The sequence below is a fragment of the Pseudorasbora parva genome, chromosome 19 (genome assembly GCF_024679245.1).
Source record: "Pseudorasbora parva isolate DD20220531a chromosome 19, ASM2467924v1, whole genome shotgun sequence".
NCBI lineage: Eukaryota > Metazoa > Chordata > Actinopteri > Cypriniformes > Gobionidae > Pseudorasbora > Pseudorasbora parva.
This window is the reverse complement of record NC_090190.1, coordinates 43,380,201-43,452,289: the sequence shown is the minus strand read 5'-3', so window position 1 is coordinate 43,452,289 and position 72,089 is coordinate 43,380,201. Positions and strand designations below refer to the sequence as shown.

Genomic DNA, 72,089 nt, shown 5'->3' with positions numbered 1-72,089 from the left:
CATATTAACTATTAACTTTTTATTCTCTACCTGACTACATTTAAGAAGAAGTAAATGTACTTTTTAATCCAATACATTTGTTTTGTGTAATGCAGTTCCACATTATATTCTGCATGCCACCTAACTTTTTCTGCAGCAGTTTCTGCTATAAAGACGCATTGAAGGTACTATATATATCTTGTGTGTTTTGCCTTACCTCACACAAACATGCCAACAATGCTACTTTACGTGAACACGAATAGATTAGCAGGTAGTTGATGAATCTCAGGTGTTTGAGTTATGAGATGATTTCATGACTCCAGTCAGTGATGATGCTGAAACCAGTACAGTATTTGCTGCAGTAATTTTACTATAATTTACTGAAGTATCTTTAATGAAGTATGGTTAAAAAACACATTATTTACTGCAGTTATTTTACTATAATTTACTGTAGTATCTTTACTATATGGTTCAAAAAACAAAAGTATTTGCTGCAGTAATTTTACTATAATTTACTGTAGTATCTTTAATGAAGTATGGTTAAAAAACACAATATTATTTACTGCAGTTATTTTACTATAATTTACTGAAGTATCTTTAATGAAGTATGGTTTAAAAACACATTATTTACTGCAGTTATTTTACTATAATTTACTGTAGTATCTTTACTATATGGTTAAAAACACAATAGTATTTGCTGCAGTAATTTTACTATAATTTACTGTAGTTTCTTTACTATATGGTTAAAAACACAATAGTATTTACTGCAGTAATTTTACTATAATTTACTGTAGTATCTTTACTATATGGTTTAAAAACACAATAGTATTTGCTGCAGTAATTTTACTATAATTTACTGTAGTATCTTTACTATATGGTTAAAACACAATAGGTATTTACTGCAGTTATTTTACTATAATTTACTGTAGTATCTTTAATGAAGTATGGTTAAAAAACACAATATTATTTACTGCAGTTATTTTACTATAATTTACTGTAGTATCTTTAATGAAGTATGGTTCAAAAACACTATAGTATTTACTAGAGTCATTTTACTATAATATACTATAATTTACTGTAGTATCTTTACTAAAGTATGGTTAAAAACAATAATATTTACTGCAGTTATTTTACTATAATTTACTGTAGTATCTTTACTATATGGTTCAAAAAACAAAAGTATTTACTGCAGTTATTTTACTATAATTTACTGTAGTATCTTTACTATATGGTTCAAAAACACAAAAGTATTTACTAGCGTAATTTTACAGTAATTTGCTGTAGTATCTTTACTATATGGTTAAAACACAAGAGTATTTGCTGCAGTAATTTTAATATAATTTACTGTAGTATCTTTACTATATGGTTAAAAACACAAGAGTATTTGCTGCAATAATTTTACTATAATTTACTGTAGTATCTTTACTATATGGTTCAAAAACACAATAGCATTTGCTGCAGTAATTTTACTATAATTTACTGTAGTATCTTTACTATATGGTTAAAACACAAGAGTATTTGCTGCAGTAATTTTACTATAATTTACTGTAGTATCTTTAATATATGGTTCAAAAACACAATAGTATTTGCTGCAGTAATTTTACTATAATTTACTGTAGTATCTTTACTATATGGTTAAAACACAAGAGTATTTGCTGCAGTAATTTTACTATAATTTACTGTAGTATCTTTACTATATGGTTAAAAACACAATAGTATTTACTGCAGTAATTTTACTATAATTTACTGTAGTTTCTTTACTATATGGTTCAAAAACACAATAGTATTTGCTGCAGTAATTTTACTATAATTTACTGTAGTATCTTTACTATAGTATGGTTCAAAACACAACAGTATTTACTATAGTAATTTTACTATAATTTACTGTAGTTTCTTTACTATATGGTTCAAAAACACAATAGTATTTGCTGCAGTAATTTTACTATAATTTACTGTAGTATCTTTACTATAGTATGGTTCAAAACACAACAGTATTTACTATAGTAATTTTACTATAATTTACTGTAGTATCTTTACTATATGGTTAAAACACAAGAGTATTTGCTGCAGTAATTTTAATATAATTTACTGTAGTATCTTTACTATATGGTTAAAAACACAATAGTATTTGCTGCAGTAATTTTACTATAATTTACTGTAGTATCTTTACTATATGGTTCAAAAACACAATAGTATTTGCTGCAGTAATTTTACTATAATTTACTGTAGTATCTTTACTATATGGTTAAAACACAAGAGTATTTGCTGCAGTAATTTTACTATAATTTACTGTAGTATATTTACTATATGGTTAAAAACACAATAGTATTTACTGCAGTAATTTTACTATAATTTACTGTAGTATCTTTACTATATGGTTCAAAAACACAATAGTATTTACTGCAGTAATTTTACTATAATTTACTGTAGTTTCTTTACTATATCGTTCAAAAACACAATAGTATTTACTAGCGTAATTTTACTATAATTTACTGTAGTTTCTTTACTATAGTATGGTTCAAAAACACAATAGTATTTGCTGCAGTAATTTTACTATAATTTACTGTATAATCTTTACTATAGTATGGTTCAAAAACACAATAGTATTTACTGCAGTAATTTTACTATAATTTACTGTAGTTTCTTTACTATATGGTTCAAAAACACAATAGTATTTACTAGCGTAATTTTACTATAATTTACTGTAGTATCTTTACTATATCGTTCAAAAACACAATAGTATTTACTAGCGTAATTTTACTATAATTTACTGTAGTTTCTTTACTATAGTATGGTTCAAAAACACAATAGTATTTGCTGCAGTACATTTACTATAATTTACTGTAGTATCTTTACTATATGGTTAAAAACACAATAGTATTTACTGCAGTATTTTACTATAATTTACTGTAGTTTCTTTACTATATGGTTAAAACACAACAGTATTTACTGCAGTACATTTACTATAATTTACTGTAGTATCTTTACTATATGGTTAAAAACACAACAGTATTTACTGCAGTACATTTACTATAATTTACTGTAGTATCTTTACTATATGGTTAAAAACACAATAGTATTTACTGCAGTAATTTTACTATAATTTACTGTAGTTTCTTTACTATATGGTTAAAAACACAACAGTATTTACTGCAGTACATTTACTCTAATTTACTGTAGTATCTTTACTATATGGTTAAAAACACAATAGTATTTACTGCAGTACATTTACTATAATTTACTGTAGTATCTTTACTATATGGTTAAAAACACAATAGTATTTACTGCAGTAATTTTACTATAATTTACTGTAGTTTCTTTACTATATGGTTAAAAACACAACAGTATTTACTGCAGTACATTTACTATAATTTACTGTAGTTTCTTTACTATATGGTTAAAAACACAACAGTATTTACTGCAGCACATTTACTATAATTTACTGTAGTATCTTTACTATATGGTTAAAAACACAACAGTATTTACTGCAGTACATTTACTATAATTTACTGTAGTATCTTTACTATATGGTTAAAAACACAATAGTATTTACTGCAGTAATTTTACTATAATTTACTGTAGTTTCTTTACTATATGGTTCAAAAACACAACAGTATTTACTGCAGTACATTTACTATAATTTACTGTAGTATCTTTACTATATGGTTAAAAACACAATAGTATTTGCTGCAGTACATTTACTATAATTTACTGTAGTATCTTTACTATAGTATGGTTAAAACAATAGTATTTACTAGAGTAAGTTTACTATTATTTACTGTAGTATATTTACTATATGGTTAAAACACAATAGTATTTACTAGCGTAATTTTACTATAATTTACTGTAGTATCTTTAGTATAGTATGGTTCAAAAACACAATAGTATTTACTGCAGTTATTTTACTATAATTTAGTGTAGTATCTTTAATAAACTATGGTTTAAAAACACAATAGTATTTACTGCAGTAATTTTACTATAACATACTATAATGTACTGTAGTATCTTTACTAAAGTATGGTTAAAAACACTATAGTATTTACTGCAGTAATTTTACAGTAATTTGCTGTAGTATCTTTAATAAACTATGGTTTAAAAACACAATAGTATTTACTACAGTAATTTTACTATAATTTACTGTAGTATCTTTACTATATGGTTCAAAAACACTATAGTATTTACTGCAGTAATTTTACTATAATTTAGATAATTCAGATCTTGGGTCAGACGTAGTGGTGTAAAGTATTGAGTACATGTTATTAGTTAATGTACTTAAGTATCTTTTTGGCTACTTTGTAGTTCAAAGATATTAACATATTAACTATTAACTTTTTATTCTCTACCTGACTACATTTAAGAAGAAGTAAATGTACTTTTTAATCCAATACATTTGTTTTGTGTAATGCAGTTCCACATTATATTCTGCATGCCACCTAACTTTTTCTGCAGCAGTTTCTGCTATAAAGACGCATTGAAGGTACTATATATATCTTGTGTGTTTTGCCTTACCTCACACAAACATGCCAACAATGCTACTTTACGTGAACACGAATAGATTAGCAGGTAGTTGATGAATCTCAGGTGTTTGAGTTATGAGATGATTTCATGACTCCAGTCAGTGATGATGCTGAAACCAGTACAGTATTTGCTGCAGTAATTTTACTATAATTTACTGAAGTATCTTTAATGAAGTATGGTTAAAAAACACATTATTTACTGCAGTTATTTTACTATAATTTACTGTAGTATCTTTACTATATGGTTCAAAAAACAAAAGTATTTGCTGCAGTAATTTTACTATAATTTACTGTAGTATCTTTAATGAAGTATGGTTAAAAAACACAATATTATTTACTGCAGTTATTTTACTATAATTTACTGAAGTATCTTTAATGAAGTATGGTTTAAAAACACATTATTTACTGCAGTTATTTTACTATAATTTACTGTAGTATCTTTACTATATGGTTAAAAACACAATAGTATTTGCTGCAGTAATTTTACTATAATTTACTGTAGTTTCTTTACTATATGGTTAAAAACACAATAGTATTTACTGCAGTAATTTTACTATAATTTACTGTAGTATCTTTACTATATGGTTAAAAACACAATAGTATTTGCTGCAGTAATTTTACTATAATTTACTGTAGTATCTTTACTATATGGTTAAAAACACAATAGTATTTACTGCAGTTATTTTACTATAATTTACTGTAGTATCTTTAATGAAGTATGGTTAAAAAACACAATATTATTTACTGCAGTTATTTTACTATAATTTACTGTAGTATCTTTAATGAAGTATGGTTCAAAAACACTATAGTATTTACTAGAGTCATTTTACTATAATATACTATAATTTACTGTAGTATCTTTACTAAAGTATGGTTAAAAACAATAATATTTACTGCAGTTATTTTACTATAATTTACTGTAGTATCTTTACTATATGGTTCAAAAAACAAAAGTATTTACTGCAGTTATTTTACTATAATTTACTGTAGTATCTTTACTATATGGTTCAAAAACACAAAAGTATTTACTAGCGTAATTTTACAGTAATTTGCTGTAGTATCTTTACTATATGGTTAAAACACAAGAGTATTTGCTGCAGTAATTTTAATATAATTTACTGTAGTATCTTTACTATATGGTTAAAAACACAAGAGTATTTGCTGCAATAATTTTACTATAATTTACTGTAGTATCTTTACTATATGGTTCAAAAACACAATAGCATTTGCTGCAGTAATTTTACTATAATTTACTGTAGTATCTTTACTATATGGTTAAAACACAAGAGTATTTGCTGCAGTAATTTTACTATAATTTACTGTAGTATCTTTAATATATGGTTCAAAAACACAATAGTATTTGCTGCAGTAATTTTACTATAATTTACTGTAGTATCTTTACTATATGGTTAAAACACAAGAGTATTTGCTGCAGTAATTTTACTATAATTTACTGTAGTATCTTTACTATATGGTTAAAAACACAATAGTATTTACTGCAGTAATTTTACTATAATTTACTGTAGTTTCTTTACTATATGGTTCAAAAACACAATAGTATTTGCTGCAGTAATTTTACTATAATTTACTGTAGTATCTTTACTATAGTATGGTTCAAAAACACAACAGTATTTACTATAGTAATTTTACTATAATTTACTGTAGTTTCTTTACTATATGGTTCAAAAACACAATAGTATTTGCTGCAGTAATTTTACTATAATTTACTGTAGTATCTTTACTATAGTATGGTTCAAAAACACAACAGTATTTACTATAGTAATTTTACTATAATTTACTGTAGTATCTTTACTATATGGTTAAAACACAAGAGTATTTGCTGCAGTAATTTTAATATAATTTACTGTAGTATCTTTACTATATGGTTAAAAACACAATAGTATTTGCTGCAGTAATTTTACTATAATTTACTGTAGTATCTTTACTATATGGTTCAAAAACACAATAGTATTTGCTGCAGTAATTTTACTATAATTTACTGTAGTATCTTTACTATATGGTTAAAACACAAGAGTATTTGCTGCAGTAATTTTACTATAATTTACTGTAGTATATTTACTATATGGTTAAAAACACAATAGTATTTACTGCAGTAATTTTACTATAATTTACTGTAGTATCTTTACTATATGGTTCAAAAACACAATAGTATTTACTGCAGTAATTTTACTATAATTTACTGTAGTTTCTTTACTATATCGTTCAAAAACACAATAGTATTTACTAGCGTAATTTTACTATAATTTACTGTAGTTTCTTTACTATAGTATGGTTCAAAAACACAATAGTATTTGCTGCAGTAATTTTACTATAATTTACTGTATAATCTTTACTATAGTATGGTTCAAAAACACAATAGTATTTACTGCAGTAATTTTACTATAATTTACTGTAGTTTCTTTACTATATGGTTCAAAAACACAATAGTATTTACTAGCGTAATTTTACTATAATTTACTGTAGTATCTTTACTATATCGTTCAAAAACACAATAGTATTTACTAGCGTAATTTTACTATAATTTACTGTAGTTTCTTTACTATAGTATGGTTCAAAAACACAATAGTATTTGCTGCAGTACATTTACTATAATTTACTGTAGTATCTTTACTATATGGTTAAAAACACAATAGTATTTACTGCAGTAATTTTACTATAATTTACTGTAGTTTCTTTACTATATGGTTAAAAACACAACAGTATTTACTGCAGTACATTTACTATAATTTACTGTAGTATCTTTACTATATGGTTAAAAACACAACAGTATTTACTGCAGTACATTTACTATAATTTACTGTAGTATCTTTACTATATGGTTAAAAACACAATAGTATTTACTGCAGTAATTTTACTATAATTTACTGTAGTTTCTTTACTATATGGTTAAAAACACAACAGTATTTACTGCAGTACATTTACTCTAATTTACTGTAGTATCTTTACTATATGGTTAAAAACACAATAGTATTTACTGCAGTACATTTACTATAATTTACTGTAGTATCTTTACTATATGGTTAAAAACACAATAGTATTTACTGCAGTAATTTTACTATAATTTACTGTAGTTTCTTTACTATATGGTTAAAAACACAACAGTATTTACTGCAGTACATTTACTATAATTTACTGTAGTTTCTTTACTATATGGTTAAAAACACAACAGTATTTACTGCAGCACATTTACTATAATTTACTGTAGTATCTTTACTATATGGTTAAAAACACAACAGTATTTACTGCAGTACATTTACTATAATTTACTGTAGTATCTTTACTATATGGTTAAAAACACAATAGTATTTACTGCAGTAATTTTACTATAATTTACTGTAGTTTCTTTACTATATGGTTCAAAAACACAACAGTATTTACTGCAGTACATTTACTATAATTTACTGTAGTATCTTTACTATATGGTTAAAAACACAATAGTATTTGCTGCAGTACATTTACTATAATTTACTGTAGTATCTTTACTATAGTATGGTTAAAACAATAGTATTTACTAGAGTAAGTTTACTATTATTTACTGTAGTATATTTACTATATGGTTAAAAACACAATAGTATTTACTAGCGTAATTTTACTATAATTTACTGTAGTATCTTTAGTATAGTATGGTTCAAAAACACAATAGTATTTACTGCAGTTATTTTACTATAATTTACTGTAGTATCTTTACTATAGTATGGTTAAAACAATAGTATTTACTAGAGTAAGTTTACTATTATTTACTGTAGTATATTTACTATATGGTTAAAAACACAATAGTATTTACTAGCGTAATTTTACTATAATTTACTGTAGTATCTTTACTATAGTATGGTTCAAAAACACAATAGTATTTACTGCAGTTATTTTACTATAATTTACTGTAGTATCTTTACTATAGTATGGTTCAAAAACACAACAGTATTTACTGCAGTAATTTTACTATAATTTACTGTAGTTTCTTTACTATATCGTTCAAAAACACAATAGTATTTACTGCAGTACATTTACTCTAATTTACTGTAGTATCTTTACTATATGGTTAAAAACACAATAGTATTTACTGCAGTAATTTTACTATAATTTACTGTAGTTTCTTTACTATATGGTTAAAAACACAACAGTATTTACTGCAGTACATTTACTCTAATTTACTGTAGTATCTTTACTATATGGTTAAAAACACAATAGTATTTACTGCAGTACATTTACTATAATTTACTGTAGTATCTTTACTATATGGTTAAAAACACAATAGTATTTACTGCAGTAATTTTACTATAATTTACTGTAGTTTCTTTACTATATCGTTCAAAAACACAATAGTATTTACTGCAGTACATTTACTATAATTTACTGTAGTATCTTTACTATATGGTTAAAAACACAATAGTATTTACTGCAGTAATTTTACTATAATTTACTGTAGTTTCTTTACTATATGGTTAAAAACACAACAGTATTTACTGCAGTACATTTACTATAATTTACTGTAGTTTCTTTACTATATGGTTAAAAACACAACAGTATTTACTGCAGCACATTTACTATAATTTACTGTAGTATCTTTACTATATGGTTAAAAACACAACAGTATTTACTGCAGTACATTTACTATAATTTACTGTAGTATCTTTACTATATGGTTAAAAACACAATAGTATTTACTGCAGTAATTTTACTATAATTTACTGTAGTTTCTTTACTATATGGTTCAAAAACACAATAGTATTTACTGCAGTACATTTACCCTAATTTACTGTAGTATCTTTACTATATGGTTAAAAACACAATAGTATTTACTGCAGTAATTTTACTATAATTTACTGTAGTTTCTTTACTATATCGTTCAAAAACACAATAGTATTTACTGCAGTACATTTACTCTAATTTACTGTAGTATCTTTACTATATGGTTAAAAACACAATAGTATTTACTGCAGTAATTTTACTATAATTTACTGTAGTTTCTTTACTATATGGTTAAAAACACAACAGTATTTACTGCAGTACATTTACTCTAATTTACTGTAGTATCTTTACTATATGGTTAAAAACACAATAGTATTTACTGCAGTACATTTACTATAATTTACTGTAGTATCTTTACTATATGGTTAAAAACACAATAGTATTTACTGCAGTAATTTTACTATAATTTACTGTAGTTTCTTTACTATATCGTTCAAAAACACAATAGTATTTACTGCAGTACATTTACTATAATTTACTGTAGTATCTTTACTATATGGTTAAAAACACAATAGTATTTACTGCAGTAATTTTACTATAATTTACTGTAGTTTCTTTACTATATGGTTAAAAACACAACAGTATTTACTGCAGTACATTTACTATAATTTACTGTAGTTTCTTTACTATATGGTTAAAAACACAACAGTATTTACTGCAGCACATTTACTATAATTTACTGTAGTATCTTTACTATATGGTTAAAAACACAACAGTATTTACTGCAGTACATTTACTATAATTTACTGTAGTATCTTTACTATATGGTTAAAAACACAATAGTATTTACTGCAGTAATTTTACTATAATTTACTGTAGTTTCTTTACTATATGGTTCAAAAACACAACAGTATTTACTGCAGTACATTTACTATAATTTACTGTAGTATCTTTACTATATGGTTAAAAACACAATAGTATTTGCTGCAGTACATTTACTATAATTTACTGTAGTATCTTTACTATAGTATGGTTAAAACAATAGTATTTACTAGAGTAAGTTTACTATTATTTACTGTAGTATATTTACTATATGGTTAAAAACACAATAGTATTTACTAGCGTAATTTTACTATAATTTACTGTAGTATCTTTAGTATAGTATGGTTCAAAAACACAATAGTATTTACTGCAGTTATTTTACTATAATTTACTGTAGTATCTTTACTATAGTATGGTTAAAACAATAGTATTTACTAGAGTAAGTTTACTATTATTTACTGTAGTATATTTACTATATGGTTAAAAACACAATAGTATTTACTAGCGTAATTTTACTATAATTTACTGTAGTATCTTTACTATAGTATGGTTCAAAAACACAATAGTATTTACTGCAGTTATTTTACTATAATTTACTGTAGTATCTTTACTATAGTATGGTTCAAAAACACAACAGTATTTACTGCAGTAATTTTACTATAATTTACTGTAGTTTCTTTACTATATGGTTAAAAACACAATAGTATTTACTGCAGTACATTTACTCTAATTTACTGTAGTATCTTTACTATATGGTTAAAAACACAATAGTATTTACTGCAGTAATTTTACTATAATTTACTGTAGTTTCTTTACTATATGGTTAAAAACACAACAGTATTTACTGCAGTACATTTACTCTAATTTACTGTAGTATCTTTACTATATGGTTAAAAACACAATAGTATTTACTGCAGTACATTTACTATAATTTACTGTAGTATCTTTACTATATGGTTAAAAACACAATAGTATTTACTGCAGTAATTTTACTATAATTTACTGTAGTTTCTTTACTATATGGTTAAAAACACAACAGTATTTACTGCAGTACATTTACTATAATTTACTGTAGTTTCTTTACTATATGGTTAAAAACACAACAGTATTTACTGCAGCACATTTACTATAATTTACTGTAGTATCTTTACTATATGGTTAAAAACACAACAGTATTTACTGCAGTACATTTACTATAATTTACTGTAGTATCTTTACTATATGGTTAAAAACACAATAGTATTTACTGCAGTAATTTTACTATAATTTACTGTAGTTTCTTTACTATATGGTTCAAAAACACAACAGTATTTACTGCAGTACATTTACTATAATTTACTGTAGTATCTTTACTATATGGTTAAAAACACAATAGTATTTGCTGCAGTACATTTACTATAATTTACTGTAGTATCTTTACTATAGTATGGTTAAAACAATAGTATTTACTAGAGTAAGTTTACTATTATTTACTGTAGTATATTTACTATATGGTTAAAAACACAATAGTATTTACTAGCGTAATTTTACTATAATTTACTGTAGTATCTTTACTATAGTATGGTTCAAAAACACAATAGTATTTACTGCAGTTATTTTACTATAATTTACTGTAGTTTCTTTACTATATGGTTCAAAAACACAATAGTATTTACTAGCGTAATTTTACTATAATTTACTGTAGTATCTTTACTATAGTATGGTTCAAAAACACAATAGTATTTGCTGCAGTAATTTTACTATAATTTACTGTAGTTTCTTTACTATATGGTTCAAAAACACAATAGTATTTACTGCAGTAATTTTACTATAATTTACTGTAGTTTCTTTACTATATGGTTCAAAAACACAATAGTATTTACTGCAGTAATTTTACTATAATTTACTGTAGTATCTTTACTATATGGTTCAAAAACACTATAGTATTTACTGCAGTAATTTTACTATAATTTACTGTAGTATCTTTACTATATGGTTCAAAAACACTATAGTATTTACTGCAGTAATTTTACTATAATTTACTGTAGTTTCTTTACTATATGGTTCAAAAACACAATAGTATTTACTGCAGTAATTTTACTATAATTTACTGTAGTTCCTTTACTATATGGTTAAAAACACAATAGTATTTGCTGCAGTAATTTTACTATAATTTACTGTAGTTTCTTTACTATATGGTTCAAAAACACAATAGTATTTACTGCAGTAATTTTACTATAATTTACTGTAGTTTCTTTACTATATGGTTCAAAAACACAATAGTATTTACTGCAGTAATTTTACTATAATTTACTGTAGTTTCTTTACTATATGGTTCAAAAACACAATAGTATTTACTGCAGTAATTTTACTATAATTTACTGTAGTTCCTTTACTATATGGTTAAAAACACAATAGTATTTACTGCAGTAATTTTACTATAATTTACTGTAGTATCTTTACTATATGGTTCAAAAACACAATAGTATTTACTGCAGTAATTTTACTCTAATTTACTGTAGTATCTTTACTATATGGTTAAAAACACAATAGTATTTACTGCAGTACATTTACTATAATTTACTGTAGTATCTTTACTATATGGTTAAAAACACAATAGTATTTACTGCAGTAATTTTACTATAATTTACTGTAGTTTCTTTACTATATGGTTAAAAACACAACAGTATTTACTGCAGTACATTTACTATAATTTACTGTAGTTTCTTTACTATATGGTTAAAAACACAACAGTATTTACTGCAGCACATTTACTATAATTTACTGTAGTATCTTTACTATATGGTTAAAAACACAACAGTATTTACTGCAGTACATTTACTATAATTTACTGTAGTATCTTTACTATATGGTTAAAAACACAATAGTATTTACTGCAGTAATTTTACTATAATTTACTGTAGTTTCTTTACTATATGGTTCAAAAACACAACAGTATTTACTGCAGTACATTTACTATAATTTACTGTAGTATCTTTACTATATGGTTAAAAACACAATAGTATTTGCTGCAGTACATTTACTATAATTTACTGTAGTATCTTTACTATAGTATGGTTAAAACAATAGTATTTACTAGAGTAAGTTTACTATTATTTACTGTAGTATATTTACTATATGGTTAAAAACACAATAGTATTTACTAGCGTAATTTTACTATAATTTACTGTAGTATCTTTACTATAGTATGGTTCAAAAACACAATAGTATTTACTGCAGTTATTTTACTATAATTTACTGTAGTTTCTTTACTATATGGTTCAAAAACACAATAGTATTTACTAGCGTAATTTTACTATAATTTACTGTAGTATCTTTACTATAGTATGGTTCAAAAACACAATAGTATTTGCTGCAGTAATTTTACTATAATTTACTGTAGTTTCTTTACTATATGGTTCAAAAACACAATAGTATTTACTGCAGTAATTTTATTATAATTTACTGTAGTTTCTTTACTATATGGTTCAAAAACACAATAGTATTTACTGCAGTAATTTTACTATAATTTACTGTAGTATCTTTACTATATGGTTCAAAAACACTATAGTATTTACTGCAGTAATTTTACTATAATTTACTGTAGTATCTTTACTATATGGTTCAAAAACACTATAGTATTTACTGCAGTAATTTTACTATAATTTACTGTAGTTTCTTTACTATATGGTTCAAAAACACAATAGTATTTACTGCAGTAATTTTACTATAATTTACTGTAGTTTCTTTACTATATGGTTCAAAAACACAATAGTATTTACTGCAGTAATTTTACTATAATTTACTGTAGTTTCTTTACTATATGGTTCAAAAACACAATAGTATTTACTGCAGTAATTTTACTATAATTTACTGTAGTTCCTTTACTATATGGTTAAAAACACAATAGTATTTACTGCAGTAATTTTACTATAATTTACTGTAGTATCTTTACTATATGGTTCAAAAACACAATAGTATTTACTGCAGTAATTTTACTATAATTTACTGTAGTTCCTTTACTATATGGTTAAAAACACAATAGTATTTACTGCAGTAATTTTACTATAATTTACTGTAGTATCTTTACTATATGGTTAAAAACACAACAGTATTTACTGCAGTACATTTACTATAATTTACTGTAGTATCTTTACTATATGGTTAAAAACACAATAGTATTTACTGCAGTACATTTACTATAATTTACTGTAGTATCTTTACTATATGGTTAAAAACACAATAGTATTTGCTGCAGTACATTTACTATAATTTACTGTAGTATCTTTACTGTAGTATGGTTAAAACAATAGTATTTACTAGAGTAAGTTTACTATTATGTACTGTAGTATATTTACTATACGGTTAAAAACAATAGTATTTACAAGAGTAATTTCAATATAATTTACTATAGTAGCTTTACTGCAGTAATTTTACTGTAATTTACTAGAGTATGTTTTAGGGATACACTGAAGTCAAAATGAAAACTGAAAAAGAGGAAATCAAGGCGAAAACTGAAAAAAATTATGCCTATTATTAGTACCATTGCAAAATGGCTATGACTGTGTGACTACTAAAAATCAAGGCATTGCAATTGCATAAATTAATATTAAAGTTTCAAATAATAAATCAAATACAAATTATGCAAATATTTATTTAGCACATTGCAACAATTCACAGTATAAAATAAAATTCAAACTAAAATGTTTAACTTGACCTCACTCATGTGTTCATTAATTAATAATGCACAGCTCTACTGGCCTGCAGAAAGGTACAGACATTGAATAAAGTAATCAAATGTAGAATAAATAAAAAGAGCAGTGAGTGATCTTATGTTTGACATTAAACAGAGCAGTAAAGGCTACTGGCCCTTTAAGACCTAATGCAGGATATGTGTCGCCCTTCTCGACTGTATAAAGTTCTCTTAAGGCATATTCAGACTATGTCTGCTTGGATACTCATTAAGATGGACGTGTTGACAGGTTTTGTGTGAGTTTGTCCGTTAAAGAGAGCTCAATGGGTTCAGCTGGAGCGGAGACTGAAGCTCATGTTTGTTTACTGCCATCTAATGGAGCTCGCAGATTAATGGCCGCTCATATTTCAGATTCTTGAGCTTCTGCCAAATTAAAGCGCCTGAAGAATTCAGGAAGAACAGGAAGTTTCTCAGTCATTCTGAGAATTAATGCTTTGGGCGTCCATGAAGGAAACGCCTGTGAAAGGCATCAGGGACGTCTACACACGAGAAGCACTTAAAGAATAATACAAGTTAAATTTAAGGGGCATGGAGACACACTATCAAGTGGGAATTTTGTTTCCCCATCATTACTGGACTGGACACTGTGTGTGTGTGAGAGAAAGACTCGACACTGTGTGTGTGTGTGTGTGTGAGAGAGAAAGACTGGACACTGTGTGTTTATGTGACAAGTGGACAGTGTGTGTGTGTGTAATGTGACTGGACACTGTGTGCATTGTTTTGGGAAGAATCACGTGACATGAGTCATGATGAAAGGTCACGTGTGCAGGATCCGTTTCGAGTCAGATCAGCTCAGGATAATTTAATACACAGTTCGGTTAGTGATTAACCAATATTACCTTTGAAACGATCAATTATTAACACTACGTTAAACATGTCCGCTTGTATTTGTGTGTGTGTGTGTGTGTGTTTTCCTCCTCCAGTCCACCGCGCGGCAGTCTCGAGCTCGTAGACACCGGAAGTGAGTGTTTTTTGCGTTCCCTGTGTTGTGTTTTATCGTTTCTGGTTTAGATCTGAACGGGTCCGAGTGTGTTCTGAACGGGTACCTGTGTGTTCTGAACGGGTTCTCGTGTGTTCTGAACGGGTTCTCGCGTATTCTCGGTACCGGTGGCGGTTCTCCAGCGCAGAGATGAGCGTCGCGAACAGCAGAGAGCAGCGCAGCACCGCCGGGAACCGCATGTCCAAACTACTGGACGCAGAAGAGGAGGACGAGTTCTACAAGACCACCTATGGAGGATTCAATGATGTGAGTGAGTGAGTGTGTGTGTGTGTGTGTGAGTGTGTGTGTGTGTGCGCGAGAGAGAGAGAGTGTGTATAAGAGTGTGTATATGTGTGTGTATCTGTCTGTCTGTGTGTGTGTATAACGAATATGAGTGTGTATATGAGTGTGAGTGAGTGTATGTGTGCGTGTATATCTGTCTGTCTGTCTGTCTGTGTGTGTGTGTGTATATATATATGAGTGTGTCCGTTTGAATATGTATATGTGTGTGTAAGTGTATATGAGTGTGTATATATATATATATATATATATGTGTGTGTATGAATATATGAGTGTGTCCGTTTGAATGTATATGAGTGTGTGTGTGTGTGTATATGAGTGAGTATATGTGTGTCTGTCTGTGTCTGCGTGTATATTTGTGTGTATGTATAGTGTTTGTGTGTGTATGTGTGAGTGTATGCAATGCATGCATGTGTGTGAATATGAAAAGAAAATCAGCTTGAATGACTGAATTTCTTTTCGCTATAAATGCACAATAACACATGATGTGTGTGTGTGTGTGTGTGTGTGTGTGAGCAGGAGTCCGGCGATGACGAGTACAGAGGCGATCACTCTGACACTGAAGATGAGGTTGACAGTGATTTTGACATCGATGAAGGAGACGAGCCGGACAGCGACCAGGAGGACGACGCTCCACGCAGGAAGAGCCGCGTCGTCACTAAAGCATACAAGGTCAGACACTCACACACACACACACACACACACACACACGCAGGAAGAGCCGCGTCGTCACTAAAGCATACAAGGTCAGACACTCACACACACTCTCACTCACACACACTCTCACTCACACACACACACACTCTCACTCACACACACTCTCTCTCTCTCAAACACACACACACACACGCAGGAAGAGCTGTGTCGTCACTAAAGCATACAAGGTCAGACACACACACACACACACACACACACACACACACACATACTCTTTCTCTCACACACACTGTCTCTCTCTCACACACACTCACACTCACACTTATCTTCATCATCATCATCACACGCCTCAACACGTCAGCTCACCTGTGTGTGTGTGTGTGTGTGTGTGTGTGTGTGTGTGTGTGTGTGTGTGTGTGTGTGTGTGTGTTTCAGGAGCCTCTGAAGGTCTCGAAGCCCAAAGTGAAGCGAGTGGCTGAGGAGTTAAAGACGGAGCGGCCCAAAGTGGAGCGGCGCATCATCCAGGAGCTGCAGGAGTTCGGAGAAGGTGAGATCAGGGGCTGTGACCATGACGATAGTTTATCAAACTCCGGGTTACCGGACTACAACTGACCAAACCAAACCAAACCCGGATAGTCCGGCTTGGTCGGGTCCATGATGCGGATCATCAGCTCAGGCTTTAATCCGGAGCCCAGGGGCCGGCTGCATAAACCACAAAACATCTCTTTTTTTCCTTTAAGACTGGTCCTAACTTTTTAAACTCAGTTACAAAAAATAGTAGATCGGTTCAATTTGAATTAGAAAAGTAAGACTGATTACATTTTGACTAATTGCTAGTTGGACTTATTAGTGCTTAACACACAGTCTTAACATAGTGGCTAAGTTTATGCAACTAGCCCCAGGACTTTAGCTGTGACATCATCAGTGAACAGCCAATCACACGCTGTGACATCATCAGTGAACAGCCAATCACACGCTGTGACATCATCAGTGAACAGCCAATCACGCTGTGGAACTGAGATTATTTTCTCTCTTCTGCAGAATATTACCTGACTGAAAAATAGGGATGTCAATTTTCACAAATTCCCATGATCGATCGTCGTTTAAATTAACGATCAATTAATCGATTAATCGTTAACCATAATACTGCAATATGCGTCTAGCAGTGGCTTATAGCCGACAGCATGTGCAATGCTGCTCAAAACGCCATGTTCTTCACCAAATGAATGAGAAGGATTTTAACAAAGGGCTATGGGACTGTAAAATTAGTCGATGTGATTTATAATTTAATGAAATGACTTTTAATAACCAGATACAACACGAACGCCGCCTCAGATCTGATTATTCAGAATGTGTGGACGCACTTCCAAGAGCAACGTGCTGAAACGTCACCTAAACCCAGTTAATTCACGATTTATTAAAATATTGTTTTTATTAATGTTATGTAATGTGACAGTCCCAATCATAGTTATTATTAGTGCGTTGCTGTTCTAACTGCGTGAGCTGAAGCCGATGCGCTGAATAAACACTGGTAAGTTACACTGAAACTTTGCTAGCACGTTATTTAACTCAACAAAAAGCTTTCTATATGAGATTAATCAGATTTATATAAAGTTAACAAAATATTACAAATTATATATCTTCACAAAATGATGCGAATGCACAAGTGAACCTGAATTGAGTTGCTGATGATCATATTCAGAATGGGAGACGCGCTCGTCCTGGAACGCTCTGAACACGGCACCTAAACCCAATGACTTTACAACCATTTATTAAAATAGTGTTCTCATTTCTGTTATATAATATGACCGTCCCAATCATCGTTATTATGCATCGCTCTGTATGCGCTAAAGCCGAAGCACTGAATGAAAACCGCTAGCCATCACTGACTGAAGCCATTTGCTAGTGCGTTTTATTTCACTAAAAGAAACGCATCCTATATGATTGATCACATAATATAACGTTACAAAATAAATGTAATATTAAATTACTTCAGCACAATCTGATGCGAATGCACAAGTGAACTTGAACTAAGTTACATGCGCGAGTCAGAATGCGTGACTCATGTTGTGCACGCGCTCCTCCTGGATCAATGCAATGAAACACACGGCAAATAAACCCAAATACATAATCACAATGCTTTATTACAGTAGTGTTCTCATTAATGTTGTGTAATATGACAGTCCCAATCACAGTCATCATTAGCTGTGCACTGCTGTTGAGCTGAAGCTGATCTCCGCCACGCTACCGCCTCTAACGTTAATTATTAACCCAATGCATCCTTATGAGATAAATCAGCTAAAGATAGGCCTGCACAAAATAAACACAATATTACAAAATTTGCACAAAACAAAAGGCTGCGAATGCACATGAAGCGTGCAGTCCTGATGATGGTGTGTGACTCCTGCTGTAAAACGGTCCCAAACAGAACTCGGGCACGCTCGCTTCATTTTTCCTCCCGTTTGGCGTTTGAGCATGACCCCTGCTTAATCGATGATCAATAAGGCTTATCGATCAAATGTCTTATCGACAATCATCGATTAATCGTTGACATCCCTACTGAAAAATATTAAGAATGTAAGCAAATGTACACCGCAAGAAGAAAAGAGCTGCCTATGAGAGAGGACAACTTATAAGATAACAAGTAAAAGTTATGAAGTTAGTTTAGTTGATATATAGAGAGAGAATTGAACATTTCATCTCGGTAAGCTTCTTCTTTAACAGCTTTATTTATCGATTTTAAACCTTATTTTTATGACTTTCATACAGGCTATTTATATTAATTTTAACAGCGCCTATTTTAAATTGATTAACTAAAGTGATAAATGTCACTGATTAAGGTTGTAATAATTACATCAATTATATCTAAATCATTTTAAAAGTATTATTATAAATAAAAGCCAGACGCTTTAGTCTTTAAGACCATCTGCTGTGGTGACCTTTACTGATGAGCAGAAACAGGGGGAGGGGCTTCAGTGCATCATCACTTTACTCACAGCTGATTGGGCTAATTTCAGCTTGAGATCTTATCCAGACCATAACCTGCCCTGGAGTGTAAGTTACTATGGCGATGAACATCGCTAAAAGCCAAACCACTTTAATGATTCCTAAAACCCAGGATTGGCACAAACTAAGCTTAAAGGAACACTCCAGCGTTTTTAGAAATTGTGCTTATTCAGCTTCTTTCCTACATTTAGATATGTGGGCAAATGCATTTTTGTCTCAGTGCATTGTTTTAGTTTGGCAGGGTCGCCGCTAGCTTAGCTTAGCATAATGAATGGAATCCTATGTTGCCAGCTAGCATGTCCTGAGTTAAAGTGAAACAAAAAAACAACAAAACCCCCACCTAATTACTTCTTGTGTCCTGCGTATTCACAACGAGTACAAATAGCGATGCAGATTAAGACTGGGCGATTTATAGGCAGATATTGACGTGGGACTATATTATGGGGAAGCACAGGTGAAGCACTGCTACTTGGGCGCTAGCTGGCAACATAGGATTCCATTCATTATGCTAAGCTAAGCTAACAGTGACCCTGTTAGGTGTAGTCTTCCTTTAAACACATCTGGCTATCCAGTTAAACCGGCTTCGTGGTACAGGCCCTGGACCAAACGCTGATGTGAATACGTGTGACGTTATCCCGGTGTTCGCGCATTAACCATTACCGCTCCTCTTGTGTTTCAGTCCGTAAGTCGGTGCGCAAGTCGACGAGTGAACACACACGCAAGACGAATGAGCGTCTGCAGGAGCGGCAGCAGGAAGCTCCGCGGAAGAGGAAAGGAGCCTCGAGTGACCGAATCCTGAGCCAAGACGAGCTGCTCGCCGAGGCCAAACTCACCGCAGAGCTCAACCTGCGCTCGCTGGGTACCAGAACACTCGCCGCACTGACCCTTTCCCACCAAGGCAGAGCCGGTTCGGAGCCAGAGCCGGTTCGGAGCCAGAGCCTAGTTTCAAATCGGTTCTTTGTCTTTCCAAAGCACCAGCTCTGAACCAGGAAAAGTGGTTCTTAAAGGAAGTGTATGTAAGATTGTGGCCATAACTGGTACTTTAATCCCTTTCAAGGCTACATTGCAGGTCTGATTTGGTGACTATATCCGATTTTTTTAGCACAGTGTACGCCCGCCTTAAAGCTCTGCTGTGTGATATTTCCCCATCTAGCGGTGTAAAGGTTTATGACCATCCAGTGAATATTAGTTTCTGTTCCTCTCAATTCTGATTTCGTTTTAACTCCTACGGTGGCCGATTTAGTCCAAGATTAACACGGCAATCCCCCTCTTCACATTCGACACGGTGCCATCGAGTGTTAAACGCGAAAGGCGAAGCTTGAATTTACGGGTATGTCCCTCTTTGGCTACTGTACTTTCAAGATGGAGGAGCAACATGGCGACCGGCATTCGAACCCCTCACCCGTATGTGTTTTCAATGGCATATTATAAACTTACGAGAATACTTTATTACTTGAAAGGAGTAAATATACATTAATGAGCACATATATTTTTGAAAGAACTAAGTGTTTTTAGTGAAGAATAAACTGAAAAAGTTACACAGTGTAGCTTTAAGTAGCACCAAAACACGAAACATTGCTGGTCTAGAAGGTTGGTTACCAACACAAACTTGTGACCGCCGTTATTTAAATAGCAGCTAATCAAGCGAACAGCTGCTCGATTGTAATCTCAGTCTACACAAATCATGGTGAGCTGCACGAATGCGTTGGATTCGCAGTGTTTTGATGCCGATGTAGGATCATAAAGCCATGAGCCGTTGATGGAAGGCCTGTTCGAGATGCATCGACTCCTTATGCTTTTGAAACGGTCATGCAGTATTTTAATATCATACACGGATCGGTCCGTGCAGCGCCGATGCATCTCGAACAAGCCTGGAGTGTCTGTATTTCCCGCTGCCTCGCTGAGAAAGATGAGACGTATACAGTGACGTAAGACCTGGCTCTGTGGTGAAACTGGTTCTTAAAGGAACCGGTTCTTAAAGGCTCGTCAGTCAAACCAACTTTGGACTGACACTAGTGCTGGCTCTGAACTAGCACTGGTTCATTCTGGTGGAAAAGGGGTAACAGAGCATATCACACGTGTTTAGATCATAGTGTAAGTGTGTGTGTGTGTGTGTGTGTTCTTCAGAGAACTATGAGCGTTTAGAGGCTGATAAGAAGAAGCAGGTTCATAAAAAGAGGCGGTTTGAAGGGCCGACGATCCGCTATCACTCGGTGCTGATGCCACTGATGCCCGACGCTCATATGAAGGAGGAGAACGTGGATGTGGAGGGGTAAAGACATTCACATCATCATACACTAATTAATCATCATAAATCATAATCACGTCTCATGTAATCGCCCAATCAGTGTCTCAACCGCGGAGAGGCTTGTTACCTCAGAAAAACCATATCCAGTGTCCATAAACTCATTATTCTGCTGGAGAAATGAACCAGAGAGACGAGCAGTGGGATAATATATGCACCATAACACACATTCATCATATTTTTAATGTTATTCAATATTTAATCTGTCACGCTTTTATGACGGACACCGTTTAAATGCTTTTATTTTAAAAACAAACAAGCAGAAATATGATTGTGATTGTAAAGTTAGTATTATAACTTGATTTTTATCACACAACATCATTCAGTGTAATGGAAGAGTGGATGGATGGATGGAAGGGTGGATGATGGATGGATGGGTGAGTTGGTGGAAGGAAGGAAGGATAAATGGAAAAATGGGTGGATGGATGGATGGATGGATAGATGGATAGATGGATGGGTGAATAGGTGGAAGCAAGGATGAATAGAAAACTGGAAGGGTGGATGATGGATGGCTAGCTGGATGGAAAGGTGGATGGATGATGGATGGATGGAAGGGTGAATAGGTGGAGGGAAGGATGAATGGAAAAATGGGTGGGTGGGTGGATGAATGGATGGAAAAATGGAAGGGTGGATGATGGATGGATAGCTGGGTGGATGGAAGGAAGGATGGATGATGGATGGATAGCTGGATGGAAGGTTGGCTGGATGGAAGGGTGGCTGGATGGAAGGAAGTAAGGGTGGATGATTGCGCTTCTAAAATACTTCATAAATCAGTTTACTGCTGCTTGTCGGTGTTATTTAAGTTATTTATATATTGTTGTTTTTATAAATATTTTGAATTAGCAATTTTTTTGTAATTGTGTTTTTTTTTAAAGTTAAAATATTTCAAAATAATTTGAATGTGTTATTTCATTTTAGTCTTCAGTTAGCACTTTTAGTGTCAGCTTAAACATATTTAAGTTATCTGCCAATGCAACATTTCATCTAATATTTATATTGTATTTCAGCTTCTTGTGAATAAACAATGTTTTTTAATATATAGTTACACAAAATGAAAACTAACGATAACGGACTGCTTCTCTCCATCTCCTGTGATAGGCTGGACCAGGACACGCCCCAGGCCACGCCCACTTCCTCCTCCTCTGCTCAGGGGGCGGGGTCTCTGTGCTCGCGCACGTACATCACCTTCAGCGATGATGATGCGTTTAGCTCCGCCTTCCCGCCGTCCGCCCGCCTCGTCCCGCCGCAGCCCGTTCAGGAGGTGTGTCCTGTGACCCATAAACCGGCGCTGTACCGCGACCCCGTGACCGATATCCCGTACGCCGACGCCCGAGCCTTCCGCATCGTCCGCGAGGCTTACCAGAAATACATCGCGGCGCACGGCTTCCCCAACGCCTCCGGAGGCTTCAGCGGATCCAGCGACGTTAGCGACTCTCCAGCCGTGCCGATCAAGAGCTCGCGGCCCAAAGCCGTCGTCAAACAGGCCGTGGCCGCCACATAGTATCTGACACCATGGGCATGGGAAGGATGGATCGGCGGAAAAATGAGTGGATCCATGGATGGTGGATGGATGGATGGATTGCCAGATGAATGGACGGAAAAATGGGTGGATGCATGGATGGACGGAAAAATGGTTTGATGCATAGATGATGGATGGATGGATGGGTGTGTGAATTGGTGGAAGGAAAATGGATGGATGGATGGATGGATGGATGAAAGAATTGGTGGGTGGGTGAGTGGGTGGATGGATGGGTGAGTTGGTGGAAGGAAGGAAGGAAGGATGAATGGAAAAATGGGTGGATGGATGGATGGGTAGAAGAATTGGTGGATGGATGGATGGGTAGAAGAATTGGTGGCTGGATGGATGGGTGGATTGGTGGAAGGAACGATGGATCAATGGAAAATCGGTGGATGGATGGATGTATGGAAGGAAGGATTGAAGCTTCAGTGGATCCAGTAATGTTAGTGATACTCCGGCGGTCATCTTCCCTCCCCGGCGGCCATCTTCCCTCCCCGGCGGTCATCTTCCCTCCCCGGCGGCCATCTTCCCTCCCCGGCGGTCATCTTCCCTCAGGTCTGACTGTGTCTGAGGCTGTGGAGCCGCGGATGGAGGACAGGATTCCTCTCGCTTCCTGATCTGAGACCAGCCTCACCAGCACCGGCTCGCAACGCTCTTCTTCTCACTTCTTCTTTTGTATTTTTCTAGTGTTTCAGTCAAATTATTGCAATAAAAGCAAAGCAATAAATCATGTTTCTCTTTTTCCCCAGTGTTTTTACAATGCCAACACTTGTCTTGTTTTTCAGAACAAATATCGAAACATTCTAAAATCAAGATACTGAAGGCAAAATCACATCAGATATAAAGACTTTAGAGTTTATGATTAAAATGGGCGTTGGAAACTGTGTGTGTGTGTGTGTGTGTGTGTGTGGGACAGGACCCACCCACTTTTATCGTCTCTAATTCAGCACGTCTGTTCACCTACCCCAAACTGAGAAACACTTATTATTAAACATGTTAGACGCTTTATTTCCACTTTTCTAATATTTTCTCCTTTTTTATTTTAAATAAACGCCTTTCCGATCTGATGTGACGGGGTAAGGGAGTAGAGCGAGTGTGGCACGAGGCGGATTCAAACCTCAGATTGCATCAAAACATGATAACCTATGTCTTACCCCTACACAGTGTTGGGTAAGTTACTTTAAAAAAGTAATTCATTACTAGTTACTAATTACATCTTCAACAGTTTAATTAGATTACTGTACAAATTACTCTCCAAAATGTATTTAATTACGTATTACTGATTACTTCTTAATTACTTTCTAAATCCGATATCAACCTCGAGTTTAGCAATTCAAGGATAGACATGAAACGGCTCTTTTAATTTATTCAAATACATAAATTACTCTTATTAACTGACCACAGTATTAAAAATGTGAGAAGGAGACATAAAAACATGCATTTTAAAATTAGACTTTAAATGTTGATGTTAATTCCACTATTGAATTATGTATAATCATATTTAGTATTTAGTTCAATTACATCAGAAGTAACTGTAATTAAATTACAGAAAAAATAAGAGTAATCCCTTACTTTACTTTTTCAAGGGAAGAGTAATTACAGTAACTCATTACACCAACACTGCCCCTCCACTAAAGCCACGGTAAATATCTCAGTGATTTCTGTGATTTCGTCTGGCCCACTCAATCGTTTAGTGAACGGCGGTATATTTGTGTTTATTGCAAATGGCATCTAACGTTACTCCAGCAAAAATAATTCTGAGAGAGGACCCGCCCACTTAGTATTAGTTTCTGACACCCATGGATTAAAACAAGAACCAATATCTGCTAATAGGCTCAGAAAATGAACTTAATTCAAAAAGATGAGCAAGGTTATTTTTCTGACCGCATTGGCATGGGATGGATGGAGGGATGGACGGATTGGTATAGGCTTAATACCACAATTTGGGCTTCGGTACGGTATACCACAATCTAATACTGAAGGACCGATATTAAAACAGTACCATACGGGCATGGCCAGAGCCAGCTATGGGGTCACTGAGGTCTGGACCTGTATTTTCCTGAGGTGTAAATAATAAATGTTGTGAAATAATTGTCTAATATATAGTATTAATTTAACACTACTTTAGTGTTGCAGGATACAGCACAGCACACACTGAGCTTCTCATCCGAGCGTCCTCAGCGTTTGTCACCGCTCATCAAAATATATTTGAGATGATCAATCAAAGTAGACGGGGTTTACATTCACAGAAGATGCTTAGCGTAAATTCCACCTGATATAAAGTGTGTGTGCACAGAGCTAAGCATTTCATATTTGACAGCTGATTTAGGATAGAAATGTTTAACAGCCGACAAAAGGTCAACTCATAAAAATGTCTAAATTTGGCCATTTTGAATTAAAAATAGGCTTATAATTCAAGTGATTCATGTAACTAATGTAATTTTTTCTAATATAACACATTTTGTCAATGTGAGGGGAAAAGAAACATTAATGAACCCCATAGGTGGGGTGCAGTGTAACATCATATGATATTCCAATGTTATCTGATATCAAAAACATTTTGTCAATAAAAATAAAAATGAAAAATTAACAAATTTAAGTTTGACAACCAACACATTGTAAAATACAGCTCTACAACATATTTCAAATATAATAATAAATACATTCTGACTATTGACTCAGTGTTTATTCACCTTTTTCTTATGGTCTCTCAGTTCATAAAAGTATAATATATATATATATATATGGGGCCTTTAAACGTCTTAAAAATGCACATGTAGATCAGAATTGTTCTCTGGGATTATTCCTCCTAACTAACTTACCTCAAATTTGAGACCTCACTGATTTTGAGCTCATAACAAACTCACAAGCCTAAATCCTAAAGGCCTAAAAAGGTGCTTTTCTGAGTCGAATACACACAAAATTGTGTAGAAATGTGACACTACTTTAGTGATTAGTCTCACAAACACAGTTAGTAGAAATCTGAACGTCACTGGTTTTCATACGAAAAGTAGTCACATGAACGCTGGAGATTTCGCAATATTGAAACGATCCTATGTATGTGCGTTAATCAGTGTTAAACGACAATAAATGTCTGAATTAGAAGGATTATGCTCTCACCTGTCCAACTCGTCTTGTACAGGTCAGGAAATGACAGATGCTTGGCCAGGTTTGATGCTTCTTCAGCAGTTTTGTAAGCAAAGTAGGCTATTTCCTAATGTCGCCTTCTCCTCTCTTTATTAATTCGTTTTGGACGTGTTGAGTGAGATTCAACTGCTGTAACGTTATTCATTTTGCTCTATGTTGCCGGTTTGACGTCAGTTTGTGTAGCGCACTGCTACCTAGCGGTGAACTTAGGAAACAGCAGCATATACCGAAATGAGCAAAATCATCATATCATACCGTTAGAAATAAAATATATTCCGGTATTTTTCCAGTACCGGAAGGATGTGTGGAAGGATTAGTGGATGGATGGATGGATGAAGGAATGGAAGGATTGGCGGGTATGTATGGATTGGCGGATGTATCCCAGCTAACAGGGAACGTTCTCAGAACGTTGGCTAACGTTATCTGAAAGTTCTCTCAAAGTTATCAAAAAAACGTTCTCGCAGTAACGTTATTAGAACGTTGTGCCAATGTTATTTGCTATTGAGAAACGTTCTAAAAACGTTACCTATAAAACGTTATTCTTACATTGTTAGTGGAATGTTTTAAAAACGTTACTACATTAAAAAAAGTATTAGTCATTACAAATTAGTCATACAGCTTTTTTCTCAAACTTCAGATACATAATTTGTATATCCAGAGACAACTTAATGACACTTAAATGCTATTTTCGTGTATATATTTATTTTTTTACAATCAGAAGAAAAATCTAGTAAACTAATTATGTATTAAATATAAATGTAATATAAATATAAAAGCCAATTATAAAAGGGGTTTTAGCTTTTTTTTAAGAAAGAATAAGATGTAAATAAACAAAAGCAAGTACATTAAAGGAGAAAACAGGAATCTTTTATTTGATCATACTCCACACCCTTTTAGAACGTTATTTAACGTTCTTAGAACCTAATGAGAACGTTAATACAACGTTCCACAAACTGGACATTTCAACGTTCCTAGAACGTTCAAAAACTTTTTAGAACTTAATGGGAACGTTAGGGAAACGTTCTTATAACCTAAAATTGTTAGCTGGGATGGAAGGATTGGCGGATGTATGGATGGATGGATGGAGGGATGGATTGGCGGATGGATGGATGGATGGAGGGATGGATTGGCGGATGGATGGATGGATGGAAGGAGGGATGGATTGGTCGATGGATGGATGGATTGGCGGATGGAGGGATGTATGGATGGATTGGCGGATGGAGGGATGTATGGATGGATTGGCGGATGGAGGGATGTATGGATGGATTGGCGGATGGAGGGATGGATGGAAGGAGGGATGGATTGGTCGATGGATGGATGGATTGGCGGATGGAGGGATGGATTGGCGGATGGATGGATGGATGGAGGGATGGATTGGCGGATGGATGGATGGATGGAAGGAGGGATGGATTGGTCGATGGATGGATGGATTGGCGGATGGAGGGATGTATGGATGGATTGGCGGATGGAGGGATGTATGGATGGATTGGCGGATGGAGGGATGTATGGATGGATTGGCGGATGTATGGATGGATTGGCGGATGGAGGGATGTATGGAAGGATTGGTGTGCAGAATGATGGATGGATGGAGGGATGGATAAACGGTTCATTTTGAAAATTTGCTGACCTTATATATTATTTTTCCATCTCAAAGTAAATGTTTCTTGATTTAATACTTTGTCATTTTAAACAAGACAAAAATACTAAGAAATCCACATTTCAGTGTGTGATCGTAGAACAGTCCGTTAGTGGAAGTCTCCTCATACTGCACGAGTCCAGCTCAAACTTCAGTGTGAAGCAGGAAACAACCCCACAAACTCTTAATATTCATTTATCAAAACTATCATAACGTGGAGTATTGCTGAACACAGGCCGGCGTCTGAAGACTGAGACAGCACTCGAGAGTGAGTGAGGAGGAACAGATCAGCCGGAGGAATACTCGAAATAAAATTAAACACCACTTTATTAATAATCTTCAATCAGAGCCGAGTCTGCGGTAATACTCAACACAGAGAAACATGAAGAGAGAGGCAGAAGTGGAGGATTTTACTGGTACATACAACTGTACAAATATCAGTGTTGCTCAAGTTCTCTTCGGTTTTAGTTTTAAAGATCGATGGATGATGGAAATCATGTTAAGATGCAGAAACAAAACCATAACTGTTTTAAAAGATCAATCATTTTAAAATTGCACTGCAAAAAATGCTCTTCTTATTTAGTATTTAATTCTTGTTTCCAGTTCAAATATCTAAATATTCTTAAATCAAGATGCATTTACTAGATCAGTAAAACGACATGAGATATTTTTTCTTGTTTTGTTGAAAATAAAATCTAAATGAAGAGAGTTTTTGCTTAAAACAGGCAAAATGATCTGCCAATGGGGTGAGAAAAATAATCTTATTTCTGATTGGGACGGAAACAAGATTTCAATCAGAAATAAGATTATTTTTCTCACCCCATTGGCAGATCATTTTGCCTGTTTTAAGCAAAAACTCACTTCATTTAGATTTTATTTTCAACAAAACAAGAAAAAATATCTTCTGTCGTTTTACTGATCTAGTAAATGCATCTTGATTTAAGAATATTTAGATATTTGGACTGGAAACAAGACAAAATGACTGAGTGAGAAGAACATTCGTTTGCAGTGTGAGATCTGTCTTTCTTCTGCGAAACACAAATAATGACTTTATATCATCATTTGCATTCCACAGACGAAAGCCAGTGATTGGATGAACTCTGTCTGTAAATCTCTTGACTGTGAAGTATTTGTGTCTCAGTCCGTGTGTGTGTGTGTCTCAGTCCACATGTGTGTGTGTGTGTGTGTGTGTGTGTGTGTGTGTGTGTGTGTGTTCAGAGTTTGCCCTCCTCGATCATACGGTTTAGGCCGGTGCAGATCTTCTTCAGGTTGCTCGACAGCGTCCCCTCTGGGTCGTACAGGTGTGTGAGCAGCTCCGGATCCGCGTAATGGTTGAAGACGTGCCGGATGCGGTCCAGAGATTTGGGCGTCAGGTGTTTCTCCACCAGCTTCAGCAGTAGATCCCGACAGTCCGTCAGCAGGTCCATCATCACAGTCTTATCGAACGTGAACTCCACCTGCCGAGAGAGATGCTGTCTGTCAATAATCTCACGTTAATCTGTGATTAACTCCTTCACAGAGTGTTTTCACGTCAAGCTTCCTTCCTTTCTCCAGCGCTCTTCACACACAGAGCGGCTTTACTGATGATAGGACATGCATTTCGTTTTAGATGAAAAGCTAAAGTAAGTTTTCATTGATTACTTTCTGGTGCAAAAACTGATTTCAAAATGTAAAGACACGTAAAAAAATGAAAACAATAATGTAAATATTATTTTAAATTTGAATATTTTATTTTAAAAAGTGCATTTAAAAAGAAATAACAAGCATGATTTCATCTCTTAAGTGTCTTAGTGTGTGTTTTGGTCATAATTTAGACTTTTAAAAAAATCCAATTTCAGCTTTTTATCTCATAATTAGGACTTTTAAGCACAATTTAGATTTTTAAGTCATAATTTTGACTTTAAATAATAATTTAAAAAAATGTATTTCATAATTTACAAATCTGATTCCAAAAAGTTGGGACACTATACAAATTGTGAATGAAAAAAGGAATGCAATAATTTACAAATCTCATAAACTTATATTTTATTACCAATAGAATATAGATGACATATCAAATGTTGAAAGGGAGACATTTTGAAATGTCATGCCAAATATTGGCTCATTTTGGATTTCATGAGAGCTACTCATTCCAAAAAAGTTGGGACAGGTCGCAATAAGAGGCCGGAAAAGTTAAATGTGCATATAAGGAACAGCTGGAGGACCAATTTGCAACTTATTAGGTCAATTGTCAACATGATTGGGTATAAAAAGAGTCTCTCAGAGTGGCATCTAAGGCTCCATCAATGCTGAAAGGTCTATCCAAGCTCTAGAGCAACATCTGCTCCATCCAGACGGCGTCTCTTTCAGGGAAGACCTTGCATTCTCCAACATGACAATGCCAGACCACACACTGCATCAAATACAACATCATGGCTGCGCAGAAGAAGGATCCGGCACTGAAATGGCCAGCCTGCAGTCTAGATCTTTCACCATTAGAAAACATTTGGCGCATCATAAAGAGGAAGATGCGATAAAGAAGACCTAAGACAGTTGAGCAGCTAGAAGCCTGTATTAGACAAGATTGGGCCAACATTCCTATTCCTAAACTTGAGCAGCTCGTCTCCTCAGTCCCCAGACGTTTGCAGACTGATATAAAAAGAAGAGGGGATGACACACAGCGGGAAATATGGCCACGGCACAACTTCAGGAGATGTGCTGATGCCATGAAATATCAAATAAACTTATTTTTTTGTAAGTTTAAACATTTGATATGTCATCTATGTTGTATTCTGAATAAAATATTAAAATTTGAAACTTCCACATCATTGCATTCTGTTTTTGTTCATAATTTGTACAGTGTAAATGAAAATGAGCTGATCAGTAATATAGTTGAATATTTAGTGTCCCCAACTGAGCAAGCAAAAGCCAAAGCCAAAGCCGACAATGGAAGAAACCAAAACTCCTTCAGTGACAGAATGAAGAAAAAACCCTTGTGAGAAATCAGGCTATGTTGGGGTGCCAGTTTATCTGTTATACGGTAGGGGGCGCTGTTCTCATCTTCTGAATGAGTACAGAATCTCCAGATCAAAACACAGGCGAAGAAGAAGTAGAAACCAGTGATAGAGGCATTGCAGACGTACGTCAATTATATACATAAACATATGAATCAAAACGGCCTACCGACTCCATCTGTGTTTGATCATCGCTCTGAAGCACTTCTGGATGTAGTAAAATCTGATTTTCTCAGCCTTTTGCTCAAAATGTTGCTTTTTTAATGAAGCTTACCCACAAGTGTTGATGAAAAAGAAAGCATGGAGCTAGAATAAAACAGGTTTGTTTGAAAGCTTTACAGGGTTTGTGCTTTTGATTTATTTCATATTCAGATATTCATACAACTAAATATTCTGGGGACCATGAAAGTTTCATAAAAGCGTTGGCTGGCTCCTGGCAGGAGAGAGTTAATCATGATTAAAAAATGCCTTTCTTACTTAGTATTTTTTGTTTTGTTTCCTGTCGAAATATCTAAAAAGTGTTAAATCAAGATGTGTGAAAAGTGAAATTACTTAAGATATTTTGTTCTGTTTTTCTGGGGAAAATGAGAATGAAGTGAGTTTTAGTTTAAAACAAGCGAAATGATCTGCCAATGGGGTAAGCAAATAATCTTGTTTCTGTTTCTGTCTGGGACAGAAACAGGAAACAAGATTCAAACAGAAACCAGATTATTGGGTAACACTTTAGCACACTGTTCTGTCATTAATGAGTAACTACTCAAGTGAGTAACACAATATTAACACTATTAACTAACAAGATACTCTAATTAATGAATTAGTAAGTAAAAACAGTTCATTTTAGCTTATCAATAGTTTTACAATTTTTTTCATAACTCCCCCCAGAGGACTACTGTATACTACAGGTTCATAATTAACATGAATAATGCATACTGTACTGAATATTTATGATTGATTTATATTCATTCTAAAGTGAAGGTAATGATAACCCACTAGTTGTGTTTCTACATCCTTCAGAAGGAATAATTTGGATCAGTATTATAAAGTGAAGATCAGAACTCTGTAGTAATTGTAAGCTTTTGAGTTTTTGTAAGGTTTTGGATAGTAACACTCAGGGGCGTGGGACTGGGGGGATAAAGGGTACTGAGTAACCAGGGCCCAAGGCAGGGAAGTCCGTTTTCTATACATACACATACATGGTACGGGGGCCCGGCAAGATGGTTTGTACCCAGGGCCCAAAATTTGGTGCTACGCCCCTGGTAACACTAGTGGGTTATCATGATCTTCACTTTAAAATACTGTTACAAATCACTAGTTATTCCTACTGAAGGATGAAGTAACACTTGAGTCATTATGAAAACCCTACAACACCTCAAAAGCTTACAGTGACTTCAGTCATTACTGTAGTTATCATGTGTGTCACTTTATAATACTGATCCAAATCCTCCGTAATCCCTTCTGAAGGATTTAATAACACTTCAGTCATTACTGGTGGGTCACTATGAGCTTTACTTTAGAATTAATTGTACATTATGCATCATTGACATTAATTATAAACCTGTAGTATATAGTAGTCCTCTATGAAGTATGAAAAGAGTTACTGATTAGATAATAGTGATATTAGTATTACTAACTCATCTGTTAATCAGAATCGTCTCTTGTTAGTTAATAGTAGTTACTAGTGTCACAAATCAGGCCTCTGGGGCTCCTTCTGATCGCCACCAGAGGGCTCCCTTACCTCAATATTTATCCCCATTCCGGACTTCATTCCCCATTATCCTTTGCCCTGACTCATCAGCAATCATTGTTTACACCTGTGTGCCATTAGCCTCAGTCTTTATAACCATGTTCACTCTGCCAGTCACCGCGAAGTCTTGTAAAGTGTAACACTGCAATTCTGAGCGTTCCCCCATGTTTATTGTCTCTTGGTCTTTGATCACCTGCCTGTCTCTGGACTATTCTCTTGCCTGCGTTCCCTGCCTTGTTGTGTTGTGTTGTGTTGTGTTGTGTTTGTTTGTTTGGACTGCCTACACGGATTGTGATCTTGCCTGAACTCTAGACTTCGATCGTGGACTGTTGATTAAATAAAATTGCATTTGGATCCCCAATCCTGTGGACTCATTGTTACAACTAGAGTGTTAAATAATGCATTACTCACTTGTTCTTGTGTTCATTAATTATGGGTCAGTTTTATAAAGTGTTTGAGATTATTTTTCTTACCCTACTGGCAGATCATTTGGTTTGTTTTAAGCAAAAATATATTTAAGAATTGCATAATAACAAATAAACAAATAAAAAGCCTTTTTCTTTGCAGTGTATTGAACTGTACACTATAAAAGATATTACAAAAATTAGTGACCTGGTTGCCTTAAAATTTAGAGTTAATTGAAATTAAAATTTTGAGTTAATACGATGAACATATTTGAGAATTGACAACCTTTATTCAAATATTATTATGTGTGTGTTTTATTTGTGATGACGCAGTGAAACATGGCAAATTGTGCTATTTTTATAATTTATGTTTTTTTATGTGGTTCAGATACAATAATATTTTGAGTTTCTATTTATTAAACCAATTTCCTTCATAACTCAAATTTTTAATTTCCCTAAACTAAAAATTTGAAGGCATCAAGGTTACTTACTTTTTTAAGTTAAACCAACAATATTTTTTAGTGTAGAAACAACACAAAAACGGTATATATTTCACCATTTTCTCAGTAGCATCTCTGTTTCTAAGTCCTGTGTTGTTTGATGAACATTAGACTGATAGTAGCTGTTTATTAGGTCACTGTCACTTTAAGATCTGACACGCATTCAATGTTCTCACAACTCTTTACAGTCAGTTAAGAGGTTTTAACTCATAACTCTTTAAGAATGAGCTCACAAGGATACTGGCCAATAACGATTATTTATACATAAATGAGTGTGTTTATGTCCATTCAAGGGTGAAAGAGAACCCAATGGTAGCATAAAGTAATCAAAAGTTACGGCGTTTGGAACTAAGGGAGCCTTTTTGTTTAGCCATTGCATTTTTTTAATCGTTCCTCAACATTGTCAAAACAAAATTGTACCTTTTAAGATTGTTGATATTAATATGCTGATTCTTGATATATGTGTGGGTCTAACCCTTGTGTGGGTTTATGGCTTCTTTTGTTTTGAACAATTATGTGTTTTGTTTACACTGTAACAAAAGCCACAAACTCACATAAAAATCTAAGTCAAACTGCCCAGCTAAAGGAAACACTGATCTCCATAATGGTGACCAAACTTTTTCAATCAAACATCAAAATATAAACCTGTTAATTCTCAATAAGAGCTTCTATAGACGTCTTTCAGGGTTGGAGCCAAACTTTGCAGGACAGCGGCTCACTAGGACAGAACTGAGGAAAACAATGGTATAATTGTACCCTAAGGACCAATTTTGTACCTTTAAAGGTACAGTTATAAATTGCACTTATTGCGCATTTTGTTCCCCAAGGAACAAAACTGTTAGCCTGGCTCTGCCCTCCTACGTACTTCCGCTCAATTTTCATTTTCCTTCAGTACTCCGTCTGCGACTGCTGTGTAGTCTTAGGTTTTCTCCGAACAAATTTTTACCGGTCCAATCAGCGAACAGAGGGAGTGTCTGAGAACGATGACGTTGATGTCGAGCGCTAGTTTGAGATGTAGTTCAGTAATGGCGGCGGAGAAAGATGCGAACGAAACCATTCATTGCATTGTGGCACCGCTGCTGAGTATCCAGAAGTTAAAGCCGGAGCAATAACAGTCTTTGCTGGGGTTTGTTGGTGGCCCTCCAACAGGGTAAACTCGGGAAAAGTTTGATTTTCCAGATCGCTTCGTTAGTGATGAAGGAGTTGGCAAAAGCTATTCGGACGGTAACTGTTTCTCGTGGGGTCGGAAGGTATTGCCATCATTTAAGTTACAGGGACTGGTCGGTTATTATATTGTCGTCCGTCTCTCTCACCACCCGCGTAAAAATCCCCGGCCGAGTTACCGACTGCTTTTGACAAACACAAGGTCGTGTTGATGTAATAACTTGTCCGAATCCACATCTCTGAGTTTTCAACAATATATCACTTCAAAATTCACTGTTTGTAATCATTTTTGACCCCTGCAGAACACCATACGGTTGCTTTGCTGTTATTAGGATGCATTTATAGACTTGTATTTCCTTAAAATGCTGGCAAGTATTTAGAAGAGCAATATATTTCATCACCGCTCAAACAAATTAAAATAAAAGCACTTAAACATTTGAATTGGTCTGTTATTTATAGCAGCATTTATTATCATACCAAGCATATGACATTTTATTTACAGCACAATGATGTTATGGACCACGTGAGCGCCGCGTTCCCGATCACAAAGCTCTCCTGTCCACCGTGGCGTGAATAAATCACAATCCGAATGCACGAGTTTTAGGTTTTATCCTATAGTTTTATTACTGAGGTGGCATGCACAAGTGCACTTTAATTTTGTCGGATTTCCATGAGTGAAACAGGCGAAGGGCGCATGACATACGTCACGACCAAACGTTAGCGATTGGTTATGGCAGATCCAGAGCGGCTCAGGGCAGATCCAATAGTTTTAAACCTCAACAGAGTGCCCACCTTCGCGGAAATAAACCCTTGTCAATGGAGAGTGGCCAGACTCTATGTACAAATGAAATGTACAAGAGTCTGGTAAAACCAGGCTACAAAACTGTACCTCCACTGTGCCTTTTTTCTGAGAGTGCATGAGGAATATCTTGTGATAGACGCAATGTTGATTTTTCAATCTGGAGCATCCGCTGTAAGAAGTGCTGTGTCGTTTTCTACAATCTTTGCATGTTTAATGAAGTTACGAACAAAAACGCCTCATGAAATCTGCATATTTGTTAACAGTTGGCTTCTGTGCTTTATGTGCAGTAACTCCGTGAAGAATAACTCGTGATTGACACAGTGGATTATGTTGATGGACTAATTGTGAGAATCTAAATAAATAATTATAAATAATTATACAAATCCATATATTATAATATTTACATACATTTACAACACGCTCAAGTTTAGTCAAAGATAATAATAATTATTAAAAATAAAAATAATAATTAAATAAATATATTGTTCAATTACCACAACAGTGAAGGATCTCATGGGTATTAATATTAATATTTTAAATCTATTATAAACCATTTTGACAATTAGAGCATTAGACTCTGCATGATATCAAGGATTTTGTTAATACGTGATGATGTTTTCATCATCAATGAACTAACAACATCACTTGATGACATTTGCTCGACTCTTTGTTCCTTAACAAATGTGTCTCACAAACACAAAGCAGCCAGAGAACTATTAATATTACACAGTCAAGGGTCAAGAGCCCAACTAAAGCAAACACTGATCTCTATCATGGTGACTTTAAACAAAACTATTATTTTCATTAAAACTGAAATAAAGTCAATCTGGTTAGTTATAAGTTAGTTCACATATTATTGTTAGGTTTAGTAACTTACACATTTTTACTTATCGAATTTAAGATTGCATCACAATGAAAAAGTCTCCATCTTAATTTGAATCAGCAACAGACGAGGCGAAAATATAGTTATATTGGTTAAAATTTCTCATGGAAGACCATGTTACACCAACTTGAAATAATTAAGTTAGTAGAACTTTTTCTATAACTTTGAGTATACACTACTTCATCTATTTAATTAATTTGAATGTTCGGGTTTACAGTGTAATGGACAAAATAAGCTCACTCAATTTATATATGAACGCATTTGGAGACGACAGAAAAACACACAGAGAGCATAAGCTTTTGCTCTGACAGACTCGAGACCACCCGAACGCTGTGAATCCGTTCGGATCATTTTACTAATTTGATCTTTGAATCTCATTCATTAAAATGAACAAATCTTTTTTGAGTCATTTTAAGCAGAATATATAAATGAAATATTACATATAATGACCAAATCCCCCAACACATCAACTTATGTGACAGTAAGCGCGTTTCCATTACCCTTCAAATTGTGCAAATTGAAATTGCGAATTGAAAATACGCCCAATGGAAACGCGGCAATTTCGCAAAAACTCTCATATATCGCAAAAAAGTTTTTACGCTCTCATGAGGTGGTTTTTCAGGCGATTCGAAAAAGGACATTTTCGCAAAACTGCAATGGAAACGTTTTTTTCACATTTACAGGTCACCTGTTGCGGTGACGCATTGCTGCAACATAGGGCCTATATATTATATTTTCCACTCAATTGTGTCGTAATAACAAGATAATGTAGTTAAAAGGACATATATTTTCTCCTAATAAGGACTACAGGCTATATATACTGTAATTAAGACATATATTCAAGAAATGTATTAAAGCAGAAAGAGCAGTTTCAGCCTTACTCAAAGGCAGAGGAAACAGGCCAGCTACGCACGTCAGTCCATTCCAGACGATCTTAGTTTGCTTCTTATCTAATAAACAGGCAATTAATTGATGAAACATCGATCAAAATAAAAATACAAAAATACAAAACTAAATATATTTTTTAAGAAAGACTTTCTAGAAAATAAAACGAAGTGATCAAAATCATGTGACTCCCCAGGTCTCAAACATATTACGATTCTTACTCATGCTGCTCACTTTTCATAATCAACATATAAATTAAAATAATAATAATATTACAGACTAATGTTTAGGCCTAAACGCAGCCTATATAGTTTCGTAGTTAGGCTGTTTTCTTTAACCCACGGCCGATAAAAGCGCTGACGTTCTCATTTTTTCCTTCTTCCTTTAAGAGAGATGAAACAATTCACAATACTCTTGTCATTTTTAGCTCTACAGATGAGTTCAAGACATGATTATAAACTATAAACTGTCTATTTTTATTTGTGGACTCTGGGAACTAATTATTTTGCATGCATTCACTCCAAAAGCTGTCTACGAATTTTTTTTTCGTTTATTAAATGCCATTTTTTTCTTTTCCAAAGCATTTCTAAATTCAGTTCAAATGCCAATCAAACGAAATATCTAGCCAAAATAACGAAAGTGGTAAAAATAAAAATAAAACATTTGAGTTAACATGCAAATTCAAATATTTCGCTCTTCTCTATATGCGTCAACCTGGCGCGCGTAAAAGTCGATCATTCTTTACAGATGACGGTTTCGGTTTGGAGAGAAGACGAGACGGAGTCCTTTATTAAACTCATAAAAGACAATATAGGATTACAGTAATACTGGATGCTAAACACAGAAATGCTACATTATCATGAAGACCTTGAAGCAGATCTGACACACACACACACACACACACACACACACACACACACACACACACACACCTTATATCCGTGCCGCTTAAGTAACCTAAGGGGCTTTCCTTGCCATTAATGCTGGGATAACACATATGTCTCCTTCCAATAAAAATAATGGCTAGTGTGATGGATGGGATATACCTTTACAAACCTACCAAGTGCCATCATTTTGGACTGACCTATCGCGAGAGGAAAGTAATATGTTTTAGTCGCATAACTGCAGCTATTGAAACGCTGTCATTTCGCAACAGTTTTTTATCGACATTTAAGAAATATCGCAAAAGTTTTTCGCAAATCTGTAATGGAAACGCAGCTAGTGATCACTTCGCGAATAAGAAAAAATTGCAATGCAAGGACAAGCCAGATTATAAAAAACAGAAACTAATATTCATTGCTTATATGAGTCGTACGTTCCTTTCGTGATGGCGTTTACGTTTTACATGGCATGAGAAAGTCACATTAATCAGAGGGGCGCAGAGCTGAAGTGGTTACGACTGGATGCACCCAAAACCTTCTTTTAGGTTAGGGTTAGGGGTCGGTGTTGGGAGGGCTTTTATTGTGCCATTAAGGCAGCAGCCATTTAATAATTTACACTGTTATTATTACATCCTCTTAATGTACAACATTACTGAGGTCAAATACTATGCATCTGTAAAAATAAAGTATAAATTGCATGTAATTACTATTGCAAAGAGCAGGCACTTTTACATATGTGTACATATAATATGTCCCTATTTTCACTTAGTGCAAATAACTGCTGCCTTAATAACAGTAGAATGAATGAAAGAGATCATATGATGCAATGCAAGCCAAAGGATGACAAGACCCACCCACTTTAAGACCAATGATGTTTGACCCACCCACTTTAAGACCAATGATATTGGACCCATTCACTTTAAGACCAATGATATTGGACCCACTCACTTTAAGACCAATGATATTGGACCCACTCACTTTAAGACCAATGATATTGGACCCATTCACTTTAAGACCAATGATATTGGACCCATTCACTTTAAGACCAATGATATTGGACCCACCCACTTTAAGACCAATGATATTGGACCCATTCACTTTAAGACCAATGATATTGGACCCACCCACTTTAAGACCAATGATATTGGACCCACCCACTTTAAGACCAATGATATTGGACCCATTCACTTTAAGACCAATGATATTGGACCCACCCACTTTAAGACCAATGATATTGGACCCACCCACTTTAAGACCAATGATATTGGACCCACTCACTTTAAGACCAATGATATTGGACCCACCCACTTTAAGACCAATGATATTGGACCCACCCACTTTAAGACCAATGATATTGGACCCACTCACTTTAAGACCAATGATATTGGACCCACCCACTTTAAGACCAATGATATTGGACCCACTCACTTTAAGACCAATGATATTGGACCCATTCACTTTAAGACCAATGATATTGGACCCATTCACTTTAAGACCAATGATATTGGACCCACCCACTTTAAGACCAATGATATTGGACCCATTCACTTTAAGACCAATGATATTGGACCCACCCACTTTAAGACCAATGATGTTTGACCCACCCACTTTAAGACCAATGATATTGGACCCACCCACTTTAAGACCAATGATATTGGACCCACCCACTTTAAGACCAATGATGTTGGACCCACTCACTTTAAGACCAATGATATTGGACCCACCCACTTTAAAACCAATGATATTGGACCCACTCACTTTTAGACCAATGATGTTGGACCCACTCACTTTAAGACCAATGATATTGGACCCACCCACTTTAAGACCAATGATGTTGGAACCACTCACTTTAAGACCAATGATATTGGACCCACCCACTTTAAGACCAATGATATTGGACCCACTCACTTTAAGACCAATGATATTGGACCCACCCACTTTAAGACCAATGATATTGGACCCACCCACTTTAAGACCAATGATATTGGACCCACTCACTTTAAGACCAATGATATTGGACCCACTCACTTTAAGACCAATGATATTGGACCCATTCACTTTAAGACCAATGATATTGGACCCACTCACTTTAAGACCAATGATATTGGACCCATTCACTTTGAGACCAATGATATTGGACCCACCCACTTTAAGACCAATGATATTGGACCCACTCACTTTAAGACCAATGATATTGGACCCATTCACTTTAAGACCAATGATGTTTGACCCACTCACTTTAAGACCAATGATATTGGACCCACCCACTTTAAGACCAATGATATTGGACCCACCCACTTTAAGACCAAGAATATTGGACCCACCCACTTTAAGAGCAATGATGTTTGACCCACTCACTTTAAGACCAATGATATTGGACCCATTCACTTTAAGACCAATGATATTGGACCCACCCACTTTAAGACCAATGATATTGGACCCACCCACTTTAAGACCAAGAATATTGGACCCACCCACTTTAAGACCAATGATGTTTGACCCACTCACTTTAAGACCAAGAATATTGGACCCACCCACTTTAAGACCAATGATGTTTGACCCACTCACTTTAAGACCAATGATATTGGACCCACCCACTTTAAGACCAATGATATTGGACCCATTCACTTTAAGACCAATGATATTGGACCCACTCACTTTAAGACCAATGATATTGGACCCATTCACTTTGAGACCAATGATATTGGACCCACCCACTTTAAGACCAATGATATTGGACCCACTCACTTTAAGACCAATGATATTGGACCCATTCACTTTAAGACCAATGATGTTTGACCCACTCACTTTAAGACCAATGATATTGGACCCACCCACTTTAAGACCAATGATATTGGACCCACCCACTTTAAGACCAAGAATATTGGACCCACCCACTTTAAGACCAATGATGTTTGACCCACTCACTTTAAGACCAATGATATTGGACCCACCCACTTTAAGACCAATGATATTGGACCCACTCACTTTAAGACCAATGATATTGGACCCACCCACTTTAAGACCAATGATATTGGACCCACCTACTTTAAGACCAATGATATTGGACCCATTCACTTTAAGACCAATGATATTGGATCCACCCACTTTAAGACCAATTATATTGATCCATGGTAACGCAATGTCCGATTTCAAAATCGTTTTCATAGGATGAATTTTTAGATATTTTATGATGACGATGATTTATGATGATTACTAAAATATATGATACAAAAAAAAGGCCATCAAAAAAAGAGCACCAAGCATCCCACCTGGGGGGCGGTGACAGTTATAGGCCCGTTCACACACAACCATTATACCTCTAAAATGAATGATAAAAACATTGACAGACAATCAGAATACATCCTGCTTTAAAGAGTTGCTAGGGTGTTGTGGATGGTTGCTACCGTGTTATGAGCAGACACTTCCTGTCTGGTATGAAATGACACCACAAATGCCACAGGACGAAGCACAGGCTGAACTTTGAGTGGTTTTACTAGTAGTAGTAGCACTAGTGATGCTTGACTCGAGAGCACTAATAAATCATAATCATGCAAACATTATTAATACGTGAATACTGCACCTCCTGGAAGCTGATGGCCGTCATGGCTCCGTGATGCAGCTTCTTCCTGAAGTCCTGAGCCAGACTCAGCTCATCTGCACTGAACTTGTCGTGTCGGAACAGAACTCCCACCTTCACGGCGACCTTGATCATGTTCTTCACCACCTTCTGGGCCTCGACGCGGTTCCCCGAATGCTCTTTGGAGACGCGGTACAGCTCGTCCAGGACCTCGCTGCTGTTGTCGTCGATGAACATATGAGCCATGGACTTGCTGGCCATGTGACTGAGGATCTTCTTCTGGGCCTTCATGGCCATGTCCTTGGAGCTGAAGGCCTCCATCCCGCGTCCTGTGCTAGAGAATGGACGGACGCAGACATACAGTGTGTGTTTACCTGCGTGCTGCAGTCGGAGGAGTGTGTCGAGTGTTTGAGGAAGTGCCGTCTTCCGCTGTGTAACTGAGAGGAAACTGTGATCGGAGAAAATATGTCACTTCTGCTTTCTGTCTCTTTTACACACTGAGTTTCAGGCTCTTGAGAGACGTTTCAGACCATTGGAAGTGTGACAGTAAGGACACAAACTAACCTGAAGCTTCACCTCTAGACTTCACATCAACCTCGAGCCGAACACACATGAGGCAGTGAAGAACCTCTCCAGATCTCTCTGATATCTGTGTCTTTACAGGAGAAATTAGATTAAAACAGAAAGCTTCACCCAGTGAAGAGCAGAGTTTACAAACCGGGGTTTAGGGCCCTCAGGGGCCGCAAGAGAGAGCTGAAGGAGCTTTAGAGAAAGATGGCTAAAAAAAAAAAGTTTAAAAAAACAAAAACCAAAAAAATAGATTAAACTTTTTTTTTATAATGGTCTAATAATAATTTACACTCTAAATAAATAATAAAATTAAAATGATGAAATTGATTTATCATTGTTTAAAATGCATAAATGGACTAAAATAAAATAAAAAAACTTTAATAAAAAATGATAAACAGAAATGTATGTAAATACACCATTTTGTATTTAAAATAAATAAAACCTGATCATAATAAATAATTGATTAAAAAAGTTAATTAAATAAAAATATATTTTATTAAAATGAATAATTTTATTAAAATAAATAAAACTTGATGTAATTAATAATACATAATATATTAATAACCATTAGAATAAAAAGTAATTAATAAATAATTTTATTATATGTTATTAATATTAATAATCAAATTAATAATAATATATAAATAAATCTGAACAAAATAAATGTATTAATATATATATATATATATATATATATATATATATATATATATATATATATATATATATATATATATATATATATATATACAGTCTTGTTCAAAATAATAGCAGTACAATGTGACTAACCAGAATAATCAAGGTTTTTTCGTATATTTTTTTATTGCTACGTGGCAAACAAGTTACCAGTAGGTTCAGTAGATTCTCAGAAAACAAATGAGACCCAGCATTCATGATATGCACGCTCTTAAGGCTGTGCAATTGGGCAATTAGTTGAATTAGTTGAAAGGGGTGTGTTCAAAAAAATAGCAGTGTAGCATTCAATCACTGAGGTCATCAATTTTGTGAAGAAACAGGTGTGAATCAGGTGGCCCCTATTTAAGGATGAAGCCAACACTTGTTGAACATGCATTTGAAAGCTGAGGAAAATGGGTCGTTCAAGACATTGTTCAGAAGAACAGCGTACTTTGATTAAAAAGTTGATTAGAGAGGGAAAAACCTATAAAGAGGTGCAAAAAATGATAGGCTGTTCAGCTCAAATGATCTCCAATGCCTTAAAATGGAGAACAAAACCAGAGAGACGTGGAAGAAAACGGAAGACAACCATCAAAATGGATAGAAGAATAACCAGAATGGCAAAGGCTCAGCCAATGATCACCTCCAGGATGATCAAAGACAGTCTGGAGTTACCTGTAAGTACTGTGACAGTTAGAAGACGTCTGTGTGAAGCTAATCTATTTTCAAGAATCCCCCGCAAAGTCCCTCTGTTAAAAAAAAGGCATGTGCAGAAGAGGTTACAATTTGCCAAAGAACACATCAACTGGCCTAAAGAGAAATGGAGGAACATTTTGTGGACTGATGAGAGTAAAATTGTTCTTTTTGGGTCCAAGGGCCACAGGCAGTTTGTGAGACGACCCCCAAACTCTGAATTCAAGCCACAGTACACAGTGAAGACAGTGAAGCATGGAGGTGCAAGCATCATGATATGGGCATGTTTCTCCTACTATGGTGTTGGGCCTATTTATCGCATACCAGGGATCATGGATCAGTTTGCATATGTTAAAATACTTGAAGAGGTCATGTTGCCCTATGCTGAAGAGGACATGCCCTTGAAACGGTTGTTTCAACAAGACAATGACCCAAAACACACTAGTAAACGGGCAAAGTCTTGGTTCCAAACCAACAAAATTAATGTTATGGAGTGGCCAGCCCAATCTCCAGACCTTAATCCAATTGAGAACTTGTGGGGTGATATCAAAAATGCTGTTTCTGAAGCAAAACCAAGAAATGTGAATGAATTGTGGAATGTTGTTAAAGAATCATGGAGTGGAATAACAGCTGAGAGGTGCCACAAGTTGGTTGACTCCATGCCACACAGATGTCAAGCAGTTTTAAAAAACTGTGGTCATACAACTAAATATTAGTTTAGTGATTCACAGGATTGCTAAATCCCAGAAAGAAAAAAAAATGTTTGTACAAAATAGTTTTGAGTTTGTATAGTCAAAGGTAGACACTGCTATTTTTTTGAACACACCCCTTTCAACTAATTGCCCAATTGCACAGCCTTAAGAGCGTGCATATCATGAATGCTGGGTCTCATTTGTTTTCTGAGAATCTACTGAACCTACTGGTAAACTTGTTTGCCACGTAGCAATAAAAAATATACTAAAAACCTTGATTATTCTGGTTAGTCACATTGTACTGCTATTATTTTGAACAAGACTGTATATATATATATATATAATATCAATAAATTTGACCGAAATAAATGTATTACTATGTATCAATACAATTTTATTTAAATGAATAACACATTTAGCATTACAGTAAAAGAATGCAATAATGTAACAGAACTGAAAAAAAAAACAAAATTATATTATACACATATTTATAATTAAACAGTTATCAGATTAATTTGTTCTTAATCCATGGAAATAAATAGTTTCCGCTGGAGGATGGCCGTATTTAGGGCTCTGTGGATCTGAAAGATTGAGATGAGTTTCAGAGGAGATCTCAACTCTATTATTTATAAAGCAAATTTGGAAACAAAATGCTTTAAAATACACAATCACAACATAATATAGCCCTCTATAATTACACAAAGTATAAAATATCTATATTTAACACAAATTCTAAAGTTAAAGAATAAAAATGTGTTTACCAAGAAAATCTTAACAATGTCTCAAACTGTTCTCAGATCAGTCAACACGGTTTCTGGTCTGATCAGTCATTCTTCTTAAATCAGATTGATCAACGGAAAGGAGTGAAGGATGTTGTTTCCATCACAGTGGGTTTGTTCAGTGTATATCAGTGTCTTTACAGTGTAAATCTTGTTGTTATCTGACTGTTGTGTTGTTGACATGGGGCTTTAGATATCCTGCTGTCTGTAGTCGTGAGAATGAAAGCATGAAAGAGTCAGCAGTGAACCAGACGTCACCATCAGACGATATATTACACACATATTGCATCATGTTTATTGCACTGTGATGATCACTATGGGTGTGTGTCTGTTGATTCTGTTAAATGTGATGTGTCTGTAATGGCTCTTTATTCTCCATCAGCTGATCCAGAGAAGGTCAGACTACCAACCAAACCTGTAAGTAAATTACAGACAGTTAAATGTTTGTAACATTACTGCATTATTTTAGACAACTTTAGAACAACTAAAGTAAACAACTTATAGTGAGAGATTATAAAATAACAATGTGACATGATTGTTAAAGCTTGTTTTAAACATTCTGATTTTGATTTAGCATCCAAATAACCATAAATGATGACCCTTGACCCTTATAATCCTGTATGACTGTCCTCTTCCTGTCATTTGGTTAGTTTTATTTATGACAAAGAAAGTAGTGATAGATATCTAATAAATTACTTATTTAATTGTTACTATAAACTACTATATTAAATAGATAAATGAATCAGACTCTTATTAAACATTTTTATAATGTGTAAGTCACCATTATCAGGAAAGTAATCTGAGAAGAAGAAACAAAATTAACTTTCAATTAAAACAGTTTTAATCATCACTACTCACCAAACTGTCTCGAGTTTATAATGTGGATCCTCCTTCAGATCAGAGAGCAGCTTCACTCCTGAGTCTCTTAGTTTATTCAATGTCAGATGCAGTTCTCTCAGGTGTGAGGGGTTTGATCACAGAGCTGAAGCCAGAGCAACACAACCTTCATCTGTGACACCACAATTACTCAACCTGTAGAGAACAATGACACTCTTCAGTCTCTCAGTTCAGGATCTACAGCTCAGATAAGCAGGAACTTCACAATCAGAAAGAAAGACTTAAGTCGTGACACCATTACCAGGTCCAGTCTAAGGTTCAGCTTCTACATGCTGCTTGAAGGGGTTAGTTTCAATATCATAAAAAATGGAAGAATCTGAATTTCTTCTCAGCATAACTGTATGATATAAGAACAGTTGTCACATCTTAACATTATCCAATCATGTTTATTTTAATTGTGATATTGTAAAATTATGTCAAACTTGGGAAAGAATCTAATAAATAATAAATCACCTTCAATAATCTGGCAGGTCATTTAGTCTTGTTAAGTTTTAGTTTAATTTTGTTCATTGTTCACCACAGGAGGAAAAATGGAGGTGAATTTTGAAACGTTTGTATAATCTTACCGTAGTATCTCCAGTTTACAGTGGGGATCCTTCAGTCCATCAGAGAGCAGCTTCACTCCTGAGTCTCCTAGTTTATTAGATGACAGATCCAGTTTTCTCAGGTGTGAGGGGTTTGATCTCAGAGCTGAAGCCAGAGCAACACAACCTTTATCTGTAACACCACAATCATTCAACCTGTAGAGACCAATGACGCTCTTCAGTCTCTCAGTTCAGGATCTACAGCTCAGACAAGCAGGAACTTCATATTCAGAAAGAAAGTCTTAATACACGGCATAATTTACATGTCTAGTCTAAGGTTCAGACTGGCTTCTACATGCTGTTTGAGCGGGTTAGGTTCAATATCATATACTTTACAGATATGGAGATTAAAAGTCAGTTTTTGTCATACGTTTTTGTGGGCTTTGTTCATGAAATAATTCTGATGAATTGAATCATTTGTAAGTTATCATTTTGCAGTGTAAGATTACAGTTAACACCTATATATATTAAAGTTATTTATTCTATTCAGTAAATATATTCAAGCACAGAAAAGGCCATAAATGTATCATTATATAATTTTCAACATTACTATAGAATATATACATCTGTGTTTGTTTATTTGGTAAACACAGTCCACTAAATAAACTAAATATTTAGCACTAAATCTTTGGTGCACAGTTACTTTATACAATCTAAACTTGTTTTATTATTTGTATTCTTATAAAATTCATGAATTAAAAAACATTATTATATTTATATATGAATGTTAAGAATTATATATATAGGCCTGCACAAACAATTTAAAATTAAAAGATGGTCCTTTTAAATGTATTGTGCAGCTTTTTAATGGGGCAACAACATGTGATAGATATGAAGGTTAAAGATACATGGTGAACTGATAACAGAAGAAATTATAGAATAAAATGTGTAAACTACAAATGTGATATAGAGGCAGTAAAACATTCACATAAACATCATTAGAGGACAAACAGTCCTAATCATACAGCATCAATACAGAAAAAATACACTGGTGGTGTTCGTTATCAGCTTTGATCCCTGTCAAATTCAATCCTTTATCACGACTCTCACACTGACCTCTACAATCATCAGCTCTCTCTCTCTCTCTCTCTCTCTCTCTCTCTCTCTCTCTCTCTCTCTCTCTCTCTCTCGCACTCTCCTGCTCACTGACAGTGATGGGATTATGAGAACATTTTCCTCTTTTGTTGCTTTGATATGAAAGCACATGCTAAAATTATAAATGTGATCATGTTTTATCAGTGTTGTGATTGTTATCAGTGTGACTTACTTTGCTGATCTGGATTCTTTAACCACAGGCAGCAGCTTCTGAAGAACTTCATCTGCTGTATTTTGTGCTCCAATAAACTGCTTTAGATCAAAAACATCCATCTTCTGCTCTGATGTCAGTAACACATAAGTCAGAGCTGACCACTGTGAAGAGGAGAGTGTGGTTTCTCCTATTTCTCCTGATTTCAGATAATCTTGGATCTCCTGCATCAGTGAATCATCACCCAGTTCATTCAGACAGTGGAACAGATTGATGGATCTCTCTGGAGAGGGATTCTCCCTGATCTTCTGTTTGATGTACTGAACTATTCCCTCTTTGTTGTAGGAGCAGCTTCCTGACTGTGTCAGTAGTTCTCGTAAGAGAGTCTGATTGGACTCCAATGAGAGACCCAGAAGGAAACGCAGGAAAAGGTCCAGATGTCCATTCTTACTCTTTAAAGCCTCATCCACAGCTGTCTGATGCAGATCAGATAATGGATTAAATGTCTTCCAATATGCATTTATGCAGTTGTTTGTACAGTAGATGTGTGCATATAGAGCTGCTAGATGTTCCTGGATGCTCAGATGAACAAAGCAGAAGACTTTCCCCTGACACAAGCCCAACTCCTCTCTGAAGATCTGAGTGCACAATCCTGAGTACACTGTTGCTTCTGTCACATCAATGCCACACTCTCTCAGGTCTTCCTCATAGAAGATCAGGTTGCCTTTCACAAGCTGCTGGAAAGCCAGTTTCCCCAGTTTTAGAATCATGTCTTCATCTTTCACTTTCTTCTCATAGTCCTTCTCATGTTTGATGTTGGTCTGAATGATCAGGAAGTGTGTGTACATTTGAGTGAGAGTCTTGGGAATCTCTCCTCTCTCTGCTTCACTCAACATCTTCTCTAGAACAGTGGCTGAGATCCAGCAGAACACTGGGATGTGGCACATGATGTGGAGACTCCTTGAGGACTTCAGGTGTGTGATGATTGTATTGGCCAGACTCTGATCACTGATCCTCTTCCTGAAGTATTCCTCCTTCTGTGGGTCATTGAAGCCTCGTACCTCTGTCACTCGATGGACACACTCAGAGGGGACGAGATCAGCTGCTGCTGGTCTGGAGGTGATCCAGATGAGAGCAGAGGGAAGCAGATTCCCCTTAATGAGGTTCATCAGCAGCACGTCCACTGAGGCTGGTTCAGATATATTACACAGTTTCACTTTGCTCTCAAAGTTCAGAGACAGACGACATTCATCCAGACCATCAAAGATGATCAACACTTTATATTCATCACTGGATATTTCCATTTCTTTTGTTTCAGGGAAAAAGACATGAAGAAGATCTGAAAGACTGAGTGTTTGGTCCTTCATCAAGTTGAGCTCTCTGAAAGCAAGTGGAAATATGAGCTGGACGTCCTGATTCTCTTTCCCTTCAGCCCAGTCCACAATGAACTTCTGCACAGAGACTGTTTTTCCAATGCCAGCGACTCCTTTTGTCAGCACAGTTCTGATGGGTTTGTCTTGTCCAGGTAAAGGTCTAAAGATGTCATTGCATTTGATTGGTGTGTCCTCTGTTGCTGCTCTCCTAGATTGTGTCTCAATCTGTCTCACCTCATGCTCATTATTGATCTCTCCACTTTCACTCTCTGTGATGTAGAGCTCTGTGTAGATCTCATTCAGGAGTGTTGGGTTTCCCTGCTTTGCTGTTCCTTCATGCAGACACTGAAACTTCTTCAGCAGATTTGATTTGCTTTGGACCAGTAAAATATTAAATTAACATATTTGGCAATATTTTATTATTTAGAAGTTGTTTTCACTAATCAACTGAATTTGTTTTTTTATATATAAGATCAATCTTGGGATTTAATAATCAATATTCAGATTGTTCAAATGAAGAATGCAATGCATCAGAAAATCTATATTTTTTAACCACTCCTAAAAACCATGCTGATATTCAGACCAACAGCAAGACTTCTTAGTGTTATAGCACTTTTTACAATACTTCAATAAACCATTATATATAATGGCTGGTCTGAGAACAGTGAGTTAGTATCAGTATTTTTGTTTGTTTGTCTAGACCTCAGTTTTTACCTCAGATCAGTTAATGTGTGTTTTTCCTCAAAGTTTAAAGGTTTGTCCTTAGACACGTCACTCTTCATCGATACACAGCTGGGCCCCGGAGGGTTTGAACTCTTCCTGCTGCTTTGGGTTAAATAAAACAGACTGAAAAAATAACAAAGTTCACAGAATAGACAAGAATTCATATTGCTTATTTTACATATAGGGGGCTCCAATGGGTTTGATCTTTCTGAACAGAATTGACTTTATTAGAATTGAGAATTGAGTAAATAGTAGATTATATACAATAGAGCAATGATTCATAAACAGTGCTTTTCAGGAATCAGGTGCCTAACAGTAGTTTTCAGGTACATACTGTGAATTGAATAAAGTAATAAAATATAAAATAACATTGCATATTATAATCTTCACTGTTAAATATATTAAATAAAGATTAATCATCTTTGAAGTTACAAAAGCTATTCAGTCAAGAGCAATGAGTGATTTCCTTGTCTTTTGTTGTTTGATTAACATTAAAAACACAGACAGCAGGAATATTAGACTGCTGCCACTTTAAGACATAATGCATACTCTTGCACATGAACACACATCTTTCTAGACGGTTTATGTTTTATTTACGCCATAACCAACTGTCTGCTTGGATACTAAACAAGACGGCCACGTTGACAATTTTTGTGTAAATTTGTCCATTCAAGCACAAGCCTTGAAAGAGAGCTCAATATTTGCATGCAATCTGTGACGCGCCATGTCACACACACACACACACACACACACACACACACACACACACACACACACACACACACACACACACACACACACACACACACACACACACACACACACACACACCTCTTCTCACAGCATGTGTGAGTTCTCTTTCACGTTTCGCTCTTGATTGTTTAAATTGGCATGGCTTAAGTTAATTAAGTTTAAACACGGACAGCAGCGTGTGTTGTTTAGGTCTCATCTGTGCTCGTGCGCTATCAACACCTGGGTGAGGACGGCGTAAATGACAGTTCATGGTCGTGCAGACAGCAATCGACGGAGTACTTGCAAAGCCAATTTGTATCCATCAACAGAAACATACTTCCGCATAACTCTTTCTGTTAGTTTTATGCGTTTATATTTTCAATAAACCATATTATAGATGCGTCATCAGATTTGAGATGAACCGCGGTGCAAGTGCGTGCCGAACCGTGGGTGGACAGGGGAATTTAGCTTTTTTTCTTCTTTGAACCATCACACCCCGACTATCCCCAAAACAGGATTGAGCGGCACTGATCTAATAGACTCGGTAAACCCAGCCCGATCTGCCGGTGATTTTACTGGAAACCTGTACATATTTATATCCTGTATCTATTACAATTTTGCGGGGACCAATCACAAACCAGCTTATCCTCCTGGCGTGCTATCGGTGTGTTTAACACAATGACGGATAGAGGAAGCTATGGATCATTGGTCTGATTGGTTGAAGGACTATCCAGTTTCGTACACAGTCTGTCACAGGGTGTTTTGGTTTGTTTCATGGTCACGTTTTTAAGTTTGCCATGTTCACTGTATCGTTTCTCAGTTTATCATGTCCACTGTCATGTTTCTTAGTTTGCTTTTTTCACTGCCATGCATTTTCAGATTTTGTCATGGGTTCTATGGTCATGTGATTCCCATGCCTTTCTCTTCTTTGGAGTTTTATGCCAGCTTGCATCCAATTTGTTGCATTACCGCCATGTATTAACTGCATTACCTGCTGTATTAACTTCCCTTCACACTATATTATTTTGCCCAGTCCAGTTTCCTTTAAAAAATCTAATAAATATTCTCTTCCTTCCTGTTTCTCTGCACATTCTAAAATACATTTAAAATGTCTCTCTACTAATCCTAAACTTTGTAACTGGGTCATCATTACTTGTCTTTCTTTCTTAAACTTCCCACAATATATTAAAACATGCTCAACTGATTCATACTCCCTACACTGACTGCACATTCCTGTTGGATATTTTCCCATAATATGAAGAATACAATTAAGGTTACTATGCCCGATTGTAATTCTGCTTATAATAACTTTTTATTTTCCAATGCTTGCTATTATTTCTTGTTCCACCCACTCTATTTTGTATATAATATAAATGCCTCTCTTTTGTTTCATTATTCCACTGCTGCCACCATATATCCTTTATTTCATTCCACAATATGCTCTTTCCCTCTGACTTAGATAACTTTATACTGATTTCAACATTTTCCTTTTTTGTTGCCTTTTTTGCTAACTTATCTGGCCTTTCATTACCCAGGATTCCCATGCCTTCATGTGGTATGTCATGCCATTGGCTAATTGTCTCATCATTGTTAACAGGTGTTCCTTGTCTTGTCATTAATCCATGTGTATTTAAGCCTAATTTTTGCCATGTGTCCTTGTCTGATATTGAATGTGTTACCTGCTTGTTGGTGAGTCTGTTGTAGTCAAGTCTGTTTGTGTCACGTTTAGCCAAGTCTTTTGTTTGTTTTTTGGCCATGTTAAGGCAAGCCAAGTATTTAGCCCTGTTTCCTTCGAAATAACCCTGAACAATTTGTACCAGGAACTTTTTTTTTACAGGAACTTATTCTCCCCCCAGACCTGCTACTGTCTGCGTTTCCAATGCGGTCTAAAGTACCGTGAAGATTAGGCAAATTAGTCCGGTGGCGTAGGCCTGCGACAGATGGTAATCATTTTTGCGCGGTACTGTCTGCAACAATAAAAAGTATGGAGTAGATTCAAGCTGTGCTGCTTTTGCTGGCTATGTATTGGTTTACTGAAGAGCTAAACTAAAATTAACAAAATGACGGAAAAGAGCACTGATATTAATCCGTATTCTGAAAGACTGTAAAGCTAGATTTAAAATGGCAATGTATGTTATTATCAGCTATTACGAACATTGACAAACGTGAGCCATCAGAGAGAGAGAGAGAGCAAGATTGATCTTTACTGAACGCAGAACGAACCTCGCAAAAGATTTTTAAATGCCGGTTGAAATAAAATGCTGCGTGAGCTCAACCAATCAGCATGTTCAGTGCCCAAGTCCCACCCTTGAAACGTCCTGAACTTTAAAAAAAAAAACTACCTCACGAACAGGGCCGTTTGGAGGGGGAAATATTTACCCTGAACTTCATTTAGACCCTAGTTCCTGTGGTCGAAACACACCGAGTACCACCCCAAACTTCCTAGTTCATGGGGAAAGTTCCTGCGGTGGAAAGGCAGCTTTTGTTTTATGTTTGAAGTTTGTTAATAAAAGCTGCACTTGGGTTCTGAACCTCGCCTCAGTGGATATGTTACAGTCATTTGAACTATATCCGTTGATCACGCCTCTTGTGTAGTAGAGAGAACAGAGCAGACTTCCCAGACCAATGTTCAATCTTAAAAGTTTGAGCTTGGTCTGTTGAAAGCCAGACAACGGATCCAACCTAAATGAACAGAACCCAGATAGCAGACAAACAGTGAATCAATGTTGAATCAATGTTAATGCATCAACTAAAATATCATTGAATCAATGTTGAGATCTCAATGTTGAGAATGTTGATTTTTCATCAGGTTTGCACCCTGAAATAATGTTATTTCAACGATGAAAAATAGATCAAGATGGGCTTAAAATCAATAGTTTTCCAACTAAAATTAAACCACTTATTTAAGTGAATCAATGTTTAATCAATGTTAATGCATCAATCAAAATATCATTGAATCAATATTGAAATATATCATTGATTTTTCATCAGGTTTGCACCCTGAAATAATGTTAATTCAACAATGAAAAATAGATCAATCTTGCTTTATGTACAGCAGGATTCTATGCCAGTTCAATTGTCTCTTTATTTTATTCATTTTAATCAGAGACCATGTGTGGCTGCAGTCGATATGATTTTGCATCAAAAAGTCACTCATAGTAAACAACATCCTTCAGTTTAGATGCAAATGTCTTTATTTATGCCCCCACAGTTACAACAGGTAATCTCACATTGACTTAAAACAATTACATCTGAATTTATAACACAAATGAGAAGAGCCTGGAAAAACATGACAACCTGCATCTGCAAAATGGAAGTAAATACAAATGTAAACTTGCCAATAAATACAGAAATGACACAGAACTACTGAAAGAAAGAAGGTAGAAGAAAGAATAAAATACTCCAAACTCAGGGGGTTCCACCATGAGCAATGCCCCGAAGCCTTTCAGGTTGTAATGGAGCCAGTTCTGCACCGTCCCAGCAAAGATAAACTCTGATGCCTCTTTTTATCAGCATTCACGGCATCTAAAACAACAAGAAGATAGTAAATATTTGGAAATGTGATTAATTATACATTACAAATATCACCTACTACAAAATGAAGTGAAACTTGAAATTTTATCAAAATCTTGATATCCCAGTTAAAACGGAAACATTAAATTCAGGACTATTAATGCATTTTAGTATAGACTTTAAAGGACCTGCAGACACACAATGAATGAAAAAGCAAAGTGACTATATCCGGTGTTTTATCTAATAACATTATTGTATTTAATAGTAAATAAATAAAGTGTGAAAATGAAACAAGTAAATGAATGACCAAATAGCTAAATTAAGAAAATAAAAGAGGAGCTGTATAGGCTTCATGGTGGTTTGGAAGAGATTTTTTTTCCATTTACAACACGAACTGGAGGCACAACCGTTTACTAAATTTCTGTAGTTTGATATAGCTGCCTACAGAACTTAAAGATTTCACTCTTTTCTTTTTTTCTTGCTGCATTAAAGATTAAACTGTAATGATGTAATTGTGATCTGCTCTCGTGATGATATCGTACAGCTGAAGCAGATCTACGAGCTGATTGTATTTCCCCTCACCGCGCTAACAGGTCAATCAGTTCTAGTTCTGCTTCAGCTGTGAGATACTCTCACGAGTGGCGAACACAATTACTGACAAGCCAGAAATTCATCTAACCTTCCGATCGCCTCTCGTTTATACACTGGACGAATATAGGATGATTCAAAATGATTCATCTGTGCGTGCAACGAGTAAGATACGTTTGTGGATCCGCGCCGCATGCATTGACTTGTGAGTCGATCCTATATGGTCTCAAAATCCAAATGAATCAAATAGGATCGACTCACAAGTCAATGAATGCATGTGCAGCACCGTTTAAAAAAAAAAGAGTTGCACGAGTCAGAATTTGGACACAATTCACAGTGTATATGCCAATCTTAAGAAAAAAAAAAGAATACAAATATGATATGGTTTGGTGAAAAACAAACTGAAACTCAATGTATTAAGATTATCCTGGCCGTTGGTTGTGTACGAGGGCGTTCATGTGACTATTATTAACATTGCAGTTCACTCTTACTCGCTCAGAAGAAAGCACACAAGTTGTAAAACATAAAGATGAATAAAAACACTAAATTAAAATTGAGATGAATTTTATAATCATATTTTTGTAGGCCACTTACCTCTAAAAAACACGGTCATTGTCCTGTGTCTCTTTTTCGCGATTGAAGTCTGTTCAGCTGCGCTTGCTTTGGTTGATTGGTGGATGTCTTGAAGGTGCATTACCGCCACCTGCTGGATTGGATTGTGGCACATTCGATAGGTAGGGACCAAGCCTGCAGTCTCCCTCTCATTTACTGAAGCTTTCGCGCCTCGATCGCCCCCTGGTGGCCGGTCCCAGTATAGCCGCCCCTCTGTGTTTTCTAATGGACGCGAGGCAAACTAAATAATAAAATTACACTTCAAAAATTTTCCCCCAAAGTTAGTTTATGTCACTGAAGGCAGTTATCATCACGATGATTTCATTTCAGGTGTTCGTTTTAAAAATAAGTTTAGTTTGAGTTAGTTATTTGATGCTATAAAAACGGGGTGTGTGACGTCATGATTGACAGCTGAGACTGACGGCTTCTCTGAGTGAAGTTGTCACTGAGGCACTAACGGACTTTTTTCGAAATTTTTGGGAGCAGATTAGATCTTTAGCTTTAATTTCTACATTTCCATAACTGTTTATTTCACACCAACATAATTCATTGTTCTGCATCTGCGAGAGTGTGGGCGGGCTTTTGATATCGCGACTGTACTTCCTGCTCTACTTCCTGCGCTCTACTGCGCAACTCCGGTCCCGAAATCGCTACTGAGCAGACTCGGTCCCAAGATGTCCGCGCCGTGCAAGGCTGCCTGAAAGCTTCAAATATGCCAAGCGGAAACGGATGATGTCGAGTCGTCCATATTTTTTTACGGTCTATGGTAGGGACACATATTCTAAATTCTTTATTAACTCTGTATTCTTTAGATAAATAATGAAATGCATGTACATTCTACATGATTTAAATAATAATAATAGGCTACATTTTTATTTATTTCAAACTGATAGACTAAATTTATGGTAGAAGTTCTTTGTTTTTTTTTTGTTTTTTTTAAACATTTTTTATTATAATAACATGAAACACAGAATGACATTACATGCCAGTAAGCAGGAAAATAATACCTTTTAAAAAGATTCATAGTTTTTACAGCTTTCTTATTGGAAGAGTCAGAAATCAAACACGCATACAATTTTAACTCTTCCAGAAAAATTTAAAGAAAGGCTTACAATTACAAAATTTACATTTATGTATTCTTTGTGAATCCACATACTCGTTGGTGTACTCATCGTATCCTTTGAGGATAATACATGTGCTCACATTCACACAAATGTACCCAATTGATTTGGACTTGCCTTAACATGTTGAATAATGGGACAGATAGATTGACCGTAAGCATCACCGGTGGAGAATTAAGCTGACCAAACATCAGCATTGATTCAATGTTTGTCTTTTCAACACTGAAAAGCATGGAATTATCAACATTGATCCAATATTATTTAGCAGTGAATTTTCAACATTGGTCCAGTATGGTGTTAGCATTGAATTTTCAACATTGATCCAATATTACTTAGCATTGAAATTTCAACCTCAACCAAAATGATGATTCTGATGGAATTTCAACATTGAATCAATGTCACCATGCTATCTGGGAAATGTTGTACCTACCTCAGATCAGTTGATGTGTGTCTTCTCTTAAATGTTATTGGCAGTTCCATTGACTTGTCACTCTTCATGGACACACAGCTGGGCTCCGGTGAGAATGATCTCTTTCTGCGGCTTTGGATTCAATACAACAGATGATTAGATGGTTGAACAAATCAGAAAGATAACAGTATCTATCTGTCTGTCTGTCTTTCTTTAACATCAACTTAAAGCTGCAGTCTGTAGTTTTTCCTCTTTTTCGCCATCTCTGTTCGAAAACTGCAATTGCAGTTATTTGCAGTTATCATCTTTACTTGAGTAGTGCCCCGGTCGGCACAGCACGGAGGAATCCAATGTTTTGAGGAGACTGTGCCGCTGTCAGTCACCGCCGGTGTGGATACTGTCATTCACAATCACAGACTTTACTGTTTGAAAGTACGTCCGACATAAGAATGTCATCTGAACAAGTAAGTAGCTAACATCCACTTTTGTTCTGACCAACTAAGGAGAAAAAAGCATTGCAATACATTGCGACGATTAATCTAACGATTGTTTATCATATCACGTCAAACTGCAAATTATACTTTTTCAAACTGTTAATGTTATCAGGATTGCATGATTACATTTAATGTGTATTAGGGCTACCTGTAGTACAGTTTCCATTTGTGTGCAGTCTAATTTCTAATCGTCATATACCAACACATTAATGTGGAGTAGAGGTGAAGCTCCCTCTCATAGAGAGCACAAAATAACTGATGTTACCATAATGCACATCGCAAAACGAGAACGGCACAACAAAGGAAAACTCCTTAACTGCATGAATAAAGCAAACAAGTGTTGTTACATCATAGCCTAATACAACCATTGAAATGTCTTACTGACTGTCGTTTGAACCTTTTTGGATCAAATCAAATTTACCATCAAATTTAAAAAAGTTTAATTATATAAAGTGGTGTGAGAAAAGGCTATCTCCACTTCCATCATCCTCACATGCGATAGCCTGCTAACCGGGACTCCTTCTTTATGTGTTCAGATGTGACGTAATGACGCAAACATATGCTTGAATTTCCCGGGGAAATCCACCAGTACCACTGGAATTAAAAATATTATTACAATCTTACTGCTGTGAATCGAGCTACGGTAAGCAGATCGTTTTGAACACTGGCTGGTTATGTACTTGCTCAAATTTATTTTGGATCATTTTTAACCCAAAAAAGTTACGGACTGCAGCTTTAACAGTGCATACAGCAATAACGACAGTAATCCATACCATCCCAGTGGATGAACCAATGTCTTCTGAAGTGAAACAATAAGTGTTTGTAAGAAAAATACCAATATTTTTTTTAGACTGTAGACCATCGCCTCCTACCAACAGTCATCAGTGCATGCATGAGAGAGTTCAATTTGAAGCATGACATTAGTGTGCTGATAAAAAATTACTGAAAGTTATCCAGTAAAGTCACTTTAACTGCGCAGTACTTTCCAGGCTGTAATCTAATGTTTTACCATTTAATATACTTCCACTGAAGCCTCAAATATTATAACCCTCCCGCCCTTTTACTCAGACAGAGAGGGGCCTGAGACTCTGCCCAATACACACACTTTCTTTATGTAGCCTATATTCCAGAATGTATATGCTATATCAATGTGTGTATGCATACTCCCTATGTCAAGCCAACATAGTCATGATATACGAATAATGTAAGTTAATTTTAAATGCTTGTATTCCTGAGTAGGAATGTATCTCTGCTTTAATATCTCCCAGCCATAACGTGTTTGATATCTAAATATTCCTTTCTCTTTGTATTAATGATGCACAGTATGTGGTTATGTAATGTATCATTAGTACGTTTAGTGAACTTGGGAATAAAACTGTATTACCTCGACAACTTTATGACACCTGATAAAACATGCAAAGTGGGTCGTAAACCAAGACAAAAAGAATCTTTCCCGCTCAGAATTCACCCTCTGGATTGGTCAAGTTAACCAAGGAGAGGTGTGGATTAGTTGTCTTAAAAGGCAATGGACACGTTTCTTTAATGTCTTCTCTACTCTTCTTCGCATCCCCCCCCCATCATCGAACTACGAAATGATATTCACTTGCAGAACACAAGCTTCTGGAGGGTGTGTAAGTCTGAACAAGTGAGTTTAGGTATATTGGTGTAGAGCCAGTGGTTGTTTTGTAGGCGAGAACTAGTGCCTTGAATTTGATGCGAGCAGCCATTGGCAACCAGTGCAGTTTGATGAAGAGAGGCGTAACATGCGCTCTCTTCGGCTCATTAAAGACCACTCTCACCGCTGCATTCTGGATCAGCTGCAAGGGTTTGATAGTGCATGCTGGAAGCCCAGCCAGAAGAGCATTACAATAGTCCAGTCTGGAGAGAACAAGAGCTTGAACCAGGAGTTGTGCAGCCTGTTCGGATAGGAAGGGTCTAATCTTTCTAATGTTGTATGAAGCAAATCTGCAGGACCGGGCTGTTGCAGTAATGTGGTCAGTGAAGTTTAACTGGTAATCAATCACAACTCCAAGGTTCCTGGCTGTCCTGGATGGAGTTATGGTCGATTAACCAAGCTGAATGGAGAAATTTTAATGAAGTGCTGGGTTGGTTGAGAAAACAAGTAATTCTGTCTTTGCAAGATTGAGTTTAAGATGATGCTCTTTCATCCAGTCAGAAATGTCTGTCAGACAGGCAGCGATACGAACACTGACTGTAGGATCATCTGGTTGAAATGAGAAGTAGAGTTGAGTGTCATCCGCATAGCAGTGATAGGAAAAGCCGTGTTTCTGAATGACAGAACCTAATGATGACATGATGGAGAAGAGAAGTGGTCCAAGCACTGAGAAAGTTGAACTTTCTCACCTTCAGAGGAGACCTTCCTCCCCTTTTTGGCAACCTTCACTCTCAAACTACTTTCAAACTTGCCACGGATCGGAGACACGATCACTTGGGAGAACTGAGAGCCACGTTTACTGGATCCACGTTTGATTGTCATTGTTGCCGCTCACAAAACATAAGTCACTTTAATGTTCAGATCTAGCTACAGCTCTCATTAGTATATTTGAATATTTTATCTAATATCCTAATAGTTCTTAAAGTTTATTTTATGTGGCCAGAAGAGTAACCTTCCCGAAGAAGCAATAAAACTTTGAGAGATGATAAGAGATTGTACTGTTCGCTCGTATATATATATATTGCTTAAATACCCAGGTTAGGTATTTCCCTTCTGGCTGATTTAGAGATTTGTAATTCAATCATAACCAGTTACAATTAATTATAAATAATTACATATCAATACCCATAATCCCTATTGAGGAGATTTAATTTATTATTATATGTAGTCACTACAATTGAAAGCCACTACTTAATACATATGTGAAACAAACTAACATGCACAGATATTTGATCAAGCTTTGTTTCAATTGTTTTAAAATGAAATGTTTACTATTTCTTTAGTTAATCAAATGTTCATTAAAACATTACCTAAGGGGAGCTTGTAACAACAACACTCTTTGTATTTGACATTCATTTAAACAGAAAATTATATCAAAGTTAAAATGATATCAAACACGCAGCATAAAAACAGTTAAAACAAACACTACAGATGTTAAAGTGAAAAGTGTTGAAACACTGGACACACTTTGTCCTTTAGTAATATTTCCCTTTTTTTACTGAAAATTAGGCCTACATAAAAAGTGTATTTTAACATAAGGTCTATGTCCAAAGACAATCAACACAACAATTTATGGGGTTTTTTTATGCATATTAATTACTTGATGTGTAATTTCTTTTATTTATATTATATATTTCTTGGTTACTTACGTTCTAGAGGAAATCATTTTTCATTTTCACTAAGAGCCCAAACACATTCTGTTTAGTGCATGTCTGTGACCACAAATAAAATGGAGAATACATGGCTTTTGATTCTTGTTGCTATTTAATTAAAAATATTGTTCATTACAGATCGGTTATTTTGCACTCCTGACATAAATTAAGAAATTTATAATGTTAATGCTTGCAGGTTCGGCGTGCGATTCCTTCTCGGCTGTTCAAACGCAGATTATCGGTCTTTACCCACACAAAAGTAATCCAGGGAGCACCCTCGCAACATGCTGAAAACAACACCTTACTTTCCTCCTTGACTTTTCCGCATGCTTCTTCCAAAACTTACCCACCATGTCTCAACAATAATGATGGAAGACAAACCTGACAGAAGTGACTGTTGTAAGGCCGCCCAAATCGTCCCAATGGAGGCCAACGATCGGCGGGTGAAGGTCGCTGCACGTTCGTCTTTTCAGCGAGAAAAAGGGGATTTTATTCCAATTCCTCGTTATCTGACTTAATATCTGCGGTATATAATTTAATCATAATTTAGAATTTAGGTTAGAATGCCAATTGGTTATTTGGTCATTTATATTTAATAGTTTAAGTACACATTTAATTATTCCGTTTAACCCTTTGTTGAAATTATGTCCGTTCGTAACCTAAATAATTCCAGACCAAGTCAGAATCAATCAAAACGTAACAATTTATTAACAGTCAGGTAAATGTATAATGCCAATTACATAATCAATTCAAAGGTATACTCACATCAAATACTCTGAAGTAAAGAATGAAATGTATACCTGACTTATCAAGGTTACATAATGCTGCATGGGTTAAAACTTCCAGCATTACGGGCTGACCTGAGTACAGTATCGAGCCCTGAGCTCTTTGCAACATTTCCTTAAATACCCAGAACCATTTGAAACCCTTTCAAATGGAAACACCAGTTCACAATAGGAATTTGCATTGATCAAGTCCTATAGACTTGATTAGAAGAGAGGCCAAATGGCTGAAAGCCACACCCCCCATACATCAAGGAAAGATATCTTTAAACTCTTAAAACATTTAGGATGTTCTAGTTTACTTCTGTGGAGTTGAGATATTTGTACCAGTCGCACTGAGACATTTCAAATGATATCAAACACATATAATACTGCATCGTGAGGATTGACATTGTAACAAAGAGATTTCTGGTGCATTTCAGGTGATCTCAATATGAGGGGGAGCAGGAGTTTGGGGGAAGTTTCGTGTGAAAGGAAAGGCATGTAGATTAGAGTCATTCATAGATGGTTCACTCAGTGTGATGTCGTCTCGGACATAGATGGTTCACTCAGTGTGATGTCGTCTCGGACAGAGACGCTAACTGTATGAATGAGTTCAGATGCTAATTTCCTTTGTTTTCTCAGAGCGATTAGACATTTCGGCATCTACTAGGTTTTTCCAGCCTTACACTGGCTAATGCATAATAACTAAATTATATTTTAAGCACACTACAGCTCAGTAATTGGATTGAATGAGCTTTATGTAATGAATATATGTTGAGAATCACTCGAAACAGTCGACGTCAGCATGTTCCCACCAGCCCATAATTTGGCCAAAAGTACAGGCTGACACCAGATTTTGTGACGTTGCTCCGACTCAGCTTTTCAAACTGGAAGATAGAAATCGCTCTGAAAAATGCAAAAATAACAATTCCCTTTCGGGGAACTCGAGCTGCGTCGAAACGCTGTGAGAACGCCTCTGCGTTAATGCGTCGTGAAGCGCCTGTAGAACCATTCCATCGGAAAAAAGATCGATCGTCGGCGTGATGACGTCATCGACCGGAAGCTATAAAGCGTCCGTGAAAACAAACAGGAACTAGCTTCTGAGCCTTCAGCAAGCGATCTGTGTGAACCTGTCTGTCTATTTGGTGTTTTTGTCTGTCTATTTGAAAGAGTTTTTCCACCCTTTGTTAAATATTCCTATATATTTACAAAAAAGAGAAAATAAATAGATAGAGAAATGGCGAGTGAAAGCAGTCAGTTCAGGAGGTGTGTACATCCCTGCCCACGCTACATCACGAGTGGGGATACACACTCTCTTTGTGTTGCCTGCTTGGGAGCGCAGCATGCCCAGGCAGCCCTCGAGGGGGCTGCTTGCGAGCACTGTGAGCGTATGCCACTGAGAACGCTGCGCTCCCGCCGGGCACTCTTCGAGGAGGGTGCCTCGGCTCGTGTTCCCCGCGGCTCTGGTCCCGCTGCTGCCGAGGCAGAGCGGAGGCTGCAGTCGTGGGGTTCACAATTGGATGTTGCAGAGGGGTTTAAGACGGGCGCTGCCTTATCTCTGCCCTCACCTGCTCCATCCAGCGGCTCTTCTCGGGGCTTGGAAGCACGCATTGCGGTTTCTTCCCCCCCCCGAGAGAGTCGCCGGTGCTCCAACTATCCAGCTCCGAGGAGGTGGACGTTGAGAGCATCGCGACTGAAGATTCGCCACTTCAGTCCCCTGCGAGTGAGGAGCTCGTTGAGGTTCTAACGCGAGCTGTGGCCAGACTAAATATTGACTGGCCCATAGAAAGATCTGAGGCAGGAAGAAAGAGATCTAGTAAATTAGATGAAAGATTCCTGCCCGCTCGCGCTTCAGAACCTCAGCGGCGGGGCCTGCCATTCTTCCATGATTTGCACACCGAGGTGGCAAAGTCATGGAGGAGACCGGCATCATACCGTGTGTTCAGCCCTCAGACTTCGGTCTACAGCAACATCATGGGGCTGAAGCACTACGGTTATGGGGCGATGCCAAAGGTAGAAGAGACGCTCGCGAGCCATCTCTCGCCTTCCTCGGCATCGTCCCTGAAGGCCCCGACTTTGCCCACCAGACCATTAAAAACAACGTCGGCACTGGTGGGCAAAGCGTACTCGGCGGCAGGTCAGGCTGCTGCATGCCTGCATACTATGGCTATAATGCAGGCTTATCAGGCTGACCTGCTCAGGGACTTAGATGGACGTGATGAAGTGGGGGGTGATGTCATAAATGAGCTAAGAACATCAGCTGATCTTGCTCTCCGGGCCACCAAAGAGACGGCCAGATGTGTTGGCCGCTCTATGGCAGCATTGGTGGCTACGGAGAGGCATTTATGGCTCAACCCCACTGAAATCAAGGAGAGGGAGAAAAGCTTCCTGCTCGACGCGCCGCTGTCTCCTGGTGGCCTCTTCGGTGACGCAGTACACACTGTCACCGAGAGGTTCCAGGAGTCAAAGAAGCAAGCTGCGGCGCTAAAGCAGTTTCTCCCTCTCCGGGTCCAGGTCCCTGGGGCTGCCGCTGACATCAGGCAGCCTAAGCCGAGTACGAGCTCCGCTCACAGGGCGCAACAAAAGCAGAGCGTCGCCGCTCGAGCTCCCCCTCAGCGCGGGGACGAGGGGCGGCGCTCTCAGGCGAGGCCTTCGAGGGGCAGGGCTGATCTGCGGACAGTCCTGATCGCCAAGAAGGCCTCGTCGAAGCGTTCCTGACGCCAGAAGCGCCAGGACGCTGAGGGTGGTTCCCCCCGTAGGGAAGCGGTGTTTACCCCTGCCAACGGCACCCGCTTCCCTACGGCACCCTCGGGGGGCCGCGCTGCCAACCCCGCCGCAATGCCGGGGCGCAGTCGGTCTCCGCGGGCCACCCGAGGGTGGTCCGCACCCCCTTCGGGGGGCCCTCGAGCAGTCAAGTCAGTCGTTCCCTGCCGGTCCGCCGCTTCAGGGCACTGTGCTTGTTGCTCAAAATACACCAGAGGCCAGCCTCGAGAGGCTGGTTCCCTTAGTAGATTTTCTAGACGAGTGGAAACGTCTATCAAATATATCTCATTGGGTCCTGCAGATAGTAGAAAAGGGGTACGCCATTCAGTTCAGAAGTCGGCCACCTCCTTTCTGCGGTGTCCTACCTACAGAGGTGGGCCCGGAGCAGGCTCTGGTAATGGCACAGGAAGTAGAGACACTCCTGCAAAAAGGGGCTATAGAGAGGGTTCCCCCTCCCAGCAGGGAGTCTGGCTTTTACAGCCGTTACTTCATCGTGCCGAAGAAGGATGGGGGCTTACGCCCGATATTAGATCTGCGGCTATTGAATCGCACGGTGGCCAAGCTCAAATTCAAGATGCTTACACTCAGACAGATTGTAGCGCAGGTCAAATCGGAGGATTGGTTTGTCACCATAGACCTCAAAGATGCGTATTTTCATGTCTCCATCCTTCCACATCACAGGAAGTTCCTGAGGTTTGCCTTCGGGGGAGAGGCATACCAATATCGTGTACTTCCCTTCGGTCTAGCACTGTCACCCCGCACGTTCACCAAGTGTGTGGATGCAGCTCTGGCGCTGCTGCGTCTGCAGGGCATCCGCATACTGAACTATATCGACGACTGGCTGATTCTAGCGAATACAGAGCAGATGACGGTTCAGCATCGAGATGCTGTTCTCGCCCACATGTCGAAGCTGGGGTTGAGGCTGAACGCCAAGAAGAGTGTGCTTTCTCCGGCTCAGAGAACCACTTTTCTAGGTGTGAACTGGGATTCGGTAATTATGCGGGCGCAATTATCGCCAACACGCATAGCATCGGTCCTGGCAGCCGTCAAAGAACAGAAGCTAGGCCGGGCCGTCACTGTGAAACAGTTCCAGAAACTGTTAGGTCTCATGGCAGCAGCGTCCAACGTGATACCTTTTGGCCTACTGTACATGAGGCCACTGCAGTGGTGGCTCAAAACGAAAGGGTTCTCCCCGAGGGGAAATCCGCTCCGCACGATCAAAGTCACGCGGCGATGCCTACGTGCTCTGGTCATGTGGAAAAACCCGGGGTTTTTATCTCAGGGTCCCGTGTTGGGGGCTCATGTTCGTCGCGTAACGCTAACGACAGACGCCTCTCTCACGGGCTGGGGGGCGACCATGAGTGGTCGCTCGTCCCAGGGTCTATGGCAGGAACATCAGCGGCACTGGCACATAAATCGGCTAGAGATGCTCGCAGTGTTTCTTGCATTGAAACAGTTCCTGCCCGACCTCAGGGGCCACCATGTGTTAGTCAGGACAGACAACACGTCGGTGGTCGCCTACATAAATCACCAGGGGGGTCTGAGGTCCCGTCCTTTGGACAAATTGGCACATCGGATCCTCCTGTGGGCCCAGGGGAAATTGCTGTCAATCAGGGCAGTATATATCCCCGGGGTCCTAAATCAGGAAGCAGACAGCCTGTCGAGACAGGGGCCGAGGCCCGGGGAATGGAGACTCCACCCAGAGGTGGTGGAGCTCCTATGGAAGGTTTATGGGAAAGCGGAAATAGACCTATTTGCTTCGGCGGAGAATTCTCACTGCCCGCAGTGGTTTTCTCTGACCCATCCAGCCCCGCTGGGGCTGGATGCCATGGTACAGGAGTGGCCGAGGCTGCCTCTGTACGCCTTCCCCCCGATTGTCTTGCTTCCAGGAGTTCTGGAGAGGGTACGCCGGGAAGGGGCCCAGGTACTTCTAGTGGCTCCGAACTGGCCGACCCGAGTATGGTTTTCGGACCTGATATCTCTCCTGGAAGGCTCTCCGATGGAGATTCCGACCAGGAGGGATCTACTCTCTCAGGCGGGCGGGAGATTCCTGCACCCACGCCCAGAGATGTGGAAACTGTGGGCCTGGCCTCTGAGGGGGCTAGGCTCATAGAGGAAGGTCTCTCGGCCGAGGTCGTAGAGACCATCCTACACTCCAGAGCTCCGTCCACAAGGAAGCTGTACGCTTTGAAATGGAGACTTTTCTCAGCATGGTGCAGAGAACGCCAGTGGGACCCAGTTAACTGCCCGGTTGGTACAGTGCTGGAGTTCCTGCAGGCAAGGTTCTCGGCAGGGTTGACCCCCTCCACACTAAAGGTGTACGTGGCGGCCTTGGGTGCCTTCCACGTCCCTTTCAGTGGAGTGTCTTTGGGAAGACACCCTCTAATTACACGCTTCCTTCGTGGCACTTTAAGGTTGAGGCCTGTGATGCACTCGAGGGTCCCAGCATGGGACTTAGCCATTGTTTTACGGGGCTTGTCCGAGCCTCCTTTCGAACCCTTGGAGGAGGTTTCGGATAAGTTCCTTACCCTCAAGACGGTATTCCTTTTGGCTATTTCATCCCTAAAGAGAATAGGAGATATTCAGTCCCTGTCTGTAGGGCCCTCATGTTTAGAGTTTGCGCCTGGGATGGTGAAAGCATTTCTACATCCCAGGCCGGGTTATGTCCCCAAGGTTCCTACGAGCCCACGGGGCCCCATTACTCTTCAGGCGTTCTGTCCTCCTCCTTTCACGACGTCAGACCAGGAAAGATTGAATCTGCTGTGCCCTGTCAGGGCGCTAGATACTTATGTCCACAGAGCTGCCCTGTGGAGGAAAACTGATCAGCTGTTTGTCTGTTTCGGGCCCCCTAAGAAAGGGGCCCCAGTATCTAAGCAGAGGATGAGCAAGTGGGTGGTCGAGGCCATCTCACTTGCTTATGAGGCGGCCGGGCAGCAGTCTCCACTGGCTGTCCGGGCGCATTCAACCAGGGGTATGGCTGCTTCAAAAGCACTTTTATCGGGGGCTTCCCTCCAAGATATCTGTAACGCGGCCGGATGGTCGTCTCCTTTAACCTTCGTCAGGTTCTACGAACTAGACCTGGCATCTACAGTAGGGGCACAGGTACTCTCGTAACCGTGTGCGCTTCGGCTTCACACATACGAGACACTTGGTCCTATGTCGATGTGGGTATAAGCGTTCTCACAGCGTTTCGACGCAGCTCGAGTTCCCCGAAAGGGAACGTCTCAGGTTACGTATGTAACCCTAGTTCCCTGAGGGAACGAGACGCTGCGTCGCTCTGCCATACTCCCGGCGTGTCCGTGATCACTTACTTCAGGCTTTATCAGAAGTTAGTTCCTGTTTGTTTTCACGGACGCTTTATAGCTTCCGGTCGATGACGTCATCACGCCGACGATCGATCTTTTTTCCGATGGAATGGTTCTACAGGCGCTTCACGACGCATTAACGCAGAGGCGTTCTCACAGCGTTTCGACGCAGCGTCTCGTTCCCTCAGGGAACTAGGGTTACATACGTAACCTGAGACGTTTTTCACATATGAATAACATTAATGAGTACCTTTAGTGTTTTCATTGATATTCAGTCTATACATATCTTTTTACATCTCAAAAAAAGTGTTTTGGGGTTTCATGACCCTTTAAAGTCACCAAAGTACCATAAAGGCTGCAGACAGGTTCAGTAGGATATTGGGACTTTAGATATCCTGCTGCCTGTAGACGTGAGAATGAAAGCATGAAAGAGTCAGCAGTGAACCAGACGTCACCACCAGACGATATATTACACATGTATTGCATCATGTTTATTGCACTGTGATGATCACTATGGGTGTGTGTCTGTTGATTCTGTTGAATGTGATGTGTCTGTAGTGGCTCTTTATTCTCCATCAGCTGATCAGCTGTCAGGCTAACATCTAAAACCTGTAAGTAAAACACAGACAGTCAAATGTGTGTGACAATATTACATTATACACTTCAGAACAACTAAAAGAAACTACATAGACTAATACATGAGAGATTATAATATAACACTGTGACACCTGATTGTTATAGGTGTTTTTAAACATTCAGATTTTGATTTTGCATCCAAATCACCATCAATGATGACCCTTGACACTTATCTATAATCCTGTACGACTGTCCTGTTTTTGTCATTAGCTCAGTTTTATTTCTGACAAAGAAAGTAGTGATAAATATCTATAAATTATTTATTCAATTAAATATTTAATTGTTACTATAAACCACTATATTAAATAAACAAATTAATCAAACATGTTTATAGTGTTCAAGTCACCATTAGCAGGAAAGAAACCTCAGAAGAGGAAACTAAATTAACTTTCAATTAAAATATGAAGTTTTAATCATCACTACTCACTCAAGCATCTCCAGTTCATAATGTGGATCATACTTCAGATCAGAGAGCAGCTTCACATCTGAGTAACTTAGACTATTTCCATACAGAATCAGTTCTCTCAGGTGTGAGGGGTTTGATCTCAGAGCTGAAGCCAGAGCAGCACAACCTCCAGCTGTAACACCACAATAACTCAACCTGTAGAGAACAATGACACTCTTCAGTCTCTCAGTTCAGGATCTTACAGTAATTTATCAGTCTCTTGTTATGGTACAGAGTCTACGGAGACAAGATGGTAAGTGAATCAGGTTTATTGAGCAACCAGTAGAGTAATAACTTGACGGAATGTAGATATGCTGGTGATGGGTCTTGGTTTGGGTTCTCAGGATGCACTTGGAGATCGCTGGAGAAGGCGTCGGAGAGGAATGATGGAGAACACTGAACACACACACGCTGGACACTGGAGATCACTGGAGATAAGGGAGAAGACACTGGAGACGGGTAAGTATCATCGAGGGAGTCCTTAAGGTAAGCAGAAGAGGTTAGTACCTTTCTCAAACGAGACAATAACTGTGTGTGTGTGTGTCTCTTATACTGTGGGTGACTGGGGTGATGATGGGTTGCAGGTGTGGGTAATCAGTACTCAAGTGAGAGCGTGCGCTGTGTGTCTGTGACATGGGACCCTGGCATGTCTGTGACATTACCCCCCCTCCACGGCCCGCTCCTGAGGGCTGTGGACCTCAACGTTGTGGTGGTCGACCTCTGCCCCGAAGTGCAGGTCTGTTGAGATGAGAGGCATGGAAGGTTTCAAGCAGAGTTGGATCAAGAATGTCATTTCTAGGTACCCATGAGCGTTCTTCTGGGCCGTAGCCCTCCCAGTCTACGAGGTACTCCAGGAGACCACCACGGTGCTGGGAGTCCAAGATCTCCTTCACTTCATAGGCGGTTCCGTCTTCCACAATGAGTGGGAGGGGTGTCTCTTCAGCTGCGCCAGGCTCTGTGGAGGGAGAAACAGAAAGGTAGTGTGGTTTCAACAGTGATACGTGAACCGTGGGGTGAATACGAAACTCAGGTGGAAGCTGAAGCTGGTATGTGATGGGGTTGATCTGCTTCACGATCGTGTAGGGGCCAATGAACCTGGGACTGAGCTTCCTGCATGGCAGATGCAATCTGATGTCCCTCGTGGACAGCCATACCTTCTGTCTTGGATGGAAGGTTGGAGTGTTGGAACGCCGCAGGTCAGCTGTCACCTTGTGTCTGCACTGGGCTCGCTGGAGTTGGTGAAGAGACGAGTCCCAGACCCTTTCGCTCTCCCGGAACCAGTAGTCGACCGCTGGAACATCCAACGGTTCCCCCGACCAGGGGAACAATGGGGGTTGGTATCCGAGTATGCACTGAAAGGGTGTGAGTCCAGTGGTCGCTTGACGAAGGGAGCTCTGGGCGTACTCGGCCCAACCCAGGAACTGGTTCCAGGAGTTCTGGTGACCGTGGCAGAAGGTACAGAGGAATCTGCCGATCTCCTGGATCTTCCTCTCCGTCTGCCCGTTAAGGCTGGAATACACTACACGATTTTTTAAATCTGAACAGATTTAAAAAAACACTAGGCATCATACACTTGCCGACTTTGTAAATGGTTACAGAGAAAAGCTAGGCATCATACACTACCAGACTTTAAAAACGTCTGGAACACAAACTGAAACAAGCGCCTGGTTGCTAGGAGACGCACGCATGACAGACATAACAACAAGCATGAGATGTGCAGGAGATGACGAGCGCGGTATAGTTGAAGCGACTATCTGTGCGCTGAGCAAAAAGTCAACAAAAAGAGCCAAAATGCACTAGACGTGGCCAGTAATGGTCAGATTACAGCGGGAGTTAGAGGAAGTGTTTTTCTGTGCTGATGAGTCAAAATATTGAGTCTAATCTGTAAGCGTGTTCTGTTCGTTTATTGTTATTTTATTTTATTGCAACACATGTATAGAGGACAGCTTCGGATTCATGAATACATAAATAATTAAATCATTTATTTATTTATAACATTGAGTTTTTCATTAAAGAAACACTGTTGTTCGAAGAAGCACACGTGCTCTGGTGCGCTTTGTTTGGAACTACTTTCGTTGACAATATTGAAGTTACTTATACAATAGTTTTGCTGTTTTGATTCCTACACGAGTCTCACACAGAAGATGCGTAACGCTACCTTGTTTACGTTATTAAATAATCTGTTAACATTGTTAATGTTAATAATTACACTGTTAAGTGACAATGAATAAATTAAGACAAATGTTTACCTCAGAATTTGGTTTGCGTAATATTATTAGTATTATTATTTGTCTTTGCTGTATCAATAGACAATATATTATTTAACATGAAGTATATGGCTTCCCTGTAAATGTACAGCAGCGGGCGGCACGTCAGACACGCTTCTGGTGTGCAAAGACAGACCCTGCGTCTCATTCAGCTCCCTAGTTCACTATCAGGGCACTGATCAGGACATAAGTCAATGGCTGACTCCCTGATCAGTGCCCTGACAACTGAACTAGGAAGCAGATTGAGACGCACCCAGAGAAAACGGCAGCCCCGCGGCTGACACGCAACAGAAACGCCACGCTTGCAGGCAAAATCGATATTATGTTGTTTTTTATTATTGCAATTAGGCCTATATCTGCATATATTTTACCCTACAGACTTTCAAACATGAACATGTCATTTATTAATATGTATTTGTGTCAAAATGACATAAAATCATCTTTTTTCTTTGTCTGTACCGGTAACAGTTGTCATCCACATTATAGAGACACTCGCGCTCCTGCCACAGCTGAATAACATTAATTATGGCATAATTTCCATGGCCGTAGGCAGGCCCTTCAGGGGAATGAGCCGCCATGACTTGGAGAATCTGTCCACAACAACAAGGCAAGGATACAAGTGTAGCCATCGGACACTGGTAGATCAGTAATGAAATCTACTCCTAGGTGTGACCATGGCCGATTTGGAACGGGCAGAGGAAGGAGCTTACCGGCAGGGAGGTGCCGGGGACTCTTC

At 37.2% G+C, this 72,089-nt stretch overlaps 3 protein-coding genes across 3 annotated transcripts; 1 reads left to right on the top strand and 2 right to left on the bottom strand.

The window, feature by feature from the left end:
* Nucleotides 1-15,549: 15,549 nt before the first annotated feature.
* On the top strand, nt 15,550-23,656 carry vps72a (vacuolar protein sorting 72 homolog a). The gene is made up of 6 exons (XM_067424847.1): nt 15,550-16,006; nt 16,559-16,711; nt 17,132-17,243; nt 20,382-20,561; nt 21,830-21,974; nt 23,106-23,656. Exons 1-6 carry the CDS (start codon nt 15,890-15,892, stop codon nt 23,506-23,508), a joined length of 1,110 nt encoding a protein of 369 aa, XP_067280948.1. The 5' UTR covers nt 15,550-15,889; the 3' UTR covers nt 23,509-23,656.
* Nucleotides 23,657-29,247: 5,591 nt separating this feature from the next.
* Nucleotides 29,248-42,590, bottom strand: tnfaip8l2a (tumor necrosis factor, alpha-induced protein 8-like 2a). The gene is made up of 2 exons (XM_067424863.1): nt 42,149-42,590; nt 29,248-29,766 (listed from the first exon to the last, which is right to left on the bottom strand). Exons 1-2 carry the CDS (start codon nt 42,464-42,466, stop codon nt 29,524-29,526), a joined length of 561 nt encoding a protein of 186 aa, XP_067280964.1. The 5' UTR covers nt 42,467-42,590; the 3' UTR covers nt 29,248-29,523.
* Nucleotides 42,591-46,528: 3,938 nt separating this feature from the next.
* Nucleotides 46,529-50,099, bottom strand: LOC137047433 (protein NLRC3-like). The gene is made up of 3 exons (XM_067425065.1): nt 48,303-50,099; nt 47,018-47,191; nt 46,529-46,586 (listed from the first exon to the last, which is right to left on the bottom strand). The coding sequence occupies exons 1-3, from the start codon at nt 49,646-49,648 to the stop codon at nt 46,529-46,531; spliced, it is 1,578 nt and encodes a 525-aa protein (XP_067281166.1). The 5' UTR covers nt 49,649-50,099.
* Nucleotides 50,100-72,089: the final 21,990 nt, after the last annotated feature.

Coding starts and splice junctions, on each gene's coding strand:
- vps72a (XM_067424847.1), top strand. CDS start 15,890: ATGAGCGTCGCGAACAGCAGAGAGCAGCGCAGCACCGCCGGGAACCGC. Junction 16,712..17,131: donor TCGTCACTAAAGCATACAAG/GTCAGACACTCA, acceptor TGTGTGTTTCAG/GAGCCTCTGAAGGTCTCGAA. Junction 21,975..23,105: donor GAGAACGTGGATGTGGAGGG/GTAAAGACATTC, acceptor CTCCTGTGATAG/GCTGGACCAGGACACGCCCC.
- tnfaip8l2a (XM_067424863.1), bottom strand. CDS start 42,466: ATGGAGGCCTTCAGCTCCAAGGACATGGCCATGAAGGCCCAGAAGAAG. Junction 29,767..42,148: donor CGGCCATCAGCTTCCAGGAG/GTGCAGTATTCA, acceptor CTCTCTCGGCAG/GTGGAGTTCACGTTCGATAA.
- LOC137047433 (XM_067425065.1), bottom strand. CDS start 49,648: ATGAAGGACCAAACACTCAGTCTTTCAGATCTTCTTCATGTCTTTTTC. Junction 47,192..48,302: donor AAAGAATCCAGATCAGCAAA/GTAAGTCACACT, acceptor TGGTCTCTACAG/GTTGAATGATTGTGGTGTTA. Junction 46,587..47,017: donor TGTAAACTGGAGATACTACG/GTAAGATTATAC, acceptor TGTTCTCTACAG/GTTGAGTAATTGTGGTGTCA.